Below are 72,089 nucleotides of genomic sequence, written 5' to 3' on the forward strand. Positions count from 1 at the left end.
TATGTTATTGCTCTGATATCAGTCGTGCCTGGGACACTTGGTACACTGTCTGCACACTGAGAGCTATAGCCTCTAAGAATAACCTAACACAAGGTTGCTGGGAGGCCTGATCCTCGCACCACATTAGACATAACACAAATAATGTTGCTGCCAACATTGGGCTCTACGCGGGTTTAAGATAGAGTTACTGAAAATGCAAAAACACACTTGATGGTGCTTCGCATGAAGAGAGTTGGTAGCTGATGATGTGATCTTCTTCTGCTGACATTTAGAGGTATGGGCCCGCCCTGCTAAAACCCAAATGAGACCTTCTTAGATATAATATAGTATGCTAAATAGGGTGCGCGAAAAATATGTGATACAGATTTCTATAGATTTTTGCATTATAATATGCTATCACCGTTAGCTTACTATGGACTAGTGACTATGCTGATAACTCTGATTTTTATAATATGTATGTTGGTATTATATAAGATACTGCGTTTGAGAACCTTGCATTGAAAAATAAATATTTCAAACTTGCACGTGTGTTCTTTTACTCCCCGTTGTGGTTTGAAATGATTATAGAGCGAAAGAGTGTTCATGTGTTCCACGATACCTGAGGTACCCTAAGTTCATGTTCTGGATTGTCTAAGTCATTGGGAGTTTGTTATGACCAATGAGACACTGTAGCTAGCTCGGTAAGGGGATTTCTGATACTAAGGTGAGTTTTGGGTCACCCTAATTCACCCAGGTTCTAGATCTCTGTGCACAGTTCTGTGGGAGAACGGAAACCCTGCTACACCCCTACATATATTATTTGAGCTCCCAGGCACAATATGCGTATTTTTGTTTAACAGGCATGACTTCACACCTCACGTGGTGGTTGAAGATGGCGATGCATCTCCGGTCCCTCTTCGTTGTATTATCACTCAAACGCAACGGAATACACCTAAAATGGAAATAAACACGATTGACACTACAACAGCGGCATGGCAAGCAATAGGACGGCTTGTGGACAGATTGCCTATTTATGCCCCAGCGATGTCGATAGAACACCATATGGCGCTATCGGTGATGCAGGAAACTGGCCCCATGCATTTGTTTAGTAAGGCCGGACTGAGCACAATGCAGGATCTCTATCCAGGCGGCACACTCCTCACTCCGGAGGACTTGCAATATATTGCCAACTCCACACTACTTTTTAGATTCGCTATCCATAGATTAAGGCACACTATCAAATCACACTATCACACATATCCGGCTGAACCTCCGGCTCCACAATCTTTACAACTCATACTTACAACACCCACATGTAAGAAACTCATCACAAGGCTATACAGGGCAATTAGGGCCGAAACTACAACCACACCTGACAAGAGCTTTTGCCGATGGAATGCTGCGCTGACCCCCCATGACACTTGCGGAATGGGAGCATGTGTGCAGCTTGACCAGAAAACTCACTCCTAATGGAAACCTCTGCATAATTCATTTTAAATATTTGCACCCGGCATACCACACGCCCCTGTGTTTACATAGATATGGCTTGAGAGTTACAAGTAAATGTAAACGATGTGGCCAGACAGAAGCTGACTTTATGCATCTCACATGGGAATGTGGGAGGGTGGCCCACTATTGGGAACAAGTGACGCAGAATATGCCAGAAATGTCAGGGCTGGAAATCCAATATACACCCCTAGTCTGTCTTTTAAGTTGTGTTCCACAGGCGAGAGGGGTTCTAGGAAAATTTATACATATTGCTTACTTTTAGCTAAAGGTAGAGTTGCTTTAACATGGGAAGCTACACTGGCACTGCAACTGGAACACTGGAACAGAGACATGGTGTACTGTAAGGAAAACCTTGAGGTATATGCGGAACAACTGCCGATTTCATCCAAGCCCAGGGACATTTGGGGGCCACTGCGGCAGTTCCTGCAGAAGCAGGTCTCGTCTGTCTCGCAGGATTAAGAGAGAAGGAACACTACAATGACAGTATCTCTGGCATACTTGTGGTGCACTGGACTTAACACTAATGTATGCTATGTATTAGGTCCTATGGTGTTTATTGATCACAATGTATCACTAGCTAGAATGACGCAATATTTTGTCTGTATAATGGTATTTATGTTTATTATTTTGGAAATGCAATAAAAAGATTTTTGTAAAAATTCCAATATAAAACATGGAATACTGTCATCTCTGTATAAACAGCAGTCACTAATTTCTTAATAATTGGCTAGTGACTCACTCAGTTGCTGGTTATAAGGAAAAGAGTCAGAACTCGACTATTATAAATGATTACAGGTGAGTTCTGACATCACAATGCCTGCTGCCAAAGCCAGCAGCCCAGGTAACAGGCAGGTCAGGTCATGGAACAAAATTTAAGGAGCTGTTTGAAGCAACAGAGAGAACCTTACTTTTCTGTCTTCTGCTCTATTTAAATAGTGTACAATGGCAAGCAGAGAGAATATGTTTGTTTTTTGTACTCGTTAGATGGAGAAAATCTAGAATTGTTCTGCTTGTTTCTACCCCTTCCTCGGTACTGCAGCTTTTTTTTGTATTGAACTGTTTCTAATATCTGCTTTCAACAAATATTTTACAGGTTTTTGATGTTTTTGAATAAGCACTTGATGTTTTATTTTTATTCTTCATGTTTGCAAACATGCTCGCTCTTTCATATGAAAGAGCTACACATCAAAGTTTTAAGAGAAGTGGTTTATGGGAAAGGTGATGGTGTAACCAAGTGTTATGGGGAACAAAGTACCCCATAGCCTACATGATAAGGATATTGCAAGTCACCTCAGAGCTCCATAACCTGATAAAGGAACTCAGCCTTTGTTCCCTATATGGTTAGGAAACTCCTCGTGACTTTCAATATCCTTAAAATGTATGGCAGGGGATACTTTATTCCTTAGATTTTAACTTTGTCCTAATATAGCTAAAAACATGTGCTATAGTAGCCAGTAATATACACTAAAAGCATAAAACAAACTGTTGCTGAGAATGCTGTAACACAGCTAGAACATTATGTGTGAAAACCTCACACACAAATTAACTCAATGTTTACCAAAACCATGAATTACAGCAAGAGCCCAAATACATTTGAACACATTTTATTTGAATTTGAATATTGTTTTGGTTCAAAAAACGTTTTCCCAAATATTATCAAGCCTTCGTTCTAAACTATATACTATGAAAATACAAGTAAATCAAACTTTACAAAAACAGCTACACATTTTCAAAAATTATCAAGTAATTTATTCACCACAGGAAGATCAGCAATACATATTCATTATCATCTTTCTGATATTGAAATTTCAAATTAATTCACTAAGTTACACCTGATCTTTATGTTTTTTTATATAAAAAATGATTACTAAATTTCTCCAATTCCACCATCGGAAGCAAAAATTCCACTCACCCATAGGTATAATTACTTAGGGTGCCGCTCGTAGCAGTGGGGACTTTGCCGTTTTCTTGCCTGGATATTGCAGCTTACTTGCCTGGACTGCGAGGACCAGCAGCCTGAAAATCTGCCACAGCTGGTCCTCTTCCCGCCCTCCTCGTGCCTCTTGAAAACTGCTTGCGGCCCCCGCTTCACGGGCGCCGCTCGTAGCAGTGGGGACTTTGCCGTTTTCTTGCCTGGATATTGCAGCTTACTTGCCGGGACTGCGAGGACCAGCAGCCCGAAAATCTGCCACAGATGGTCCTCTTCCCGCCCTCCCCGTGCCTCTTGAAAACTGCTTGCGGCCCCCGCTTCGTGGGCGCCGCTCGTAGCAGTGGGGACTTTGCCGTTTTCTTGCCTGGATATTGCAGCTTACTTGCCGGGACTGCGAGGACCAGCAGCCCGAAAATCTGCCACAGCTGGTCCTCTTCCCGCCCTCCTCGTGCCTCTTGAAAACTGCTTGCGGCCCCCGCTTCGCAGGCGCCGCTCGTAGCAGTGGGGACTTTGACGTTTTCTTGCCTGGATATTGCAGCTTACTTGCCGGGACTGCGAGGACCAGCAGCCTGAAAATCTGCCACAGCTGGTCCTCTTCCCGCCCTCCTCCTACACAGGGTATTTAGATCACGAGGACCTTCCGCTCCGAGGGACGTGTGCGGGCGCGCGCCGGACAAAGCCCAGGCCAGTGGCGGGCCCGTTTGCGCCCGTTGTCGCCCGGTGGAGACCGGACCGGGCCACCCCTCTAACGTCTGGATTACACACTGAAGGCTGCACTCGGACTGTAAGTATCTGTCCCATTTACTTACATCTGTACTAGGGTAATGGTGGGGCGCGAAGGCAGAAGCAAAAGCAAAAAAATTACAACAGGAGGTCATGCTGCAGGGACCCTGGATGGTTTCATTTTGAGGGCAAACGCACTACTGGATCATGAGATAACCCTGTTTGAGCGCCGGATCTCACAAGATATCGCCCTAGCAAAGAGATCCTCGCTGGGCCACCTTGCAAACACTCGTACCCCAGAACGCCGCTCTCCGCCTTCTGACAGGGATGAGCTGGATACCAGTTTCATTAGTGATACTACCCAGGGTGCGGGAAGATCCATTCTAATATGGAAATGCAGCCATTGCCAGCATTAGAAAATAATATATCAATGACACTTGAATCTAACAAGGGAGTAGGCGGATCGAATGATTCCACCATCCGCCAGCTAAGAGGAAGAATGGAAGGGGCTATACCTATGAGGAAGCGAGGGGGCGCAGCCATCTGCGGTAGAAAGCCCAACATTTTTAAATGCATGGAGAGGGTTGCTCCGGGGCTATCAGGACAGGTCCCGGAGGCTACAGGCAGTGGGACAGTTGCACCTTTACAGACTCCGTCAATAGTACCCATGCCGGGGGGTCAAATGCAGTAGCTACACTACAGCCAACGGAGGACTTGTTTCTGGCAAAACTCGGCCTTCTTTTTGACACTGCATTCAAGTCGTTTGAACTAAGACTCTCACGGATAGAGCAACAACTGACAACCATTGAAAAAGCTACAACCAAGACTCTCAACTGTTTTAAATTACATAATGTGAGCTCTGTCCAAGCTTCAGTTGAGAAGGGGGGCCCATGTTACAAAACCCTGTAATACCTTCTGATTTACCCTCCGAACAGGCGACATGTCCAGTGAAAGTAGTTCCCGTTGTTGCTTTGGCAAGCTTGCCTTCTGTAGCTAATCGTGGGAACGTGAGCAATGCTTCAAGTATGCTAATTAGAATTGACTTACCCCCAGAATCCAGTCCGTACGTGGTGGTCTAGCAGGGGTACCTGAATACACTAGTACCAGAGAAGAATCCCATCAGTCCCTAAAAAACAAGGCTATAGATTGGCTGAGTAGAAAAAGACCACGTCCTGCCTCTATCAGTAGTGAAGTCTTGTTAGTTCGAAGGGTAGCCTGGGGCGGGCATAGAGTTAAAAACATCAAGGGAGACTGTGTGCTGGTAAATTTTAGAGATGCACGCACGGTATCTCACATTTGCAGGTGGGTGCAACCTGATTCTGAGACAGTAATACAACCCCTGCCACTGTCGTATTTTTATCCTCCTGGCCCCGCCCGTCCAAGGCAATTCACTGATCAGAATTGGAAGATGGTGGGGTCTTGTGCAAGGGTGGGATATAATAGGGAGAGGCATGGAGCTTTACCAGAACCCTTAGATATTTGTACGCAAAATAGATATAGTTGTCTGGACATGATTGATTGACTGGAGTACGGGGATGTAGACCCTAGTGGGGTATCCATAGGGGGCAAGAGGATTGAAGGATGGAAGAGGATTAGGGAGATCCGCCCTAATATGTCTAACAACACAAGTACAGGACAAAGCATGCTGGAGGCAGCTTCCCTTGCCCCCCATACTATCCAGCAGATACCTATTGTAAGCGATCCCGAACCTGAACCAAAGGAATCAACCAGGCCATTGGCCACTATCCCGGCGGAAGGCTGCCCACCAGGCACTGTGTTTTAGGACACGACAACTGTACAAGATGACCCCAACAAGTTGAGCCTAAGTATTGATCAGGACAGGAAGGCAGGAACAGTTAAGATACTGTTGTGGAATGTGGCTGGCCTGCCAAATAAAATGGCCTGCCCTAACTGGGGATCTTTTGTAGATGAGAACGATGATTGTCTCTTCCAAGAGACATGGGCCCGTGAAGAACAGTATCAGTGGGGGTTTGCCTCATTCCATGTGCCAGCACTCTGGGGTGGGAGAGGCAGACCATCGGGAGGCCTTACTATGTGGGTTGGCTCCCATCTGGGATGCACCGCCACAACATTAGTAACCCATTCCAACAATGTTCAATGTGTGGTTCTAACATGGCCCAATCACCTGAAGCTTGCCCTCATAAATGTGTACTCCCGTCCTGTGAGCATAGCCAGCGAGTCTAGTACTATTGAAGAACTGTCAAATTTCTTGCTAACCCTCCCGAGTGATATCTATTTGGTGGTTGGGGGGGATCTGAACTACCACTTCGAGCCGTTGGAGGGCTTGAAGGATGATGTCTTGGTAGCAGAGGACGATAACTGGTCCATACCACTGACTCAGGCTCCATCCCCGAGAGCATGGTCACCGTTGGCTATACAGATCACGGCGCCAACATTAAATCACTCTCTACGAGCAAGTAATGGGCGCACTCCATCTGATAGACCAGCAAAGTGTACTTTTATCAAACCCAGCCAGATGTCACGTTTGGACTGCATTCTGGCAGAAACACGGCTGTGGCCACTAGTTACAGATTTTAATGTCGTTTTGGGAGTTGAGAGTGACCACAACCCGGGGATTCTAGAGCTTGGCCCGCTCGGCACCAGAGGGAGCAGTAGCTCGGCTCCTGGGGATGCTGTTGATAGGCTCATTCTTACAAATGACAGACGAAGAGTTAGATGGGAAAAAATCGCTGATAATCTGGAAGAACTCTGCAAACTGTATAGCATCATTGTCCCTATATGTGCTGAGGTTGATGTGTTAATCACGCAACCAGTTTTTCCAGACTATTATACTAAAATGCAGGCGTCTCACTCGGATTTAGTAACCAAGTTGGCTGAGGTATTTAATCCTCAGAGAACAAAGAAGAGTAAAAGGGCCAGGCAGCAGCCATGGTATAATGCACTTTGTAGGAAGACCAAGTCTGAATTAATACAGGCAGTAAAAGAGAATACTGACAACATTGAAATTAAAGCCAGGAGAATATACTACAAAGAAACTATTAAATGTGCTAAGGAGGAGTGGGATTATGAAAAGTGGGCTAATCTATCTGCGGCACTAAGACACAAGGATCCCCGGGAATTCTGGGCAATAGTAAACAATTGTTCGGGGGAACTCAAACCGGCCAGTGAATCGAATATAGCACCCGAAGTTTGGGAAAACCACTTTCGGGCTCTGTATCAAAGTGAGGACCAGCTAGATGCTCCTGAGTTGATGAGGGTACAGCCACTTTTTAATTATTTACATGCAGAGGCAGTGGCTAATTTTACACTTACTGAAGTCTGTAATGCTATCTACAAATTGGCCTCGGGTAAAGCCCCCGGTTTAGATAAACTTCCAGGCGATCTTTTTAGGCAGGAACCGAGGATATGGGGGCCATACTTCCTGATCCTCTTTAATGCAGTCCTGGGAGGTATGACGGTGCCCTGCACTTGGCTGGGGGCGGAGATAGTACCCATTTTCAAAAAGGGTTCTCCTCTGCTCCCAGCCAACTACAGGCCCATTAGCCTCATAGATGTCCCACAAAAGATCTTTGCCGGGTTAATCCTTGATCGATTGCAGGATTGGATGGAGGAGCACTCAATTCTGAGTCCTTACTAGGCGGGGTTCAGAAAGAACACCTCTACTATGGACCAAATTTTTCGTTTATCACTATTATTTTGGAAAACAGTAAATATAGAGGGTGGCAGCCTCTATATGGTGTTCGTCGACCTCCGCTCGGCCTTTGATTTAGTCCCACGGGCGAAACTATGGATCGTCCTCCTTGAACTGGGCATACCAGTCCCACTGCTGACAATATTGATGAGGCGAATTTCGCCCAAGTCAGATGTGGGAAAAATGGTGCATTGGCGGCGAGGTTCCCCGTTGACAGGGGGGTAAGGTAGGGCTGTGTGCTTGCACCGACCCTGTTCTGCCTCTATGTCAACGGGGTAATCTCGCACCTGAATCGACTGCAGAACAATGATGCCCCAAAGTTGGCGGGTAGTAGAGTCCCCGCCATCATGTTTGATGACGATACCTTGTTGCGGTCTAAGTCCCCAATGGGGATACAGGGCATATTGGACGGTTTTGACGATTTTTGTAGACTGAGGGGTTTGGAGATCAATGCACTTAAAACGAAATTGATGATCTTCAACCCCCCAGTAACTACTCGCCTAAATCCAAGATTAGGTACATCAAGCCTTGAAAGGGTATCAACTTTTGACTATCTGGGGGTTACCCTAAACGAGGATCTGACGTGGGGCCCCTAGATAGTCAAATCTCCACTAAGGCTGTCCCAACTCGCTGGTGGTATTCTGAAACCATCTAATACTTCCTCCAACAAACTGGTTGCCCCACCCCTGGAGGTATATAAGACGCAAGCGAGGGGTGCGATCGTCTATGGTGGGGAATTATGGGGTTACTCACGGGGGAATGAATTGATTAGGACTGAAAATAAATTCATAAGACAGCTGCTGGCCCTACCTTCTAGCACTCCTCTTCTGCCCTTAAGGCTTGACTTGGGACTTAGGCCTATTGATGAGTGTTATCGCTTAAACCCCTAAGGTTCTGGTGCAGTCTTTGGGTGACTCCTGAGCTTGCAAATTACAGACAGGAATTAGCTGAATTATTGACCCTCCCGGGGACTGGGAGAATTCCCTGGGTTAGATTCATTTTTTTAAATTTGTTTTTATTGCAGAGTTAGAAACCACAGAATACAAGGAGTCAACCAGTCCACTCGTGACATCCCCCCCGATCAGCAGTAAAGCGTATATCATACACAGCCATTCAGCCCGCATCCCGGAGGCCGGGCGGCATAATACTCTACTTAGTAGGAAAACATCACGGTGAGAGTCCCATAGGGACCATGGTCGAAAGATCGTTTTACGTATCTGCATTTTACCCCCCCACCCTCAACAATACCTTCGTCAGCCATTCCGCTTGCGTGATCAATGCTACTGTCCGTTCCAGGGCCCACCCCGAGCGCTGTAGAGCCTATCATGCCTGGCCGCTCCCCCCCACCATTTCTAGCTCCGCGCGGTGCCTAACTGGCCTGCTTAACTCGGAGTCGCCCTTGCAGACAATCAGCTTCTCGGCTGCCGACCCACCCCAAACTCCCACTGAACAACCCCCCTATGTCCCCACCCCGGCAACTGCTAATGGTATGTGCTTCGTGCTGATGTGTTGGATGGATCCACTACAGTGTCAATGACAACTCTGTGTTCGTTTGCCCCGCAGTGTCCACTGGTCCTATTCCCTCAGTCCTCATCCTCCACCAAAGAATCACGCAAAGCCTGCACCACCAACTCCCACGCACGCGCTGCATCCAAAGCCTTCTCATTACCAAGCTTGACAGCCTGCTTCATCCGGAGCACACTCTCGCATTCAGACCACCGCAGCAATTCATTCTTCCATCTCCGCAGTGACGGCCCGCCCTTGGACTTCCAATGCCATGTTATTTCTCTTTGCGCCAGTATCAGACCCAGATCAATAAATTTGCTCGTCACCTTGGTGTGTTTGGTGTGCGGGAACCAGAGCAGCAAGCACGCCGCCATATCAAATTCCACCTCCCTGTCGGTCACATCGTTTAAGAGGTCCCCCACCTCTGCCCAGTAGGCCTCCAAATGCGAGCACCCCCAGAGCAAATGATCCATGTCCGCTCCTAGAGACGAACACCGCGGGCACCGAGCGTCCTGTATCTGGAAATACCGCCGTATTTTTTCGGGGGTCAGGTAGGCCCTATGGAGCACATAGAAATGCACTTGCTGGAAGCGCGCATTTCTCGTGCCTTTCCACGTGCGCCGCAAGATGTGACTCCACGCCGTGTCTGGAATGGGCCTGCCCACACTCTCCTCCCATTTAGCCTTGAGCCCCTGGAGCGGTTCCAGTCCCTCGTTCAGCATCCTATTATGGAGGCATGTCACAGCCTTGAACGTGCCCGCTGCCATCACCACATACTGGCACGCCATAGTCGTGGTCGGTTCCATGAGCCCCCCTTTCCAGTGCTTCTGTATAGCCGCCACCACCGCCGCGTGTAGGAGAAACCCCCCATCAGGCAGCCCGAACTGTTCCCGAAGCACCTCAAAGGGTACCAGTGCCCCATCGATGTACAGGTCTCCTACCACCTGCAGGCCCGCCTCCTCCCAATCCAGCAATGGGGACCAGTCACCCCCATGCGGCAAGGCCGTCAGCATACCGATCGGGATCTCCGGCGCATAAGGCTGCGTCGCCTTTGCTCTCCTAAGGCTCCTCTGCCAGCACAGCCTGAGTGTCCGTTCCTCGATAGTGAGGTCTCGCAACTCAAGTCTCTGCTGCATGACGATGTAGGACAGCACATGGCGTTGTATCCCCTGCTCTCGGTCCGCCTCCGGCCCCCTAAACACCCTGGCCACTTTCTGCGTGAGGACCTGCAATTGCGCCGCTAAATAATATAGCTCAAAGTCGGGTACAGCCATGCCCCCCTCGACCTTGGGGCGAAACAGCGTGCTCAGCGCCACTCTACGGTGGCCATTCCCCCATAGGAAACCAATAATCATCGTCCTCAGATCTCTAAAGATCCCCTGAGGAATCCAGATAGGCAACGTCCGGAAGTAATACAGGAAGCGGGGGAGCGCCACCATTTTTAAAAGAGCTATCCTACCCAGAACCGTCAGCGGGAGGGTCGACCAAAAGGCCATGCTGCCCCTCAGCGCCCGAACGCACCGACCGATGTTGCCCTCCAATAGGTCCGCGGTCGCGTGGTAGATGCGGACTCCCAGATAAGTGAAGCAAGATGGCTCCCAGAGCACCCCCAAGTCATGAGCAGGGCTGGGCGACTCCGCTCTCAGCGGGAACACACAGGTCTTCGCCCAGTTGACCTTAAGTCCCGACAGCCGGCCAAACTCCAACAACAGGTCTATCGCTCCTTCTAGGGCCCGCGCCGTGTCATCGAGATACAGAAGCAGGTCGTCCGCATACAGCGATATGTGATGTTGCTGCCCGCCGCTAGCTATCCCTGCATACTTGTCACCCGACCTCGCATGGACCGCCAAGGGTTCCATTGCCAGAGCAAACAATAAGGGGGAAAGGGAGCACCCCTGTCTCGTGCCCCTACCCACCGGGTATGCCGCAGACACCAGTCCACCCAAACGCACCCGCGCCGTCGCCGAGGTATATAAGACCTTCGTCCACCGGCGGAACCCCTCACCCATGCCAAACCTCTCCAGCACTCCATCCAGGAAGGTCCATTCCAAGCTGTCAAAGGCCTTCTCGATGTCCACGGACAGGACTGCTGGGGCCCCGTCCCCATCCAAGATGGCGGCCATTATCCCCACCAGGCGGCGAATATTCAGCGCCGTGCTCCTCGTGGGGATAAACCCAGCCTGATCCCTGTGCACCAGGCCCGTCATGTGTGGGGCCAGTCTGGTGGCTAATATCCGGCTCAGGATCTTGTAATCCACCTTCAACATGGACAGCGGGCGATAGGACCTCACGTCCGTTGCATCTCTGCCAGGCTTCAGGAGCAGTACAATCAAGGCCTCACGCATAGACCCAGGCAAGCTTCCTGTCTCAAAAGCTTCCGTGTACACCACCAGGAGCCTGGGGGCCAAACTGTCGACATACTGCTGATAAAATTCTATTGGTAACCCGTCCACCCCGGGCGTTTTATTACGAGCCATATGTTTAATAGCCACCCGTATTTCCGTGAGCGTGATCGGGCCGTCCAACTCCTTCGCGTCCTCTTCATCTAGGACCGGAAGCTGCCTCGCCCCTAGGTACTCCGCTATGTCCTGGACCTCCATTCCCAACTGACTCTGATACAATTCCTGATAGTACACCCGAAAGCACTCCAACACCGCTGCCTGGGAATACACCATCTCCCCCTGTGCGTTGCTAATGCTAAGGATCGGGCAACCCCTAAGTTCCGGGTTAGCAAGTCTGGCCAAGAGCGTGCCCACCTTGTCCCGTTCTGCATGGGCTCTAATGGTGTACTGCCTGTAGTCGTAACACCTCAACCGTTCCGTCTCGGTGGCGACCACTTCCTTCGCTTCCAGCAACTGGGTCTGTAAGTCCGGGCTGGCCGGCCTGCGGCGCTCCAAATCTCTCAAAGTCTCTTCCGCTTTCATAAGTGCATTCAACACAGTCGTGCGAGCATTCGAAAACCTACCCAGACACACCCCTCTCACCACCACTTTCATTGCATCCCATTCAGTGGACCGACTCGTGGCCGTGCCATCATTCTCATCAAAGTAACGGCCGATACCCTGCTGGACAGCGTCATTGAATACTGAGTCCTCCAGCGTCTCCGGCCGAAGCCGCCATGTTGGTATCGCCGAGCGCTCCCGCTGCCACTGGATGTGTACCAATAGGGGGTTATGATCTGAAATGGTTCTGGCCAAGTACTCCGTATGAGAGATCAATGGGGCTAGGGACCCACTACAGAGCACCGAATCTATCCTCACATGCAGAGCGTGGAGAGCAGAGTAAAAGGAATAATCCCTGGTGTCTCTGTGCTGCTCCCGCCATACATCCAGCAACCCCCATCTGTCCTGCCAGTCCTTCCTGTGCAAGGCCAACTTGCGCACCGGGGAGTCTACCAGGGGGGGATGGGACCTATCCAGAGCCACATCCGTAATCGAGTTGAAGTCCCCCCCTAACACTATCGGGCCCGCCAGGAAAGAAGCCAAGGACCCAGAGAGGCCATCAAAGTATCGAGCCTGATCAGTATTTGGCGCATACACACAGCAGAGAACCACATCCCTTCCATACAACCTCCCCTCCACTGCTACGAACCTACCATCAGGGTCCACCACTTGATTCAGCACCTGGAACGGTATCCCCGCCCTCACCCAAATCAGCACCCCCCTGGCATATGCTGAGTAAGTGGTGCCGAACACCTGGCCCGCCATCTTTTTTGCAACGCAGCGCACTCTTTTTTAGTCATATGGGTTTCTTGCAGCATAGCAATCTGTACCCCTCTTCGCACCAGGTATGCGTGTACTTTGTGGCGTTTAACCATAGTTCGCAGCCCCCGGACATTCCACGTCAGGCATTTCAGGTTAGGTAATGTCCCCATACCAACATCGAGCAGTTCGATCCAAATAACAAAAGTTCACATCCCTCCCAAAGCAGTTGCCCCCCCCCAGAACACACCCTGAACAAAAAAACACCCCAAACCCCACTCCCCAGGACAGAGCCTACAAACCCAATGTCAGCCCCAATCCAAACCTCGAACCAACTACCCATATTCCTACCCTGTGGTCTCCACCACAGCGGGCCTTAAGGGCCCAAGGGGGGTGAGTTATCGCCGATCCCAGCTAGCGGAGCCCGCACCCCGCGCCCTCATCCCCTACTGCGCGCTCAGCCCCCCCCCCCGGCAACCCACTCATCTCCAACAGGATACCGCCCTACCATTAGGTCTCGAGCAAGTCCCAACACAGTCTCAACCGCAAAAGATTCCATCAGAGGTCTGGGGGGTCACCACCGGCCCCTTCGAGCTTTCCGCCTCTGAGAGGTCTTCTCCCGTTCTACTGCCTTCTCCGCCCAAGTCCGTTTCCACCCGGTCACTGTTCTGTTGCGACCCCGTGATGGCCGCCGTCGCTGCGAGCGCATCTCTCTTTTCCGCAGCAATTTGAGCCTCCCGTTTCTCCCGCTGGCGCCTGTTGCGGGACCTGATGCGCTGCGATTGTCTGATCCGGGGTTGCTTAGGCTGATCTCGCCTACTTTTATGCGACCTGTCCGTCCCCGCTCTATACGACTCCAGCCATTGCCAAACTTCATCTGGAGTCTGGAAAAAGTGCGTAGTTTCTAAGCATGGGCGAATTTTGCGAATCTCGCGTTCGCGAATTTTGCGGATTTGCGAACTCGCAATCCGCAAAATCCGCGAATTCTCGCGAATTTGCGGATTTTTTTTTGTGTGTTTGCGCGGGTTTCTGCCAGTTCGCGAGGGTTTTGTACAATTTCGCAAATTGCGAACTTACCTGTCGGGTCGCAAGTTTCGCGAACTTGTTGTTTCTACGTGTCCAGCCTGTTTGGGACACTCTTCTTCATCACTGCCACTCTCTGTCACCACTGCCACTCTCTGACTACTTATGCCACCCTCTGTTTCATCACAGCACCCTCTGGTTGTCCAGTCAGTGTACATTATTGTGGCAACGCAAGCACACCTTCCCTGCCTCAAGTGACCTGAATTAATTTGGGGCTGATTAATGTGTCACAGAATATTTTTTTAGCTGGCACCTGCTTCCTTAGTGCTTCCTGATTAGTGATCTTTTGCACTTGCTAAGTGCTTTCATTGTTGCAAAATTAGTTACAACACCTGCCCTGCCCCAACTGACAATAATGAATTAGGGGCTGATTAATGGATTTGAACTTCCAGCCTGGCTCCTGCTTGTCTCCCTTAGCTGTAATTCAGGACCTTTGTGGCATATGTGTAACTTTTCTGAGGTTCAGAGCAGGGTCACATAATAGTTGCAACTGGCAACTGAACTCTGGAGGGGCCCCTCAGGAAGCACTACAGGAAATGGCTACTAATGATGAGCCTGAACTTTTGAACCTGGTAAGTAGTTTCAGTTTTGCTAAGATCGTATTTCTGCAATTTTGCACTTATTCGCGGGGCGCGAAGTTGTACTGGGAAGCCGCGAACTCACGCGAACAGTGCGAGCAGTGCGAGCAAAATCCGCTGCTCGCGGATTTGCGGATTTTGCGGGAGATTCGCGAATCTCGCGGATTGCGAATTTCCCAAAAATCCGCAAAATCCGCGAGCGAAACGGATTTTCCGCCCATGCTTAGTAGTTTCGTCCAGTATGATCCGCAGCTTGGCCGGGTAGAGCAAGGAATATTGGATGCCTTCCTCCCGGAGCTCCTTCTTCACCGCTAGGAATGATGCCCTGTTCTTCTGGACCGCCTGAGTGTAGTCCGGGAAGATCGTGACCTTGCTGTTTTCCACCGCATACGGGCCCGACATCCTAGCCCGCTGGATGAGGAGATCCCGGTCCTTATAATGGAGGAGCCGCACCACCATCGGTCGGGGGGGGGCGGCCAAGCCCTGGTGGGTGAGCAGGCACCCTGTGGGCTCGCTCCAGAGTAAAAAAAGGAGTAAGCCCCTCCGGTGCCACCACTGTGCGAAACCAGTTCTCCATGTAGGCCACCGCATCCTCCCCCTCAATTCCTTCCGGCAGGCCTACGACCCGCACGTTGTTTCGTCTGTTGCGGCCTTCTGCATCCTCCGCCCGTCGTTCCAGCGAGTCAAACCGGGCTAATATATCCGTGATCCTGCGTTCTGCGGTCACCACCGACGGCTTCAGGTCCAATAGCAGCTGATCATGGTCCTTGACCCTATCTGCCAGCTTCGCGTGGTCAGCTCGCAATAGCCCCAGTCCCGTGGCCACTTGTGCGATGTCCTGGTGCAGCGCCTCCTTGGTCGAGGTGATCGCATCGAGTATGGCGTCTAGACGTCGGTGCAGCCGCTGCTCCGGATCCAACTCCGGCGGGGGAGTCTCGCCCATCCGAGACGATGCCGCCAGGTCCCCCTCAGCGCGCTCCTCGGCCACCAGCCCTCCGGCCGCCGCCATTTCAGGGTACTGCGTCACAGGCCAGCAAGCCGACCAGCTTCTGCGCTCGTAGTCCGGCGCGAACTACCTGATACTGAGCAGGGTCAAGCGCCGCCACCGATGCCCTCAGGACCAATGGCCAGCGTGGCGGGCACTGTTCCGCCGGTCCCCTCGGAAGCCTGAGGGGGGAAGGAAGGAGATAGACATGGCGGCCAGCGAGGGACCACAAGGTCCGGGCGGGGCTATTCACTGTTCCCCGACCTCAGGAACTGGCACCTCTGTCCCCAATGTCTCGATCTATCTGCTGCAGGGCCTCCCGCCAGTCGGCGACAACTCGGCTCAAAGTTGATGTCCGGGGCTGCCCGTCCTCATCGGCGCCATTTTCTTCTCACTCTCGGCAACACCTCGGCCGTCGCCCAACTCTGTCTCCTCGGGGCCAGCAGTCCCCCAGCAACTTTCCGTCTGTGCCCGGCTGTCCCGTCACCCTTCAGAGGGTAGGAGCGTCGACCTCGGGTCGCCCAGGGTGCCAAAGACAGGAGAATTAGCGGGATTCCGCGCGGAGCTGCGAGCTCACGCCGCCATCCCGATCGGCGTCCAAGCCACGCCCCCCCCTGGGTTAGATTCATAAAGAATAAATGTTTAAGGCTAGGATTGCATGCTCTGTGGACTGACCCGGGGAACGCGGCCAGTAGGATCAGTCGAAAAAACCTTACTAAGATTTATTACGAAAATAATCACACAGCTACCTTGTCCAATTCTGCAACCGGTACCCTAACTGCTTTGTTTTTAAATGTTAAAGACTTTTATAAATTTGAAGAATTCATGGATTACATTTATCCTATCCTGGCTAGAAAACTGTACATACAGTGGAGATACAGGGTTTTACCCCTCCGAGCTTTTGTCAATAAGTGGTCCCCAGCAGCAACTGAAAAATGCACAGAGTGCAACTATGACAGGGAAAACGATCTTCATGTTTTATTCTTCTGTCCAGCTTATGATAAGCCCAGGAAGTACTGGCTTGTGCCCCTGTGTAAGAATCTGGGATTCAAACATTGCATGCATGCTTTCAGAGTTTTAAAAACAAACATAACTAGACCAATTGTTTTTGCCGTGTCACAATTTCTAGTAACAATGTGGCGCAAGCAAATGTTTTTAATTAAAGCTATATAAAAGCGATACATAGCGACTATATCACGAAAATGCTTATCTTTTTGTATTTGTAATTTTTCTCGCTTGCTATACTATTTTGTATCTGTAACTGCTGAGATTGTATCTTTTCTCCTTTTGATACATTGAATCAAATTTTTCACCCATGATCTTGTTGTTTTTATACATTGCGTATTTTATGAATTCACTGTTTTTATATATTGGTATCTTTTATGGCATTTGGCCGAAATAAGATTTTATGATGATGATGATGATGATGGTAATTACATGCGATAACTATAACTGGTGAATTTAAATGGCTTTGTAAGTTTAAAATGTCTTTTTTTAACTGACCCTTAACATAACTATAAGGTCACTTTAACCCTGGTTTTTTCAGTGAATTATTATTATTATTGATAATATTAGTTTATTCATTTGTTTATAAAGTGCAGACTATCACTTGAGGGTGCATCTTCGCATAAATAACAGGAAGAAGTAGCTTCTCAGGAGCTAGCTATTAAACATTAGCAAAATAAATTACATTTTATGGCCTTTTTGAAGATCAAGTGTCCTTGTGTACATCGTGGATTGCGACGTAGTCCATTACAAATTTTAGGTTACAAATACCTGACACCTGCAGAAGAGGACATTAAGAAGTAGAGCGGAAACAGATCATACAGACCTCTCAGAAGAGTGAGTTGTATTGATTGGAGAAGTTTTTGTGCACAAGGCAAGCAGTCTTAAATATGACCTGATGCTTCAATGAAAATATGTGGAGATTCTGTCTGGCCTGACTGACATAATCAACTTTTCTGATTCCTAGAACTTTTCTGAATAAAAACATGTGAATTCTTTGCTATTTTAAATAAATAGTCAACTAGTCCAATGTACAGACTGTTACAATATCCAGTTTTGTTGTACATGCTTCGAGATGACCCTGGCAAGAGTGGCTTTGGGGATATAAGGCAGGATTTTTCCTAGATGCAAGAGGAAGTAAGCTTGTTTACTCGTATTTGAAAACAAAGCTTCCAGCCAATGTAGACGTCTAAAGATGTAAAATGTATTGAATGGACAGGACATGGGCCCATTGAAGGTGGCCAGATGGAGTCTTGCTAATGGAATTTGTTTATTCCAACAGGAAGTAGCTCTGTTTTATATCGGTAAATATATAGAAAGTTATTTCTCATTCAACCTTGAGCAGAACTTAGGTAAGTGCGAATGTAAGGGAGACAGTATGTAAATTCTGGTTCTGATGAAGCAGCAATTGGGTGTCGTCAGCATAGGAGATGGAGGAGAATTATCGTCTACAGTCTGAAAGGTAAGCGCTGTAGTCCTGAAGGATACTTGCTAATTTTAAAGCTGCTTAAACGTGTGATCGGCGCAATTGGGTCGCGCTTGTTAATTTATTATTTACCCATTTTAAATGCTCGTGGCTCTCAGCCGTTTTATTTTTCCATAATTCCGCCGCGCTATCTGGGAGGGTAACGGGGTTTCTTAGGACATTGCTTGCACCTAAAATTTGGAAATACTCACCGCTGTTACAGCGGGCCTTTAGCTGCTTCTACCTGCGAGGGGGACATCTTGGGTGAGGTAGTGCCGGCTGCGGCAGACATCTTGGTTAGCAGGCTAGCTGCTGGCTGACGTGATAGGCCCACAGGAGGCCATTTAAACCTGCCATATGCTAACGCGCAGCGTACACGCGCAGCGGGCGCGCCGTGGGCACGCCGGAGGCTCGCCAGAGGCGAGCCCATCTATGCCCATCCAGGACCAGACGGGACCCGGGGCCAGAACCCCTGGTTCGCGCATTATATATGACAGAGATGAGCTTCTGGAAATCAACTTGCTGCGCACTCCCCTTGAGGAGGGGAGCGAGGCGGCGCTTCGACAGGTAGGACTTTGGAAGGCTCAGGAGAAAGGTCTTGGCTGGCCTCATGCTTATAAAGCGGGGGTTGTGCATTATGGGCTGTTAAACACCCGCTCTCTCCAAAAACATAGTGTAGAGGTGTTCTCATTGCTGGAGGACGGGGAATTTGATGTGTTGGGGATCACGGAGACGTGGCTGGAGGATTCCTCGCTACCGGATCTTGTGGCTGCCTTACCGGCAAGTTTCTCGGTCCTACATTGTAATAGAGCGGGAGAGAAAAGAGGCGGAGGGGTGGCACTCTTCTTTGCTGATCGTTTGCGTGGAGAAATAATCTTGGCCGAAGATATAGGCGGGGCGGAGGTTCTGGGTGTTAAACTTAGACTGGGGACAGATTGCTTAACTGTCCTGGTAGTTTACCGTCCTCCTTGGGCCATGCCGGAGTTCCCGGACCTATTCTTGAAACTTGTGCAGGATATGCGCTCGAGGTTTGATAATTTGGTCATCCTGGGAGACTTCAATTACCATTGGGAAATTACCCCAAGAGAAGGGCAGGCTGGCCACATTGATGAGCTATTATCCTCGTTAGGTCTAACCCAACAAGTAAGGGGGCCGACACATGTGAAAGGTCACACGCTTGATTTGGTTTGGACGTCAATTCCGGTACAGGGAGCGACGATCTCACGACCGTGTGTCTGGTCGGATCACCACCTATTGAAGGGAGATCTCCTGATGAACTTACATAAAACGAAACCGGCAGAAGGCCAGAGGCTGGTGAGGAAGTGGAAGAACATCAATGGAGACAAAATGGTGGCACATCTCTTGGCGAATCCATCTCTGAACCGTCAAGATGAGAATCCTGATGCTCTCTGCAGTAATCTAGATGAGAGACTTCGAAGGGCGGTCGACTATGTGGCGCCAGCACGCAGGGTCAACCTAGTAAATAGAGGCTGGAGGTCCCCATGGTACAACGACTCTTTAAGGGAGAAAAAGAGAGCTTTACGCAAGACGGAGAGAGCTTGGCGCAGAGCCTACGACACGAAGGCGAGAAGTCTCTACATGCTAGAATTAGCGAACTATAAACGGGCAATAATAGCTAGGAAGGCGGATTTCTATGAGGAAAGGATCATCACAGCTATAGATCCTCAAAAAGAAATCTTTCGAGTCCTAAATGAACTCAAGAAAGTAAAAGAACAAAGGCCGGAGTTCACTTTAGAGGACTGTCAGAGATTTCAGAACTTCTTCACTAGCAAAATTAAAGATCTTATTTCAGAAATTGCCTGTACTCCCATGCATGCTTGCCCCCCACTGACTACGTCGGCTAAGAAGCTGGTGGACAGACCTCTGGACTTTCTTCCTCCTATTACGAAAGAGGAACTGTCCCTGCTTACTGGGAGAGTTAAGTCTGGCTCCCAGGCTGATCCTTGTCCCCCTGATGTATTCAAACTGGCTATGCCAGGAATAGAAGAGGAGGTTCTGAACCTTTTGAACTCATCCTTAGCATTAGGCAAGGTTCCTACTGCCTTTAAGGAGGCAAGGTTGATCCCTCTGCTAAAAAAGACTGGGGCAGATGTGAAATGCCTAAAAAACTTTAGGCCCATTTCCCAGATCCCTTTCCTGGCCAAAGTGTTGGAACAGCATGTTCTGGCCGAGCTTTCTGACCATCTAGAAAGGAACGGGCTGTTGGAACCAAATCAATCAGGGTTCCGTGCAAATCACAGCACGGAACTGGTCATGCTGTCTATCATGGATGAGCTCCGGAACAGGGCAGATAAGAAGATACCTGGTACCCTGGTGCTGTTAGACCTCTCCGCGGCGTTTGACACCGTTTGTCACAAACAACTTCTGTCGCGGATGAGGGATTTCGACATCCTAGGCACAGCCCACGCCTGGTTTGCTTCTTTCCTACAAGGGAGAACACAAAGAGTTCAGCTGGGAGAACTGCTCTCTACTGCAACACCAATTTCCTGTGGAGTGCCACAGGGGTCGGCTTTGTCGCCCCTGTTATTCAATATATATCTCCAACCATTGATCGCACTCCTGAATCAAATGGATTGTCAGGTATACAACTATGCTGACGACACCCAAATCATTATCCAAATGGATAATGCTCCTGGGGCGTCAGCAAATCTGCAAACCATTCTTAAGCACACAGCTAATTGGATGTCGCTGAACTCCTTAAAAATTAACCCGGACAAGACGGAGGTCTTACCTATCACCATCGCTGGCAATCCATGGCATGACGGGTTCTGGCCTAGGGAACTTGGACCGCCCCCGGAGCCGGCAGTGGCAGTAAAAAGCCTAGGCATCCATGTGGATGATAAACTTTCCATGCGGAAACAAGTCACCACGGTGGTAGGAACTTGTGTTGGCCTGCTCCGTCAACTTAGAAAAATTGCGCCATTACTGTCCTATTCCACCTTGAGACGGGCGGTTTCCGCAATGATTCTAGCAAGATTGGACTACGGCAACTCACTTTACCTAGGATTACCCCAAAAACTCCTGGACAGACTTCAGATGGTGATGAATGATGCCGCCAGGCTCATTCATAAGAAACCCAGGAGCACGCATGTGTCCCCACTTATGCGCGAGCTACATTGGCTCCCAGTAAGGCAGAGGGTGCTTTTCAAAGGGCTATGTATTGCACACAAATCTCTCTATGGTAAGGCGCCAAGATACATTAAGACCCGCCTGATTCCATACAAACCGGGTAGGGTGCTAAGATCTGCTGAGGCAACCCTTCTCACACAACCACGTTTCAGATTGGCGACAGTGGGTGGTCGTGCCATCTCGAATACCCTCCCAGCAGTCTGGAATAGTCTATCGGCGGATCTGCGTAAGGAACCTAATTTGCTGTCCTTTCGGAAGAGGTTGAAGACTGTTCTTTTCCAGAAGGCCTGGGGTGGGCTATAATCTTCTGGGAAAGGTATTTTCAGGATTTCTGCGGTGTTTACCGGACAAGCGCTTAGAGACCCCTGGGTTATAACGCGCTATATAAATCGAAATAAATAAATAAATAAATAAATACAGTGTTCAATGTAACAGAGACCCAGTTTGACCAACTGAGCTGTCTTGTCTTCATTAATATGTCTCATCCAATGCTACTGCTAGGACTGTCTCCATGCCTCTCACAGGACACAATCTCATTAACCTAAAAAACTGGATTGGTGTTGCACTACTATAAATCAGCCGCGGCAGCTGCAGGTAAGAACGGTGGGGCGGTGGTGCCAGTTGAGGTGGGGTTTCGAGACACGACCAAGAGGGAAAATTAATTATTTATTTAATTTTCCCTCGTGGTCGTCTCTCGAAATCCCCCCTCACCTGGCCCCATCGCCCCACCGCTCTTACCTGCAGCGGCTGCAGCTGCTATAAATTCTGATAATTTGGCAAGAAATGGAGGGCGAGTGATAGTTAGCTACCACTAAGGCGTCAAGTGATTTCTTTTTTGATCTCGGCTACAGGCCTCTTTAGCTGTCTGTTGAACACACATATCATATACAAAGAGTTGATTTTCAGTTAGCCCCTTGCTTATGATTGGATGGCGTGATTACCTATCCCCGATGTCTGCTTTTGATTCAATGACTTTCCTCCCTATTCTTGTGTTTGTCACTCCGAAAAGCATTTTTATTTCACAGTGTTGTGATTAGAAGAGTTCTAATGTTTCAGTGCCTACATGAGGGCACACTTGTTTACTTTGACATTCAGCCCCCTAATAGAGAGCACGTTTCCTTCATCGCTCCATATTTGTTTCTCTGCACCCAAAAGCTCTATTTGCTCCCCGTATGATCAGAGAGGTTTTAAGGCATGGTCAAAGTGGACAATTTCCCAGGGCTCTCAATTTTCTAAGGGGCCCCTTATACAGTGATCATCCTCAGTTTCCTATACTCTGTCTCCCTTTTCTGTATTTCTGTGCCCTGGGCAAGATGTATTTCAGCAGTTTTGTGTGAAAGTTTAGTTATCATATTGTTCGGCATCATGCGGGCTTGATCTACAGAATCTAGCCTAAGTTATTCTGAATAGAGGCCCCCTAAATATGTCTTCCCTGCCCCCAAAAATCCTTAAGATAACACTGTCCCTGATCGCTGATACTCCCCATCCTTCTCCCATGTTTCCCACCTTTTTTATTGATGAGTGCCTGGCCTTTACAAAGTGCTATGGGTCACTCCCTACCTTTTTTTGTACTAATTTGCACTTTTTTTGTGTGACTTTTTTATTTTTTATTTACCATCTCAAAATGGACATCCTCGATGTTAGAATGGCAAACTTAAAATTCCATGATTACCACCAGTGCATCACAAGGCTCGAATGTGTCAGGGCACGCAGAGGAATGCATTGCGATGCATGTGTGGGCAATTTTGTAAATTTTACAATAGATTTTCTTCAATTGAAAACTAAAAACACCGTGTTTGTTTTTTGTTGCTAATATAATTTGTGATGTTTTTTTATAACTGCGTAAAGTACTTCCAGAGCCTTAGCAATATTGCACATTAACACATATGCACTGACGGCGTGTATTCCCCTTGCTGTGCATTGCACATTCAGCCTGCCTGTACAAGTAAGCATAGCCTAGTTCTGAAGTTGGCATAACAAAGCAGAATTACAGATCCATTGGAGTCAGCCTTTTCGTCTAATCTTTGTTCAAGGCTTCTCACTTTCTTCCCACAAGAGGGTCAGGTCATTTGTTCATTAGTGTCTAGGCGAAGACTACGGAGCTAAAAACATGTTAGTAGCTGACAATCGATCATTTTGCATGTGGAGCAGATTGCTCATTATGCAAGTTTTGCTGGCACTGCAAAGTTGGATAGCTCCAAAGGCCCTCGGTATAATACACATTACAAGCACTTCTACAACAGAGTGGGATGTACAGTATGTATGCCTTGCATTCAAAGATGTCAAAATCCTCAATAGGTGCAGGTTTAGAAATAGAAGTTGTGAACCTCAGTCAAAACAAGTTTTTGTTCCATTGGAGTGATTGAGCTCTAGTTACATTTTGGCGGAATGGAAAAATAGATATTTTTCATGTTTTTGTTGCTTACCAGTAAGTCTGTGGTCTGTGGAAATGTCATGTTTTAGAACTTTTATTTAAAAGATAATGTAGGGACCATCACAAAAACTGATGAAGAATTCACAGAAAATTTGTAGAAACTAGAAGTGAATACTCTTGTGAGAATTGCCGATAAATATATATATTCTTTTTGCTTTCTCTCATTATTTACATTTATTGTTCAACCAGTTATTATTTATTTTTTCTATCTTATGGATTGTTTGTATATAGTGTAAATAGCAATGTTCTAAGTAATCCTGGTCATTAATTTCATCAATTTGGTTATTACATTACCATCCACTTCAGCATATGCCAGCTCTTGCTCGTTGTAAATAGTCATGTTTCCTGCGATTTTCATTGGCACTTTGTCATTATTTGTTCGTATGATCGGCAGATTTCTACTTATATTAATAGGTATGCTTTCTGCGTTTCTTTATGGCACTATGTCATTATTTTGTTCACATGAATTGCAGAAATCCACTCACATTACAACTGGTGGTTTTTACATGCTGTGTTTATTATTTTTTCTATTTAGAACACATCTCTGTTAATATATAACCATTCGATGATTGAATCGTGATTTTTTGAACTGCTTTACACGTTTATATGATTCAGTTGTTATGTTTTCTTTAGAACACTGGTTATTTTATGAGTCCTTTCACTATGTTTGCTATTAAGAGAAGGCGTGCACTATTGGTCACTTTTGATTGTCCTTTGTTTACTACTACTATTTATATGATTTGTTTGTTCCTGACGCGTTGTGTGAACAAGCTCTCTTGTTGAGCGAAACGCGTCATCTTTACTGAATAAATCGTCTTCCCTGTTATCCATCCATGGATTCCTGATTATTTCGAGGCTATTGCTTTCTGCTGGGCGTAAGGCTTATGAGGTCCTGACCTTTTTTGTTCCGCCATCATTGAACGGGACTAGGACTGCTCTAATATATATATATATATATATATATATATATATATATATATATATATATATATATATATATATATATATATATATATATATATATATATATATTATTTTTTTTATTGACTGCAAAATGGGCACAGAGTACAACATCCATGGCACCTCTCAGATTGCAAAGCCCAGCACCTGAATAAAATGTGAAGGCTATTACAAAGCACAGGTGTATTTCGAGAAGAGTTGCTATGAGAACATCCACTCCCTGGACCTCAGCTAAGATCCTAAAGTCTGTCAGATCTCACAGATCCTATGAAAGTATATTTCGGCAAAACAAAGACTTGGTAACATAAGTCTCACCTTTCAATGGTGTCACCATTCTTTTGGCTTTGCCAATGCGTTGGTGTTCCTGAATGTAAACAGTGGAAGGCTACAAGTCTCCCAACCAAAAAGATGGTAAAGAAACTGAGGTCCATGGGTGCGACAAACAAGAAAAGAAAGCCATTAAATAAGAAGCAAGCAAAGGAGATTGACAAACAAGCCAATGCCAACCAGTGGTAAGCAATGGGCTGTTCCAAAACCCACTGCAAATATTGATGTTGAGCATAATAGGTCTTTGACAACAGACAGATAAAGGCTGTATATAGGCAAGAACTGAAAAGATGTTAGCTACAAACTTCACAGTCAGTGGACTGCTGTTTAAGTGGGGTAGCGGGCGGGATAGATCCAGTTCTAAATTTGTTCCAGTGGATGCAGATGGCGGGCATTGGAACTCAATTTTGGTGACTGTTGCTTAACATCAGACTTTGAGTACAGTATTAATAAGAGAGAGATGTCGAAAAGGGGGAGAGAAAGGAAGAGGAGTAGAAAACATTGACAAAGTGAGAAAGTAGGGCTGAAAAAGAACCAAAAAATGAGCACGCATCGGTGGCTGCTGCGAAGTCAGACTTTAGGTTCCTGCACTTATTATTCTTTTCTTTCATGTGAAGGTCATGCACTGGACAGATCAGGACACCCCTTTGAAATCTCTACCTTATGCACACCTTCTCAACATTCAGTACTTCCTCCTCCACCACTGTGCGGTTTCCAGTCTTTGAACTGGAAGTGCGGTGGCTTTAGTACTGCGCTCCTTTTTTTAACAGAAGAATTAATTGTACAGGCATTTGTTCTAACCAAATCAGTTGATCGATTTTTATAAATTCTCATAGAAAGTCTCATAACTTAGCTCTGACGTTTCCCAGAATTATGTGTACTCTTCCATTATCACTCCCAATGTTGAATACACATCTTAGATCATTTCCTCGACCCATTACTTTATTTCCTCTAGTACTGCGCAAGCGGATTTAGAACATAGCCGTGTTGCAAATTGGTTTCTCTGTGAAAGGGAGAAATTGATTAGTTGCTTAAGTGAAAGTACATCTTCAGCACATAATCTGACTTCTGAAATAGACACAAAAATGAGGACTGAACTCAGCGACCTAGGATCGCTCGTGTTTGCAGTTTTTGGTATGACCCAGGACCTCTCTGAGAATCGGAAAGCTGTTCAAATTCAGACTTTTTTTATGAAAAACACTTTGTAGTGGGTTTTATTGACACCTCTGCTTTATCATGACCAAAACCTTGGGTTGTGGAACATTTTCACATGTGGGAAAAAGACCATGCCTCCTGCCCTGATAAGAGCTATAAATAAAGACTTCCAGTCCTGCATGTAGAAGACTGGGTATATAAAAGGGAGGGAGCCAGAGGCAGAGAAGTTGTGGGCTCTCAGAAGCACCTCGTAGATTGCCAAGATGTTCCAAGCCATTCTTGCGGCAGTGCTGGTGGTTGGCGGTGAGCACAAGATTATTCACAATCTTTATAAGCTCTAGTAAGGGGTTAGAGAGAGAGAGTGAGTGAGTGAGTGAGTGAGTGAGTGAGTGAGTGAGTGAGTGAGAGAGAGAGAGAGAGAGAGAGAGAGAGAGAGAGGATTGTGCATAGCCCATTGATTGAAGGTTTCTTGATGAAGTGGCCCTATTAAAAAAGGTACGCTGTAGAGAGGGGTCCCTCTCAATGGTGGCGAGCAAGCCTGTGGGACTTATGCAGAACCCGTAAGGATATCTAAACTCCTGGACTTGAGTCAGGGACCCACTCCACAAGTAGGGGGACCCAAGCCCCAGAATATCTCTGGAACTGCTCCTCAATCCTATATATGGAATAGGGGGCACAAGATCTTGAGAATCATTGACCCCACCTTCCTTTGTTGTTTGGAAGAAAACTAAGGAACCTGTGTCACGGAAAGCTGATATAGAGGCGCGAAAGATTCAGAAAATTTGCTAGATTGTACACAAATTTGGAAGATTTAGAACATCTGTCAGAGCCACAGATGTCCTTGTAATGGGGCCTAATTCTAGACATGCCCCCCTTGAATCGAGGGACAACAATTCCGAAACATCTCAGTCCCTCCTATCCCACAACGCCCTCATATTATGGAGTCCTTGCTCTGGTGCTGATTTTATTTTTATTATATTTGTTTTGTTTGGGTTCTCATTAGATTGGGACAGGGTGCTACGGGGAACATCCCTTACAACGCATTTATTACAACGCACTACCATTACAACGCAACCATTACAACGCAAACCATTACAACGCATTGCGCTGGGGGGCGCTCTAGGATAGGGAATATATTTAATTTACTATCCAACACCTTCCCTACTATCCACGGGGACTGGAGTTGGAATAGTAAATTAAATAAATCACTATCCAGCGCTTAAAAGCACTATGCGTTGTAGTGGTATGCGATGTAAAAACCGCGTTGTAACAGCAGGCGTTGTAATAGCCTGCGTTGTAGTGACACCAATCCGGTGCTACACAAACAGAATCATATAACAGGATTAATATAACATTCTTCATAAACACTAGAGGGTACAAACCCCATGTGTCTATGGGGTTCACAGTGGGTGGTTCACACATGGTGTGGCTGGGATATATGAGGGATGTATTGCCTGTATGAGACAGTGCCAGTCGTGATGGGAGGAAAAAGAATTTCACCAAATATGGACAGGCTGCTGGAGCTTCCAATGAAAACGTGAGCCTGGTCTTAACTATCTGGATTTGGAAATGTCCTTTAATTAATCTGAGGATAAGCTCCCCTGTGGTATGGATAATTCATGTTCAACGTAGCCAGCTCAAGTTTCTGCAACTACTTGGGTAGCAATTGAATACCAGGGCAGTGGCAATATCGGTCTTAAGCACACAAGAGGGATAATGAAAGAGTAAATGTTCAAGAAACAGGTAGCGTATAAGCGAATGGCAGATTTTCACATTTGTTGGCGTATGGTAAATAGGGAATGTAAGAATAACACAAGGAGAGGAAGGGTATTACGGAACGACTCCTAGTACCCTAAGGAATAACAATATAAACAAAGAAGGAATAGTTCAAATTCAAAATTACCGCGTTTTCACTTTCTCACACTGTCCAAACAAACAAACCCGCTCCGCTGCAATTCAGGTGTCAAAGCACATGGGAGGCACACGGCGACCCAAGTGGGAACCCAATGATGAAGCATGACACCAACTAGGTTGGTGGATGAGGGTTCCTACAAAAAAGAATATCTTTTCCCTTTAATGCAGTAAGTTTGCATTCGGAACTGTTCCTTCTTTGTTTATATTGAATAGGGAATATAGCCACCGGATGGTCGACTGTGGTAACAACAGTGGGGTAAACAAGAGCTAAAGAAAAAATCTAATATAACTTCAGAAACACTGGGTTAAATATCAGCCAAGTTTGAGAGGTGAAACTTTGGAGCCAGAACCCTGACTGGAAGTGCCCAGTCGTGAGGTCACAGCCCTCTGACATCAGGTGACATGTCTTCTTCCACAATAGGGAAGCAGACGATGGGGAAATCACTTAATCTCCCCAAGCCTGAATGTGTAATGTAAATACGGTGTTCATGTAAAGCGCTCCACTACCTTCGGGTCGAGTTCGCGCTATATAAAATATGCAACAACAAAAAAGTCTGAGTACCATGGTTGAGAAATTGCATGAGAAACAGTGAGAAAGGATGTATTTTTGTTGCACCCCAGTGATACCAAAGACCTGTATTTATTGCACATTTCCGGTAACAGTATATGTTGCTTTCTTCTCCTGTGCTTGCCAAGAAAGGAGGATCAGACACACACCACGTGTGTTGTAGGTTCTGTGGTCTGGCATTTCTGAAGTGTAATTCTCCCTTTGTTTGCTCTGCAGCGCTGGGCTGTGGGAAGCCGGCCTACGCACCGTCCGTCTCTCGAGTGGTCAATGGTGATGAAGCAAGGCAACACAGCTGGCCATGGCAGGTCAGTACCTTGGTTGGACTATGGTTTTATTGTCAAAATCGAAAAACGACTTTAAAGAAAGACTGTATTCAATGAATTAACATAAAGAGTAACTCAAAACTGCCACATAACACAAACCCTGACTGGGCGAAGTGGCCTGAGCCTTAAGGTGCAAATTCTAAGACCCTTTTAATTTTCCTTGAAACTTCAAGACTTCTATAAATCTGGCAAGCCTTTGAAACCCAAAGACAATCTGTCATCCTAAGACTTTTTTGAAACCCCAAGGCCTCCTGAATCACAAAGACCCCTGAAGACTCCTAGGCACCACCCGAAATCTAAGGGTTCCCATGAAACACAAAGACCCCTGAAGACTTCTAGGCACCACCCGAAATCCAAGGGTGGAGAAGGGTGGAGAAGCGTGGCTCAATGGTTAGAGTGGCAGACCCTGATGCAGAGGTCTGGCCCGCGACCAGGGTTCAATTCCCGCCTCGGCGGCTCTTGGACTCAATTTCCCCGGACCTGATAATTCTCGCCTCGGTGCCTAGTCTAATCATGGGTCCCACTCTGTGACTCTGGGCAATAGCTTGCTTAATCTCCACAACGGCCCCAGCAGCGTTGTGGAGGCCTGGCTTCACCTTGGGGGTGCCCAGGAGTGGACATTTCATAGGAAAGACAGGCTGGGTTCCACAGCGGTATGAATACAGCGCTATGAGGCCTCCGGGTAGAAGTGCGCTATATAAATACTCTACATTAACATTTACATGAAATAAAGACCCCTGAAGACTCCTAGACACCACCCGAAATCTAAGGGTTCCCAATAAACACAAAGACACCTGAAGACTCCTAGACATCACCCGAAATCCAAGGGTTCTTATGAATTACAAACACACCTGAAGACTCCTAGGCACCACCCGAAATCTAAGGGTTCCCATGAAACACAAAGACCCCTGAAGACTCCAAGGCACCACCCGAAATCCAGGGGTTCCCAATAAACACAAAGACCCCTGAAGACTCCAAAGCACCACCCGAAATCCAGGGGTTCCCAATAAACACAAAGACCCCTGAAGACTCCTAGGCACCACCCGAAATCTAAAGTTTTCCATGGAACACAAATACACATGAAGACTCCCAGTCATCACCCGAAATCCAAGGGTTCCTACTAATTACAAACACACCTGAAGACTCCTAGGCACCACCCGAAATCCAGTGGTTCCCATTAAACACACAGACACCTGATGACTCCTAGGCACCACCCAAATTCTAAGGGTTTTCGTGAAACACAAAGTCACCTGAAGACTCCTAGGCACCACCTGAAATCCTATAAATTACAAACACACCTGAAGACTCATAGGCATCACCCGAAATCCAAGGGTTCTTATGAATTACAAACACACCTGAAGACTCATAGGCACCACCCGAAATCTAAGAGTTCCCATGAAACACAAAGACATCTGAAGACTTGTAGGCACCACACGAAAACCAAGAGTTCCCAATAAACACACAGACACCTGATGACTCCTAGGCACCACCCGAATTCTAAGGGGTTTCATGAAACACAAAGACACCTGAAGACTCCTAGGCACCACCCGAATTCTAAGGGTTTTCATGTAGCACAAACACACCTGAAGACTCTTAGGCACCACCCGAAATCCAAGGGTTCCTTTGAATTACAAACACACCTGAAGACTCCTAGGCCTCACCTGAAATCCAAGGGTTCCTTTGAATTACAAACACACCTGAAGACTCTTAGGCACCACCCGAAATCCAAGGGTTCCTTTGAATTACAAACACACCTGAAGACTCCTAGGCAGCACCCAAAATCTAAGGGCTCCTATGAAACAGAAAGAAACATGAGGCTCCTAGACACCACCCGAAATCCAAGGGTTCCCATGGAACATAAAACACCTCCTACATTGGAGATCCCCCACAGAGAAACAATAACTCCAGTACATTCTTTCCAGTAAAACTGCAACACCCCCTGACAGTCAAAAAACACAAGTAACACAAATGTTTCTGAAACCCCAAGACCCAATAAAACCGGAATAGCTCCATCGAGTCCATAGAGACACTCAAGAACCCTGACAATTCGGACATGAATAACTCAAGCAGGTCAGTTCCTATCACTTTCTTGAGAGAGCTAGACCACCTCGCCTGTGTATCCAACTACATTATCACTCTTTGGTGACTTTAATTAAGCCTAAACAGTTAATTCGGAATCTTGTTGAACTATATTTTATTTACCGAAACAAGCTATTCTTACATCAAGAAGAAGAAAATATTTTGTATCAAAATCCAGTTTTCCATCCTTTTGATCTGGGGAACGTAATATACACTGCAGATATATTTTTGTGTGGAGCAGACTGACAGGCAGTATCTTTCACATACTATTACAAATCAATCAAAAAGAAACTGAAAAGCTGCTGGTTGTAAGTCAGAATATGAGCACAAAAATATTGTTAAGGTAAGCATATGCTTGTGATTATAGTTTCATTGATCTTCACTATCCTATGTCACTACATATATATATATATATATATATTTATATGTGTGTGTGTGTGTATAATATATATATATTTGAAATATATGTGTAAAATGTATATATATTTATATTATATTGTTAAGGTACAAATAGGTGGGATATGTGAAGTTAAGAAGAATAAATACAGTCAATATGAATAACTAAAATCACACACACAAATGTTTGATGTGCACAATAGTTTGAATGCTCAACAATATATCATGTTATTAGAACTAATAAACAGCTAACATGTGTGCATATCAAACATGAATCAATTTTTCTTAATATATTATAAAGTACAACATTATATTGTCTGACGCTCTCACAGATTGGCCTGCGTCTTGTTAGCTATTCATGTGAATATTGTACAACTGTCCACTTCCATTGCAGAGAGCAGAAACAAGTTTAGTGCGTTACACACAAATGCATAGCTTGCATTTGAGATTTTCTTAAAATGCGTCTAAAAGATTTGCCTATGTAACACAGAATAAATATTATAAGAACTTAAAACAGTATCTGTGGGCTAACATCCATGGCTTCACAAGTTTGCTTGTGGACAAATGGGGTCTGATCAAAGTCATCTTATTAAGAAAAAATATTTAGGGCCAGATGCATCAAGGCTTTTGCGACTCGCAAACGGCCTTTTAGCATGATTTGCTATGTATCAAATAATCGCAATTTAAGGAATCGCAAAAAAATGCGATTCCTTATTTTGCCATAGCATTTAAGGAATCGCAATTTTTACGATTCCTTAAATGATATGTATGTAACTATTTGGAATTGCGAATTTGTGTTAAGAAATTGCAAATTAGCACCAATTTGTACTTGGTGGCAATTTGCGATTTCTTTTAAAAATGCCCTATTTGGCATTTGTGAGGGTGGCATGTGACACACATACATGCCCATAGGGCATGTATGTGTGCCACATGCACACACATGTAAATTTCAGGGGTGCAGCAGGGTGTCTTTGAGACACCCCTGCACCCTTGAAATAATTCTCAAATTGCGATTAGCTAATTGCGAAATCGCAATTTGAGAATTATTGCACTATAATTCCTATGGGCCTCCTGGCCCATAGGAATGCATTGCAATCTATTCTTTATTTGCGAATTCGCAAAATGCGAATTCGCAAATAAAGAATAATAGGGAATCGCTAAAATCGCTATTTAGGAATCGCAAAATGGATGCTTGATGCATCTGGCCCTTGATCCCCATCTGATTTAAGTGGAACAAACTGGGGTGAAGTCTAAGCGTATTAATTGACCTGAGCTTGCGTACTCCCAATGAAGCAATGGCACAGCTCTGCTCCCTCTGGGGTCAGGAGTCCATCACAATCACGGCACACTTTCAACTCCTGCCTGACCTGTCCATTCACTAGTCAGCATTACTGGCACCAGTTTAACTCTGATACCACAGCCCTCCTGTGAGTACATCCTGGATTCTGCAAGCCAAGGGTCCAACACTTGTCCAAACCCTTCAAAGTTGAGAGAGGCGGGCTCTACATCATCGAGCCGTGGAGATAGGAGCCTTGGCCCTCCCCGGGGGTAACATAAGGGGTGCCCAGGAAACTTCTTTTAGGATATGGATCCTGCACAGGACACCTATCGGGGGCAATAGTCCTACGCCTCCTAGTCTGTCCACAGTCATCTCCAAAATGTCACTTTCTCACTCAAAATACAGTCGAGGCTGAACATTTCAATGTGGGCTTTGGAGGCATCGTCCTTAAGCTTGCGGTAGAGACATATCTTTGAAAGCTCTAACACAGAAAGCATGAATGTTGCCACCTAGAAAGTGACACGACATAAACCATATATCTAGGACATGTTCAGTGAAGACCTCGCCAGCAGATAGTCCCCCCCCCCCCCCCCCACTTTCTCAGAAATGCCTTCATGTTGTAGAATCTTGCATCCTCAGAATGAAGCTACTGGTACTGAAGCTGAGGGGGGATCAGGACCTCTCTCTGTAATAGTAACACAACAGGGTTCCCTGGTGGAGACAGACCGTGATTCTTCAGCAGAAGCACCTCGCTGGCAGCCACAGAAGACCCACTAGTAACAGCCATTGCCTCTTAGGTGGTGACACGTGAAAACCTTCAGATACCTACAGAAAGTACCTTTCTAAAGGTATCATGCAGCACCTCTCTCTTGCTAACATCCCGTGACTGAGGCTCGCTACTGATAACAACTCTTGCCTTCTGGTGGTGTGAACACATGGCTCTCTGGTTCGAACACAGGAAGACTCTGTGATATTAGCGAAACTAGGTTCTCTGCGGGTAACATAACAAGGCAATGGGGGTAACATGGTGCAATCTGATGGTAGCAACGGGGCCCTGCTGGTAACAGTGCCAGGTTAGCAGAATCTTAAACACACATTGCGTTTTCTTTTTGTGCAGGTTTCCCTTCAGTATCTTTCTGGTAGTTCCTGGTATCACACCTGTGGTGGAACTCTGATCGCGTCCAACTGGGTGCTAACAGCCGCTCACTGCATCAGGTAAACTGTCTCCCGTGTGTGGCACTATGTGGCATGAGAGCTCAGCCTCCTGTGTGGTACTATGTAAAGTTTGGGCTCAGCCTCCTGTATGGTGTATATAATGCTCAGCTTCCTGCGCAGTGCTGTGCATAGTTAGTGCTCAGCCTGCTGTATGGCGCTATAGGACATGATTATTCAGCCTCCTGCGTAGTGCCATAGTGACTTAGAGCTTAGCTAGATGTATGGTGCTAAGTAAAGTTAGTTCACAAACTGCTACCTGGTGCAATGTAAAGTTAGTGCACAGTCTGCTGAGTGGTGCAATGTTACATTAGTGCTCAGTGCTGCTCAGCTCATGAGTGGTGGCAGTGCTCAGCCTGCTGCGTGGTGCAATGTAATTAAAGTTGGTGCTCAGTATGCTGAACGGTGGCAGTGCTCAGCCTGCTGTGTGGTGGAATTTAAAGTTAGTGCACAGTCTGCTGAGTGGTGCAATGTTAAATTAGTGCTCAATTCTCAGCTCATGAGCGGTGGCAGTGCTCAGCCTGCTGCGTGGTGCAATGTAAAGTTAGTGCTCAGCCTGCTGCGTGGTGGAAGGTAAAGTTAGTGCTCAGTATGCTGAGCGGTGGCAGTGCTCAGACTGCTGCGTGGTTCAATGCAAATTTAGTGCTCAGTATGCTGAGGGGTGGCAGTGCTCAGCCTGCTGTGTGGTGGAATTTAAAGTTAGTGCTCAGTAGGCTGAACGGTGACAGTGCTCAGCCTGCTGCGTGGTGGAAGGTAAAGTTAGTGCTCAGTATGCTGAGCGGAGGCAGTGCTCAGCCTGCTGCATGGTGGAAGGTAAAGTTAGTGCTCAGTATGCTGAGCAGTGGCAATGCTTAGCCTGCTGCGTGGTGCAAAGTAAAGTTAATGCTCAGTATGCTGAGCGGTGGATATGCTCAGCCTGCTGCATGGTGCAAGGTAAAGTTGGCGCTCAGTATGCTGAGCGGTGGCTGTGCTTAGCCTAATGCGTGGTGCAATGTAAATTTAGTGCTCAGTTTGCTGAGCTGTGGCAGTGCTCAGCCTGCTGCGTGGTGGAATGTCAAGTTAGTGCTTAGTATGCTGAGCGGTGGCAGTGCTCAGCCTGCTGCGTGGTGCAATGTAAATGTAGTGCTCAGTATGCTGAGCGGTGTTAGTGCTCAGCCTGCTGCGTGGTGCAATGTAAATTTAGTGAGCGGTGGTAGTGCTCAGCCTGCTGCGTGGTGCAATGTAAATGTAGTGCTCAGTATGCTGAGCGGTGGCAGTGCTCAGCCTGCTGTGTGCTGCAATGTAAATTTAGTGCTCAGTATGCTAAGCGGTGGCAGTGCTCAGCCTGCTGCGTTGTGGAATGTAAAGTTAGTGCTCAGTATGCTGAGCGGTGGCAGTGCTCAGCCTGCTGCGTGGTGGAATGTAAAGTTAGTGCTCAGTATGCTGAGCGGTGGCAGTGCTCAGCCTGCTGCGTGGTGGAATGTAAAGTTAGTGCTCAGTATGCTGAGCGGTGGCAGTGCTCAGCCTGCTGCGTGGTGGAATGTAAAGTTAGTGCTCAGTATGCTGAGCGGTGGCAGTGCTCAGCCTGCTGCGTGGTGGAATGTAAAGTTAGTGCTCAGTATGCTGAGCGGTGGCAGTGCTCAGCCTGCTGTGTGGTGCTAAAAAACGTTCCACTCATCTTCCTCTGTGGTGCATTGCGAAGTTAATGCTCAGCCCAGTGTGTGTAATGTAAAGAGTGGGGCCTATTTAGAACTTTTGGGGAGCAGGGCGGCGCAGCAAGTCACTTTACTGCGCTGCTTTGGGTCACAAGGAAAGTGCAGGAATGCACCATATTTAGCCAATATTGCGCATTCCTGTCTTTTCCCCCCTGCGCTGGCACCATTTTGGCAGCCTAGCACCAACGCAGGCACACTTGCACCATAATGCAAGGGCGCCTTTGTTGTTGGCAGGGTTGTTTTTATGCAGGAAGTGGTACCTTCCTGCCCAAAAACAATCCTGAGAGGCTTTTATCCTCTTCCAATGTGTGCTGCAGAATCCACCACACGAAGAAAGAGCAAAAACGAGGAGAAATAAAGACTTTTCTCCTCTTTACGCCTCTCCTGGGAGGCTTATCTTTTTGGCGCATCCCAGGTTTACCTGTAGCTGTCTGGTTACGTGTCCAGTCTCCTAAATGATGCTAAGTCGGGTAAGCAGGCAGCAGTTGAGTTGTGCAGGTTCCAGCTTGACTCCTCAGTGATCCACCGTAGAAAGCCTCCGTCTTCTCTCGAATGACCGGAAACAGCAGGGCCTTCCGACTCTCTCTCCCTCAATCGACCCTGTTTTCTTCTCATTACAGTTCCTCCAGGTCTTATCGAGTGCTGCTTGGAAAACACAACCTCCGCGTCTCCGAATCCGGCTCGCGAGCTGTCCAGGTGCAGAGACTCCTCAACCACAAGCAGTGGAACTCCAGCCAGCTCTCCAACGGGTAAGTCGGGGCTTAAAGTGGGGCGGGTCTTACCAGGGGTCAGCACCGGCAATAATTAAAAACAGCCATTGAAAAGACTGGTTACGAAGCCCTACTTTCCTGTTCTTACCTTTACTAGAAAAAAATGAGATTTTTTTCCCTAACATTATGTACGGGAGTCCTCAGGGTAATGAAAGACAGCGATGCAGTCCATGTTGCATTTCATACGCTTTAATTAATGATGCGTAGAATATGTGTTCCTATTTCCCAGGAGTGAGTCGTTTTCTCAGACGTGTTTCTGCTGTTTTTTTCATATAACATGAGTCTTGAATAGTTCAAACTGAAAGCTGTGTCGCCTCGAGGTGTCCGAGCGAGATCAGTGTTAAGTCAGGTGTTCGTGACGCGGCACAACTGGGAGCTCTGGAGTGGAGACTTCCTGGAAGCACCTGTCATAAAGGTGTTCTAATTAAATGCTCATCCAATCCTTGGCCTCCATGCACAGAGGGCAGACAAAGTTATGGACACCTATGTGGCAACTGGAATTGGAAAGTGTGTGAAGGAAGTACGCACCTGTCCAAATATCGGCAATTTTAATGAAAAAGAAAATGCAATGAATATGCGTGAGAGGTAAAGTTGAAGTGTAGGGGGTGAAAGGAGGCTCAATCAGAAGTAGAGATGAAAAGAGCGATGGAGTGAAAGTGCAGGACATGCAGGTGGAAGGACTTCAGAAAGATGTGTGGATAAAAATGTCGTAAGTGAGTAACGCAGAGAGAAAGTCTGCAGGGAAAGTAAATGGGAGATCTTACTCTTTGATATGATATTGAAAACAATTCAGTGCTATCAAGCATTGTTAAAGGCAATAGGTCTGACTGGCCTAGGTGTTTGTCATTATGTGATGTGTTTTGAAACACCAAGAGAAAATAAATATAGAAACATCGAAACAGTGGCTATGTGGTTCGCTGGCAAGGACCAACATTCTAGTTCATGTTTTAGGCCACGCCTATAATTATGTAGGCTGCACCTGTGAAGAATTTCTTGTTATACTTCTTTTGCCATGTCCCATTTAGAGGCCCCTTTTTCATCCTACATAACGCACTGGGGGTAACCACAGGGGAATGAACTGTGCAGAGCAGTACTGGCTGTATCTGAGGCACAGGGCACTGGGCCTCTCACTTTCAGGACTTTATTACCGAGGGCACTGGCCTGAGAGACAGACAGACTGTCCTTATTGCAGGCACAGATTGAGAATGTCACCTCATCATCAGGCCATGAGATTAACCAAGACAGGGTAGCATTTTACCCTTTAAACTCAATGTGAATGTACAGCTGTGTGTGCACTCCATCCCTGCACAGTGTGTAGGTCTCACCCTTTGCACTAAAAATTAGGATCTATGTGGCGCACAATGTATCTACCCGAGAAGTGTGAAACTATGAGGAAACATGCAGTGAGTGAATGTAAGCCTTGCAACTTACATGCAGCTGTTTTAAAGGTCGTGCCAGGGGCAACAAAGGGGAGCCCTGGGGTAGCAGCTGCTATCTCCAACTGACATCCATGCCAAGAAAGCCAGCGGGTGGATGATCAGGGACTTGTTTTTGAACTGAGACAGAAGGAAACGCTCCCACATACCTGTGGGGATGACACTGGGTGGCAGAGACTTACTTCTCTGTTCAAGTGTTGTCCAGATGTGTTTAAGTTCAGAAAAAAAGTTTAAGGGGAATATAAATCTCAATACAGAATACAAAATAAAAATACATAATCGCATGAATCATTTGTTGAACAAAAAGACAAAATAGTTGTATATATAATTAAAGTTGGCCTATCTAGAAGAAAAAGTAATAATGACATATATAAATAAATCAGTAAAAAGCGTAAATACTACAATTCACATAATACAAAAACATATTAATGCAAAATTCAAAATGATCTTATATATAAAAAACACAATGAAAATAAAGTCATGGAGGTTTGGAAGCTTCTTGTTGTACGGGAGTTAAACTAGAGGAACGTTTAGCACTAGCAATATGATACACAAGAGCTTTATCTAATCTGTGGTTATAAGTAACAAATAGCGTACCACCAAGCTTGATAAGATAATAAGTCTTTCCAGTTCTTAGTGATCTGCTGAAAGGCCACTGCCAGCAATAGGTCCACTATTTTTGTGTTAGAATTGCATTCTGACCACACCGGAGATAAACTTCCCAGAAATACTTTAGAAACAGAGAAAAGATAGTCAGAATGAAAAATTAAATTCATCTGGGCCCACACCTTTTGCCAAAAACCATGGACAAGTGGGCATGTAAAAAGTAAATGGCGTAGATCCAGATGTTTGATGTGGAGAAGAACAACGGAGAGGGGGGTCGCTGTCTGTGTGCCAGTATTTGCCATTGCCTAAATAGACAGGTATGGTCAGGTACTGAGTGCCTACATTTCTTTAGTGTGAAAGGTTGAGCGCCAACACTACTTACCGCTGCTGAAATACTTTTAGTGGGAGTGTAGCAGCACTTCTCATTACAAAGTAGGTACTCTGGGTTGGTGAGTACATGCAGTTCTAAAGTTCAATTTCAACCACTGTATAGTCGGTACAGTTGTACATCTGTTACAAAGGTAATGTAACCTATGTACAAATATACAGAATATATATGTGCGTGTACTGTTCTTTGAAGAAATTAATGTCCCAACCCATGTCTTCCATTGTAAATGAACCCCGTCCTCTTTCTATTTTTATTGAAGGTATGACATCTCTCTGCTGAAGCTGGCAGAACACGTGCCCTTCAGTAGCACCATCCAGCCCGCCTGTCTCCCAGTTTCCGGATACGTCCTACCTAATAAATTCGCCTGCTACGTAACAGGATGGGGCAGGCTGCAGAGTAAGTAAATACTCGTGTCTTTTTGAATGAAACTAGCGGATGCCGGCCTAGTTTTAAAACAGTTCCAAAACCTGATTGCAACCTTTTCACCCTGTCTCCTGCTGAAGCTTGTTCGATACTTAATTGGCAAAATAATGATACATGCAGGAGCCCTCCGGATAACGTGGTTGCCAAGCATCAAGGCTTGCAATCCTTGCATCCCCCTCTAGCCGTTTTCCTATCTCGCTCCCCTCTTCCAGCGTTTCTGCCTTTCTCTTTCTTTATGTTGTATTATATTGTATTGTAATTGCATTTATATAGCGCTTACTACCCCTTAAGAGGCATCAAAGCACTTTTTTGTCAAGTAGCACGCTACTCTGGAACCGAAAAAGGATTAGTGATTATTTAGTATAGTGAAATATGAATGTAATTTGAGCGGTGGATATGTCAGTCTGTTATTTGGATTGAAAAGGATAGCAATGGGATAGAAGAGGAGGGGTTTACATTTGTATAGTGATTGCTCACCCTGATGAGGTGTTGAAGCACTTTTTCGGTGAGAAATGTATATAGAGGCAGCTAAGGAAGGCTGTAGTACTAGATGTTAGAGCTTCCTGTTAAAAGGAAACAGCCCCCCTCTAACCCCCCCCCTCCGTTAAGTTATGTACTAAGGCCCAAGAAAAGCTTTTGAAACATCTAAGTATAGGTATCACTGTCTGCTTTGTGTTCTCTTTCAGCCAACGGAGCTTCTCCTGATAGGCTGCAGCAGGGACGTCTGCTCGTCGTGGATCACGCCACCTGCAGCCGCTCGGACTGGTGGGGAGGCACCGTGAAAACATCCATGGTCTGCGCCGGTGGTGACGGCATCATCTCCAGCTGCAACGTATGTCCACAGAATATGCTACAAAGTTGGACCAACTGCTTTCTATCTATCAATATCGAAAAATGATTGCTAACCATGCTCTCTGCAGAAGAGTGTGTTGTCAACTTTGCTGCTTTAGGCTTTTTTTGGCAATAAACACACATGTCCTTACCTGTAAGGGATTTCAGAAAGAAATCTCTCCCATCTTAGTGTAGTTGCCTTGCACCCTTTCAAGAGATTTCTTTTTTCTGGTTGTGTGGGTGGTGTTTCCGGTCAAGGAGTTACTAGAGGCATAACAATCCTGAAGCAGATGCAGGTCAGAAGAGGGATCTCTCCGGGCTCTGAGAGTTCAACCTGAAGCATATCTGCTTGACCTAGAGTCTAGTATTTTCAATGGACGCTCTTTTTTGCTTTGTTAGATAGGACAACCCGAGCAAAAGCCATCTAACCTGTAGAGTAGCATAAACCGGGCATGATCGGTCCAGTCTATACAAACACCGATCTGTAGAGTATGCATAGAGGTGCAGATGAGCATGGTCTGTCCAGTCTATACAAATACTGACTCAGAGCATTATCAGTCCAATCTACAGACAGGTTCACCCAGAGCGTGATCTTTCCAGACTACAGAAACAAAGAACCACAGCATGATATGTCCAGTCTTCCGAAACACGAGAGTACGACTGACCCACTTTGTAAAAACACGTAATCACAGCATGATCTTCTGAAACACATAACCACAGCATCATCTGCCCACTATTCATCGAGATCCAGCCAAAGCATGACCTGTCCAGTCTACAGATAGATCTGACAGAGCATGGTCTGTCCTGTATAGCACGTACCATACATAGTTATGAACCAAGCATGTCCGATCACGAGAATATCACAATTTACGCACAGCTTCTCTGATCTAGAGAGCAGTGCTCCGCATGTACGGTCTGATCAATCTTTAGAGCAGCACCAATCAAAGGTAAGGTCCACCCAGTGAGGACCAAAACCTGAGAATTATTTTATGTGGTGAGGAACACAACTGGAACACAAAATAGCTGCTCTAGAGTAGCACAACCAAAGCACATCTCACAATATAGAGAAGAGACTATTCCTCCCTAAGCTCGAGCTACTGAGTGACATAACCAGAGCATGTGCCTGACCTAGTGAGTAACACTACTTAAGCCTGATCTAGTAACGTGAGCCCATCTAGCAGAACAACACGAGCACACGATGCATCATGTGAGTACCATAACCCAAGACCAACATAGAGAGTAATATTCCTCTAGACCAATGAAATGAGTAACATTACTCAAATCCAGTCTAGCAAGTAGCAAAGTCAAAACAAGAGCCCAATCAAGAGAACAACACCACTTAAGCAGCTCATCGGTGAGTATCCCAATCTGAGCACAAGTCTAATTTCATTATTAACAAAACACGAGTGAGATCTTAACAAGTAGCACGTTTTCCAGTGATAGTAGCATCTCTTGCTGAAGTTGCTGGTTTACTCTGGATTTTACCAGTTGCTAGGTTCCTTTTTCTGATGTGGCGGTTCACCTACACTGTCTTACAGGACATTTAGTGGATGTTGGTTGGATCCTAATGGTTTGAAGTTTCTACAGTAATCAATGCTTTCTATCTGTTTGCAGGGTGACTCTGGTGGCCCACTGAACTGCAGGGCTACTGATGGAAGCTGGCAGGTCCACGGTGTGGTCAGCTTTGGTTCCACTCTTGGTTGCAACTATTCCAAGAAGCCGTCTGTGTTCACTCGGGTGTCTGCATTCAACAGCTGGATCAGTCAGGTAATAATTCACAACTGGGCCAGCGAGCTCCAGTCACTGTAAGGTTAGTAAGGGAAGGCAAAGAGCACGATTGGCATCACAGAGTAAAGCTGCAGCTGAACTAATGAATTACAATTACCAGAGTACGGCACTGTTATATCTGAACTAGGAAGATAAGAGCGCAGATGAATTATAAAGGTACAGTCACAGCTCGATAAATGATGTAGAGTCACAAATCAATCAATCGATCAGGGGTTTATATAGCGCGACTACTCATCCTTGAGGGTCTCAGGGTGCTGGTGGGGGGCTGCTGGTTCCTCTGGGTGTGGAGGATCATTCGAAGAGCCAGGTCTTGAGGTCCTTCTTGAATTGGGTCAGCGACTTATTGAAAAGGGAGAGTCACGTCGTGGATGGATTAATAGGTATAGTCACCACTGGAAAACAAGGGTACAGTCACAGTTCTGTGTTTGAGAGTCCGTCGGGGTTGTGAGTTAGAATTAGGGCTTGGTTGGTAAGCACAGTCACAGCAGTGTAAGTAAGGTACAGTTCTATCTGGATAATGAGGAAGCCATAGAAAATGGACTTGAGAGCTAAGGTGGCACCTGAATGTCTGAGGGTGCTGCCAGGGCTGGATGAATGGATGCAATCTCAGCTTGACTAGTCAGATAGAAACAGCTAGAGTGATAAAGTGGTCTGACTGGATTACTTCGGCAGTGCTTCCAGTCTGTCCTGATCATATCACCTAAGGTGTTCAGGCTGGCAGATTCCTGCTGGAGCAGGCAGCATGCGAGTGGCTCCTGCATGCCCGTGAACTGCACTTCCTTGCTCAGAGTGTGCCGAGATCTTGCAGTCTGATTCCTAGAGGTCAAAGGATTCCTGTGGTGGCCCCAAGATGATGGGTATCTAATTTGTGGTAACCAACTTCTGCTGCAGGTCAGGTTAGGATTGAAAACATTCGATAACCATGCAAGACTCCTGTTTTCCCAAACAGCTCTGCCTTTATTGTGATTTGTATTTCCCCAAATCCGAAATAGGATCTCGGGCGCTTCTACAAATACTTGAATGCATAAATAATCTGAAAGTAAATGTTTCATTGATATGGGCTACTGCATTGTTTTGATGCTCTCTATAGGGAGTTTAACTATACTACTGTGTACAAATAAGTTGACATATATTGCGCCACAAACGACGATGGTGGAATAATTGGTTAATTAAACTATATTTCCTGATATTTTTCAGACAATGGCAGCCAATTAAACCGAAGAAACGATGAATGATGACCTGGCGGAGTTCAGGGGACGAGCTGAAATGTACCACAAAAAAAGGATATCTGAGCTGTAAAGACATTAAAGGAATAAAAATCTGTAAAATGTATTTGTGTTTGTTTTAAAACTCTACTTAAAATAAAGGGTACACGGGTGTGCACATCGGCAGGAGGCATGGAGAGTGCACGTGCACATCTGCAAAAAGCATGCCTGAAATGCCTGTCAGCAGGAGGATATGACGGGACTGCACGTTGATTGTTAATTATCTAATGCTTATTTGATTTTAGTGCATCTGGGATAATCATGGCCCCAAAGAAGAGAAGGAAACAATCAGTGTCCGGGCTCCACTAGAGCAGATATCTGAACCAGTTTTTAAGCTCTGCTGAGGAAGGAGATACCTGATTTAGGAGTTGGGGGACCCTGGTGACATCTGAAGATGTGTTTAATTTGCGCTTAGGAAGGGGAAATTGATGGGTGTTGGGGTCCCTCAAAGGAAGGTTATAGATCTGATTCCGGGTTAGGACTAGGGCTCCTGTGATCAAGGAGAAATCTGGACTAATGTGAGGTTCTTCCTTGAGGAAGGAGAGATCTGACCCAGTGTGTGGGTTCCAGGTGATGTGGTTCCCCAAGAAGGGTCTTATCAGGAACAATGAGAGCTTTGACCGAATACAGAACAGCAAAGTATCACCAAGTTATTTCTATGTGTGGTTGTCGATCATGCATTCTCTAGTTTGTGAATACATTTTTATTGATTTATTTTAAGGTTTTATAGAGCGCGAACATGACCCGTGAGGGTATCAGAGTGCTTTTCAGGTACAATAGAGTAATACAGGCGCTTTACAGGTACAATAGAGTAATACAGGGTCACGGCAGATCATCACACAACCAAAAAACAGGTAAAAACAATAAAAGTTAGTATATAGGAGAGCTTACAGAAGATAAGGGGGATGAAGGTGGGAACATGGTAGCAAACAGGTACTGTGCCTGGGGGATAGGATAGGCTATACAGCAGGACAAATATAATACAATGAACAAGAGCGCAGGATAAGGCAATAGTCTCTCAGGTGGCTGAGGGAAACGAGATTAGCCAAGGAATTTACCCATGAGAAAGGCCTTGGCCTCTTTTTTGATGCGAGCAAAGGAAGGGATTTTTCTAATGTCGGGAGGGAGGGAGTTCCATATTCTTGGTGCAGTTCCGGTGAAAGCCCGATTGTAGGTTTTTGTTTTCCTAAAGCGTGCAGGCCAGAGTAGGAGGGCCTTGGTCGATCTTGAGTTTCTGTTTCCTCCAGATAACATAAGCTTCTGTGCAAGATACGCAGGGGAGTTTGAGTGAAGGGCCTTGTGCGTGATGCATGCCAGCTTGAGATGAATCCTCACCTCGAAGAGGAGCCAGTTTAACGCTTTCAAGTGAGGAGTGATGTGATCGAACTTTTTTGAGCCTGTAAGTAGTCTGGCGGCTGCGTTGAGGCAGGCTTTTAAGGGTGCCAGCGAGATCTTAGGTAAGCCAGAGAGGGTGGAGCAACCGTATTCCAGTCGAGAGATGACTAATGACTGGACAGCGATTCTATAGGTAGCTCAGGTGGAATCTGGCCAATTTCGCCATTGTGTTGATGTGATCTCACATATTTAGGTTATGATCAAAGGAAATTCCCAGAGATTTGGCTGAATTCACAATGGTCGGGGAACAGTTTAAGGCTGTGATGGCTTTAATCCATGTCTGGATGTCGGGGTTGTTCTTGGGTGGGGAGATTAGAAGGAACTCAATTTTTTTGGCATTTAGTTTTAGTTGATTGGAGGAGAGCCATCTGACAGTCTGCTTCAGGGCTTCATTTAGGGCGAGAATCTCTGCAAGAGATGAGATTTTTATGTAGATCTGAGTGTCACCAGCGTACATATGGAAGGAGATATTTGCATTGCGCAGGACTTCGGCAAGGGGTTCCAGATAAAAATTGAAGAGGGTGGGGGACAATGTTGATCCCTGAGGGACTCCCACCGTGACTACGGATGGAGCGGACAGTTCATCATTGACTAGAAATCTCTGGGATCAGTTTTGGAGGTAGGATCTGAACCAGTCAAGGACTGTGCCTTCTAATCTCATCCTGAGTTTAAGGCGTTCGAGTAGCATCACATGGTTGACCGTGTCGAAGGCCGATGATAGATCAAGGAGGATCAGGAGACAGGTTTTGTCTTGGTTAAGGGCTTGAAGAGCGTCATCAACGATGTGGAGCATGGTGGTTTCATTGCTGTGCCCCGGTCGGAAGCCTGATTGACAGTCATCCAGTAGATGGTAGTTGTTGATGTGGTGGCTTAGCTGTAATTGTACACACTTTTCCAGCACTTTAGCCAGGAGCGGAATGTTGGAAATTGGTCTAAAGTTGTCTGGGGAGGCTGGGTCCACCGAAGTTTTTTTTAGAATGGGTAGGACTTGGCCTGTTTTCAGCGAGGTCAGTATTGATCCCTGTCGTAGGGAGGCATTGATGATTGCAGTCCAGCTAGGAATGATGGATTTGGTAACGGTCGCGAGACAGTTTGAAGGGAGCTGGTTGTTGGGGTTCAGGGAGGCAAGGATTTTCGCAACAGTGACTTCGTCGTAGAATGCAAATTCGGACCAGTGAGCTAAATTCTTTGGTAAGGATCGTGGCGGCAAGGAAGGAGGAGGCAGAGGGTCAAAGTTCGGAGGGGGGAAGGATGCGGCCTTAAGTTCAGTATCTAAGGTTATGATTTTGTTTGTGAAAAATGAGGAGAAAACCTCAGAGGAGATGAGAGACTTGGGGTTTTCTTTCACCGTTTTGGACAGTTTGTTCGATTGTAGTTTACCCATCGCAAAGAGTTTGCGAGGTCTGTTCCGGGCGTTTCCTAGTACCGCTCTGAAGAATTCTTTTTTTGAGTTGACGATGTTCTTGTTGTAGATATTTCTGGCCTGGATAAGGAGTTTTAGGTGGTCTGTTGAGGGGTGCTGCCTCCAGGTTCTTTCATGATGTCGGAGGGATCTTCTCTCGTCGTTGAGAGAACCAGTGAACCATGGGTTTTTATCTATGACTTGAGATCTTTTTAGTTTAAGAGGGGCTAGGTCATCTAAGATGCTTGACATATTAGCCGAGTAATGATCGTTGAGGTCACTGACCGAGGTGATGGGGGGTGGGGGGAGGGGGGTGGTAGGTCAGTTTTACAGCAGATCTCAAGCTTGTTGATGTCTAGGTTTTTTGTGTCTCTGACCCAGCGTTTTGGGAGTACCTGTTGTGGTGTCCTTGTCTTGTGTGTGGTAGGTAACAGGAAGGCGATGGTATGGTGGTCAGACCAGTCGAAGGGCTCTATCGAGGTGAGCTTGACGGTGGTTTCCTTGGAGATGATCCAGTCAAGAGTGGCTCCTTTCGAGTGGGTTGGGAGAGGGCAAGCTTGGGTCAGGGCTAGATCGGCCAAGAGGACCTTAATGGCGTTGACATGGGGATCCTTAGGATCATTCCAGTGCAGGTTGAAATCGCTGAGGAAAATGTCCTTGGAGTTAGGGGAGTTCTTAGCCATAATAACTTCCATGAGGTAGTCAGTGAAAGGTTTGTTTGTGCCTGGGGGGTGATAAAAGATGTACAGGCTACATATGTGGATGGTGTTATTGAAGACTGAGAGGGCTAGATATTCGCAGGAGTCAGTAGTATCCGTAAAAAGCTCAGTGACAAGGAGGTTAGAGCATTGGATGCAGGCAATTCCGCCTCCTTTTTTGTTATGTGGTCTGTCGAGCCTGACAATGTTGAAGTTAGGGTGGATTAAGAGGTCGAGGCATGGGGATGAGGATTCATTTAGCCATGATTCTGTTAGAATGGCTATGTCGGTGTTGTTGTTCAGAATGAGTGCTGCGACATCGGCCGCATGCTTCACTGCAGAACGACAGTTGAATAAGAGACCCATCAGGGCAGGAAGAGGAGTGGTGGCGAGGGTCGGGACGGACAAGGCCACTGGCGTAAGGTTGCTTCTGGGCATTCGTCTATTGCTGGGGGGGACTGATCTGTGTGGGTTGATGGCTACCGTGCGTCACTCACATCAGGTAGATAGGGGCTGTGTTAAGGTCTAGAAGGAGGTCCTGGACTTCCTTTTCGGTGAGATCTAGTGGATTAGTTGTGGTGAGGGAGAGGTTGCAGGAGAGGGCGAGGTCAAAGGTTTCCTCCTCAGACAGGCAGCTAGTGTGCTTGTGAGGGCGCAGATGTCTTGAGGTAGTCGGTAGTGGTCGTTTGGGGAGCTCTGGGATTGGAAGGGAGACATTCTGGGACATGAGCCTTGCGAAGGAGAGTTCAGCGAGGTGGAGGAGTTTTGTAAGATCGAGGATGGAGGAATGGAGGTTCTGAATTATTATGGAAGCTCTGGAGTGCAAGGAAATGATGTCTGCAGAGTGTGGTGCACGGGTGGACTGAACTGGGAGTCGTAGGAGAGGTGGCTTGAGTGTTAGAGGTGTTGGCCTGATCTGGTGCAGTGGGAGTCGTTGAGGGGGGTGGGGCTTGGTGGCTAGGATGGATTGTGTGTGGGGTCAAAGAGGGAGTGGCTTGAGTGTTAGCGGAGCGGGTTTGACCTGCTATAGCCCCGGTCACTGGTTTTGTAGATGTAGTGGTCCTGGAGATTGAGGAGGGAGCACGGAGGGAGTGGGTCAAGGGTTCAGTGTTAGGTTCGCTCCGTGCAGTTGAGGGCGGCCTGATAGGGTTTAGGTGTAGTTTGATGGGAGCCGTAGATTCCGAGTGGGACGCGTGGGGGGGTGGACTCATGTGGGGGGGGAGGACTCAGGTCCATAGCGTTAGGGAAGATTGTTGGCATAGTGATGGGATTCGGGAGTTCTGTATTGGGCAAGGGGGTAGGTGTACGGTTTGGCCGGGTGTTGGTTGGCGACCCTGTGTCTTGCACATAGTTTCGGAGGGTAATGAAAAGCTCTGAGAATTTGTCAATGTTTTTAGGTGAGGCTTGGGTCAGTACAATGCCGCTTTTGTAGAGGGTGATGGTGAGGTCAGCTTGAAAAGTTGTTGAAGGCGCTATTGTGAGCTTAGTGCCATAGGGAATGATCCTGGATGAGTGAACATTAAGGAATAGTGAGAAAGTGTTACGCCAAGCAGGAATTCCTCTGGAGTAGAAAACCAGGTCATTGGTGACGGTGCCTAGGTCCACACAGAAACGTAGGTCCGCAATCAGTGTCTCGGGATGGTTTTTCAGGGTGAGGTGTTTTAAGGCTTTTGAGGCATTTTTTGGAAGGTTTGGTGGGTAGACCAGTGTGAAAGCGTTTGAGCCGTAGGCGGTTAGAGCAGGGCTAACCATGATGGCTAGGGATGGGTATGCACGACGCGAACTGGGCCAGTGAGCATCCAACATTGGGGTCACCAACAGATAGTTGTTATGTGTTAAAAGTAGTCTCAAGGTTAAATAAGAGTGGGTAGACCACTTTCAGATTGAGGAGAGGAATAGAGCGGTCATTTTCCTGTTGCCGTGGTTAGTGAGAGGTGAAGATGCCTGTCGTTATTTGAATCTGCAGTTTGGGTTAGTGCCACTACAAGATGGCCGCCACAGAGATGGAGGAGAGAGTAGTCCTCTTTCAATTGCAGTGAGAAGTGGAAAAAGCAGTCCTCTTTCTGTTTCTGTAGCTGTTGCTGCAGTTAGGGTTTGTGGAGGCTTCTTTCTGTGGAGGCAGTTTGCCTAACAGCGCAGTCCTCTTTCTGTGTGCACTGATTAGGGGCAGCCATTTTGTCTCATGTTGGGCTTACAACAACAACAACATGGTGGGTTCGGGCAGAAAAATGTTATTCCCCACTTTCACTTGGCTGAAGGTTTGAAAAAACAAACTTTGGCAGTGTAATCATGGTGAAACCACAAATATAGTTGCGCTGCACATCTTCTGTAAAGCATAAAATCAGCATTTAGGCTTAATAAAAGTTCTAAGGTTTGTCTGATATGCTGTCACAAAACACTCATATATTGTTTTGAACTTAGTTGATCATATGGATGAGTAGATGTGTCACAGTGGGGTTCATAAACATTCACTCAATTGCATGACTTAGCAGTCAGCTTTGTTCATCAGTTCAACATGTTTCATGTCGTGCAGGGGCAGCTTTCTCAAAGCGTTATCTGGAATTAGAGCTGTGCGCATAAAGCAGGGGTGTCAACATGACACACTACACCTCCTCCACCACCTGGGACGCTGTGACCTACAAACATCCATGGAAAGTGTTTTTGCACTATTATGTTTGGTTTCAACAGGGGGGGCGCTAGAGGGCGCCGGACGAGATGGCCGCACTCGCGTGAGGCTCCGTCTAGACCTTATAATATTCGCCCATTCATCCTGATACCCCGGCGCTTTTGCCCTGCACCCCGGTGGAGCACGATCCGCTGCCCTCTGTGACTGACTGGGGCGAGCTGTGAGGTGATTGCAGCTATCCTGCGGGCGCCCGGAGCTGAGAGGTCCCAGGCCGGGACGTGGAGGACGGCGACTCCGACGGGCGCGGACCGAGGCTCCGCTGCGAACTGGACCTTTGCTGCTGTTCCAGCCTGCGGGAGCGGAGCCCTGGTGACGGCGCGTTGTGGCTGAGGAGGCGGAGAGGCGGAGCGGACAACGGGAACCCCTGGACGGGCTGCGGCTCTCTGGACGGCCTGGACTTGGCCCTGCTGGTCCCGGTGAGTGGGGCGTGGGCGCTACGCTAGCCCGGAGGTGGTGCTAGGCCGCGGAAGCCCGCGCCGCGCGAGCTCGGGCCGGGGGGGGCCGGGGAGGGGGTCGGCTGGGGAGCGGAGCAGCTGGGGGGGCGAAAACTTCGACGGAGCTGCACTCTGGGACAATCTACATTACCGCACACGTGGTACTGGGAGACCTGCTGCGCTGGGTGAGGCGGGCCTGTGGGGCGTCCGCCATCTTGGGGCCTCCTACCACCGGGCACCTGAGGGCAGCACACCGGTGATCAGCTCGTCAACAGCGCTGCCTCGCCTGATATTGACATTGTCCGAGAGGGGTCACGGACCCTGGAGCCTTTCTGTGCCGTCTCTCTGTCGCCCTGGGCACTGCGCTCTGCTGCCCATATCTGCACTGTAGGCCTACTCGAGGACTGCCTGGCACACCTTGCTTGCTGGGGCGACGACACAGCTTGGCCTGGACTGGGGGTGCTCATCGGCCTGGGCCTGGACTTAGTCCGCGGCGTGCGGTGGCTGCACTCTGCATTGCTCATATTTTGAAAGGCTGACCTAAGATAACTGCCCTGCACGGCTGAGTTTCGGACCGCGCTGAACCACGTCGCAGTCATGGGAAGGCCTGATAGAAACCAGCCGAAAATTACCTTTGACGCAAAAAAAACTGCGCATTCATCCTCCCAGGCGCCAGCGGACACCGACCAGGGTGGGGCTGTTGGGGGTACACCTAACCTGGAATCCACGCTGGTTGCTATGCAGAAGACTCTGCAGTCTATTGAGGGCACCATGGAGTCTGTAAATCATCGTCTTGATCAGATGGCAACACAATTTGACCGCCAGAACGAGCGGATGGGAGAGGTAGAACAGCGAGTTTCCGCCACGGAGGATGGTCTGGCCACGGTCTCGTCCAAAGTCTTCAGTATGGAAAGAGTGCTGGCGGTCATACAAGCGAAGAATGAGGAGTTAGAAGGGAGGTCCAGGCGGAACAACGTTCGCGTTACAGGCCTGCCGGAATCCACGAATGTTGGGCGCATGGAAGACTTCATGGAGCGCATGATCGTCGACATATTCGGGGCGGACCAGCTGTCCCGTGTCTTCATTGTGGAGCGTGCGCATCGGTCCCTAGCTAAGAAGCCTCCGCCGGGAGCGCCGCCGAGGCCTATTGTGGCAAGGATCCTGAACTATAGGGACCGAGACACTATTCTACGGCTCGCCAGGGAAAAGGGCTCCATAGACTATCAAGGTAACAGACTGGAGTTTTATCCCGACTTCACCATGGCAGTGCAGACGGCACGTAAGGAATTCACGACGGTGAAACAATTGCTGAGGGCGGAGAACATTGCTTATGCCATGCTGTACCCTGCGCGTCTTCGGGTTGGGCCTCCATCGGATAACAAGATCTTCTCCTCGCCCAAGGCAGCTCTGGACTATGCCAAAAAACTGAAAAAACGTGCTAAAGAACCGCCTGGACGTCATGAAGGGGATGATGAGCGGCTGGATGAACAGGACTGACCTGCATTGATCTGCTGACTATGTAGATGGGGGTAATGCGGAGTATTGCATTGGGTTCCCTCTATAGCGGAGTTTGCAGTAATTGCTGAAGTGCCGCTCGGGCATTTTAGCCCCTGGTACTCTGTGCGTTGTTGCTATATATGTTGCGCGAGGGGGAGCGTTATGGTGAATCCTGCCTTTGCTGTGGCTGCCGCCCCGCAGTAGCGGGGACTCCCTTTCAGTGGAACTCACCTAAATATGGTCTGTTATGCAATATGTGCTGCTGCGCTGGATGAGGTGACTTCACTGGGGCTTAGGCGATATTCTTGGAATGTGAACGCTTACAGGAGCGCCCAGTGTAATGTGCAGCTATGTGAATACCATCGGGTCTGATGCTCTGACCGCGGGGGCGGGTGGAGGGGTTGGGGTTGTTGTCAACGGCAATGGTCTGCACTCTCGTCAGATCTGGCGAGGGTGGTGTGCCACTACGCCTCCAGATTAGGGAGATCCCCAAATGTTGCTGTTTGCGTTGTTGGGGGTTGCAAAGGGGGGGGGGCACGGGGAGGCTTTGGCAAGTTGGGAGTGCTGAAGTGGGCGGCGGGATGGGGGATGGGTTGTGGCAACTAGTTGGGTTGTTGATGTTTTTCCTGGTCAAGGGGATTGAGACTGAGTCATCTTTGAGCTATGAGTGGGGCTGCACTTGGTGGCTCCGGGCCTTCCCAGGCACCAATGGGGCTATATCTAGGAGGGTAGGCGGTAGGGGAGCGATTGGAGAGCGGGGGCAACCGAGGATGAACGCACTGCTGGGATACTTACACCTTAGGCGATATGGATAGGGGGGGTACTATCACGTGTGTTACATGGAATGTGCGAGGGCTGAACAAGCCGCAGAAAACTAGACAAATGCTTGCCTTTTTGAATAGACATGGGGCGCAAGTGGCATTTTTACAGGAGACGCACCTCAAGGGGGCAGCGGCCGCAATGGTGGGCAAACAGTGGGCGGGAGCGAGGTGGGCCACGTCATACTCTTCCTATGCTCGTGGGGTAATGATTCTGATCAAAAAAAATGTTCCATTTGAGGTGCTACATGAGGAGGTGGATCAGGATGGTAGATTTATTGTTGTGCAGGGTAAACTGTGTGGCACGTTGATCACGCTTCTTAATGTCTACGGTCCTAATATAGATGACCCTGATTTTTTCATTGCACTTTGGAACAAACTGTATAGCCTGCCATCGTCTGCAATCCTCTGTGGGGGGGACTGGAATGTCACATTGGATTCCGAGTTAGATAGGAGACACGATCGGCCTTGTGACCGAAAGAGAGGGACGGATGCGGTGCGCGAGGGTATGACTGGGCTGCAATTGTTGGATGTCTGGCGCTTACAGAATCCTGGCAGGCGGGAGGGTACTTGCTACACATCAGCGCACAATACGTGGTCGAGATTGGATTATTGGTTAGTGACACGAGATGTGAGTGGATGGGTGCTGAATGCGGAACACCTGCCCGAACGCTTTCGGACCATGCCCCTGTCGCACTGAAGCTGCGGATACCGACACATGCTCCTGCCCCATTCACCTGGCGACTCTCCCCTGGAGTGTTAACGGATCAAGTGCTAAGCGAGCGTCTGCGGCAGATAATTGAGGAATTTTTCGAGAACAATGTGGGCTCCGTCGATAGTATGATTACGGTGTGGGAGGCCTTTAAGGTCTCAGTGCGGGGTGCATGTATCGGGTTGCGGTCCGGGGTCCTCACGTCCATCAGAGACTCTATGACCAGGCTAGAAAGGGAATTGTTGGCTTTAGAACGCCGGCTGGAGGAAGGGGCCGACAGCGCATTGCTGGCGGATGTTCGGACAAAGGTCACGGAATATAACGACTTGGCAGACCAGGAGGTGAAATTTCTATCCAAACGCGCCACAGCCAGATATTATGGAGAGGGGGGTAGGCCGGGCAAGGGACTAGCTGATAGAATTCGAGACCCTTGGGCTAGACACTGCACTGTATTGGAAATTGAGGATCAGGGGACTGTGGTGACTACGTCGGATGGCATACTTGCCTGCTTCTCGAGGCACTATGCGCAACTCTATGAACATAGAGAAACGGCGGAAGAGGCAGACATATCGCGGTATTTGGAGGGCGTGGCGCTGGTATGGCTCTCCAGGGGTCAACAGGAATTCCTCATGCATCATGTTACCGAGGCGGAATTCAGGGACGCGATAGCAGCCCTGCCGAATGGGAAGGCGGCTGGTACAGATGGCCTGCCTGCTGAATTTTATAAAACATATGCAGATTTGCTTATTCCGCGGCTGGCCATGGTCCTAGAGGAAGCTTTTGAAAGCGGACGTCTTCCGGGAACTATGAGGGAGGCGCTATTGGTGGCGCTCCCTAAACCCGGAAAGCCTCTAAATAGGTGCGAGTCATACCGTCCCCTCTCACTGATAAACACTGATGTTAAAATAATAGCCAAAGTGCTGGCCACAAGACTGCGTCTCCTCCTCCCGGTTATGGTATTGCCCGACCAATCGGGGTTTATCCCCCTCCGGTCCACCACTCATAACCTGAGGACCTTGTTCGCCGTGCTACATCTCCTTAAGCCGGACCTGGCCGCGGTGGCAGTCATGCTTGACGCCGCCAAGGCTTTTGATTCAGTGGCCTGGAAATATATGCTGGCCGTTCTGCATCGGATGGGAGTGCCTTTCTTCTTCACGTCACTAATCGCCCTGTTATATAATGCACCCACGGCGAGAGTTAGGATTAATGGTCACGTCTCTGCCCCCTTTCCAATACAACGGGGGACAAGGCAGGGCTGCCCTCTGTCGCCCCTGCTTTTTGCCATCATGATGGAACCGTTGGCCTGTGTGTTGCGTCAGAGATATGCGGAGGCGGCGCTGAAGTTCCCTCTCAGATCGTTGGCCGTATCAATGTACGCTGACGACATGGTCCTATATGTCAGAGACCCGGCGATTCACCTGGAGCGCATACTTCGAGAGTTCATAAAATTCGTCCGGTACTCAGGACTGACCATAAATTGGGACAAGTCAGTGGTACTGCCACTCACGGGCGTCACTCACCAGGTGCCATTGGAATTCCCGCTGGAGTGGGCAACGGAGTCAATTAGATACCTGGGCGTTTGGGTGCACAGGGATAGCCAAGAAGTCATACGGGCCAACTACGGCGTTGCCGTTTCCACTCTGGAAGATCAGGTGGCGAGATGGACACGTCTCCCACTGACTCTAGCAGATCGCGTATCTTTGATTAAAATGGTAGTGTTGCCGAAATTTCTTTACCTATTTGTCAACATTCCGGTCCCGCTAAAATCACACTTCTTTGCGAGACTGCGATCCCTGCTGATAACTCTCACCTGGGCCGGCAAGAGGCCGCGAGTGACTTGGGAGGTACTGACCAAGCCGTACGCTCTTGGTGGGTTTGCCCTGCCGGATATGAGACTTTATTATCTTTGCGCACAGGCACATTTTGCAAGTTACTGGATACACTCTCCGCCGTACACTCCGCACGTAGCGTTGGAGGCGAGTGCAGTTCTGCCGTATCCACTAAGGGCTATGATAGTAAATAAGCACTCAGTGTTTGAGAAGGGGGAGATTGATACCGTGCGCCTCACGGCGACTGCATGGACTACCCTGGGTAAACGGGCTGGCAGACTGCCGCTATACGCCCCGGCCATGCCGCTACTTTACCACTCGGATATTTCTGTCTCGGGCGAGCCGGGAGGGCTGCAGACTCTGCGGGAGGCTGGACTACAGACTATGGGGGACCTATTTCCGGGAGCGTCGTTCCTCTCCTCTCAGGAGATGACCACCCGCTCGACGAATGCTACTATGTCCACCTTTGTGTATGTCAGACTGCGTGCTGCTGTGCGTGCCTTATACCCAACATATCCGGAGGAACCTTTGGCCCTAGGAGCATTGCAGTTGCTCTATACGATCAAGGACAGAACTAAATTACTTTCTAAATTATATAAGGCTGCACAGGAAGATGAGGGTGGAGGGGCGACCCTGGCTAGAGCAAGATGGGATAGGAGTCTCCCGGAACCGCTGAGTGATGACGACTGGAATGAATGCTGTGCTATGACCGGAGGGTATGTGATCAATGGCAACTTTCGCCTTCTGCATTATAAATTTATACAACAGTGGTATTATACGCCGACTCAACTGGTACGATATGGGCTCAGGGCTACTGCTCAATGTGTCCGCTGCGGAGCTGAGGACGCTGACTTTATACACCTGGCCTGGGGTTGCCCACGCGTCTATGACTATTGGAAGGAGGTGACTGAAAGGCTTACTGTCATGGCCTCGACTGAGGTAAAGCTAGATGTACGCCTGTGTCTGTTGGGCATTGCCTCTGGGGTGGCTGCGCCATCGCGGCGACTTGTGGTGTTGGCGCTTCAATTAGCCAGAAGGAGGGTTGCTATGGTCTGGGGAGCTAGGAGAGCGCCCGAGGTGCAACTGTGGCTGAAAGATATGGCCTATTCCAGGGACCAATTGAACTGTTACTATGACGAATTGCCGGAGGCATCTCGCCCGAGAGACGTCTGGGCTCCGTTTACACTCTATATGCTTTCTTTAACAGACACTAATAGCGACGAGAGTGTGACTGCTGCTTTATCAGACTGCGAAGAGGGAACGGCTTGAGAGGTTTTTTTGGGACGGGACGACTGTTTAGCCCTGTATATATGGTGAATGCCTGGGCGGTGATCATGGCAGTGAGAACGTGGTGGGATGCAAGGCCTGGCGTGATGTCCACAGTTGCTGATCCTCGCTATGGCGTCTGGTTGACTCTGGGAGGAGGGTGAATGTTCCCTATCTGGGAAGTACTGTTAGCCTTACGTTGTCCTAATCGCCCTGCCACATCATGCTTCCTAAACTTGGACTACTCTCTGAAACCAGGATGGAACGGGGGGTGGGGGTGGGATTTGTTGATGTTACCTTTCTTTATAAAAACTGAAAATTAGACCGAGATCACATGGGGGCGTGCGACCGCAATCTATAGGTGCGCTTTAAATAATACATCTGGATTAACTGTGAGTGCCTACGTGAGCTGAGACTTTTAGACTCCTGCAATTGTGCCTCTGGCGTTTGCTGTCAAGCTTGTATGATAACTGTGGTACACCGATTGCGGCCGGCCCCAACAGTGGGTTGTAGGCACTCCGCTGTGTATATGAATAAGGTGCAATAAAGGTCTGCAAAAAAAAAAAAAAAAAAAAAATGTTTGGTTTCAACAACTGCAAATGTTCTATAGGTAAATTTAAGCAACTATCTATAAAATAGGAAATGCAATTTATAGCGTAACATCTCCAGTCATTGTGTGCATAACTGTATTATTCCATGATGTCTCATTGAGTCTTGTGGTGACAGACCCGGTTTCTACCCCGAAACACTACTATCATGGTACTTGTAGGAGGGAATGATTATGGGGATTGCAAAGGATTCCCTTTGGTTTGTCAAGCTACTTTAGGTGTCACCTGTCTACAGCAAAAAAGAGCAAGGAAGAACATATACTATCAACCACTTCCCTAAAAAATAAGCACCATGTGCTAAAAATGCATTTGGTAAAAGTGGTCGCAATTTGCGTACAGACTTTTACTGAATGCGTTGGTATTTTGCGAACCAACCTATGTACTATTAGGTCGATTCACAAAATACCGAATTGTAGTGGGTCGAAATTCGACCTACCTCATGAACATTAATGAGGTAGATTGCAAATTATTACTCACTACAATTTGCTACCATCACAGGGACATGGCCTACTGGGGTCAGCACACTTCGTCTGTGATTGCTATAAAATAAACCAATATTTTTTTTAATACCGCCCGTTTTCCTTGAAGGAAAGTAAGATTTGTTTAAAAAACATGTTTTACAAACATTTTTTGGGAGTAGGCAGATTTTTGTTACCAGTCACAAAGGGGAAGGGATGATTTGGGGACTGCTTCAATTTGCCAATGGGTTAATACCTCCTTTAAAATAGGAATGCTGGGGGATGTGGCCAAGATGGCAGCAGGCTAGGACGTGCCTAAGCATTGCTCCGTCCTCGCCACCAGTAAAGCTTTGATTGTAGCCCCCACCCGCTGAGATCCTTGGCCCCAGACAGCTGCGGGGGCCATTTGCAACCAGAGGCATCTCAGAGGCAACCCCGGTATCCCTGTGTCAGCCTTATAGATGACGCAACCGAGTGTGTGCAGGCCGTGGGTGAAGGTCTATGGGGAGAGTAGAGGTCGGAGACCTGTGGTGCTTCCAGGACCAGCTGACTCCTGGCTGGGAGCTTCATGGAGCTGGAGGGGAAGGGTGGCGGACCCGACGTAGGGCTCCTTGATGCCCCAACAGTTCATGCCGCTTACATCCAGAGGATCTACGGGAGTTGGGGGAGATGAGCGATCCCTCCCCCCTGATCTGGAGCTGCTAGATTGCCACTGACTCCTGTGGTGGTACCACCTCGAGCAAGGACAAGTGGAAGTGAGGTGGGGACCCCCTTCGGAGCCATACCTTGAGACCTCCCCCCTTTAGCCTGGGCCCTATAAGCAAGGGGCAGGGGGTTGACGGCCCGAGGCTAGTGCCTGCAGCAAAAGTGGAGGTGCGAGTGGGCAGTGGAGCACAGGAGGGGCCAGAAGGACTACAGTGGGATCCCCAACACTGAGGGTGGATCTGGAGTAAGACGTACTCTGATCGGCGTGTGGCGGTCTTTTTGAGGCTGCCATTGGCTGTCCTTGTACCCCACGAGAATCTGAGCGGAGGGGCAGCAGAGTGGAAGCCTCCCTGGGGCCTGGCCCTGAGATCCCCTCCCGACCCTTGAGGACAATTCAACAGGAGTGGCAGAGCCGGTGTGAGTGGTGGGATCCCCACTCCTCTCTTTAACTGCAGCACCTGGATTGACAAGATCACAGCAAAACAGCAATACAGCCTCCTGACTGGCAGTACGACCCGTATAAAGTGGGTATCCTGGTTCTAGTAGTGACTGCCCCCGCTTACAGGGTTGAGTAACCTGGAAGGGCAGTGGTGAGTCGATACCCCAGGTAGGAAATCAGCCCTCTTTCCTAGTGCAGAGCAAAGACTTGGGCATTGGCGAGGCCATGCTGGCTTTGGCCCGCAGGCTGCGGTACTCAATCTTGCTCTCTTTTTGCATTGGTGTTCAGCGGTCCTCGAGGGAGACACGTGGAGCTTCATGACCCGGTGACAGGGGCACTGATTGTCTGACTGGCACTCTGTGAAGGGGGGGCCTGCCAAACCACCTTAGCCTGGGATGCCAACACTAGCCCTTTCTGATATTGTGATGGTCCACTCAACTGTGCATCATTGATGGACTTGCTCTGGGCCGGCGCTCTTTTCCTGGGTTTCCTCCTTAATAGACTCTTGAGCAACACGTCTACCATGACCTCTACTAGAGACAAGAAAAGCCGCTCAGTGCGTGATATGCTTACCAGGCACCCCGGTGAGGCCCTGAGTGAGGGGTCTACCACATCAGATGCAGGACCAGCAGGTGATGTTGAAGATTGCAATGGCCCTGCTACACGGTCGTTCCTTATGGCACTCTTCACCTCGTTAATATGTGCAGGTGGGGAAGAAAGATCCCTCCGCTGAACTGCGAGAAGTTCACAGAGATTCGGATGAGGTAGCAGAAAGAGTCGCCACCTTGGAGAATGGATCTACGAAGAAGGACGAACAGATTGAAAGCTTGCAGCAGGTTGTGATTCACCTCCAGGAACAGCAGATTGATTTGAAGCCGGACGTTGAAGACCACGAAAACAGGTCCAGAAGGAACAACATTCGTATTCGAAATGTACCGACTGCTGCGGAGGGGTCCGACCTAGAGGAGTACGTGCAAGCGTTGTTTAGTCTTGTCTTGGAGACTGCAGCAGAGGAGGCGATAAAACTGAAAAGATGCCACAGAGTCTGGCCATCGAAGGCTACAAAGCAACCCCCAGAGGGCATTTTAGTGTGTATCCATGATTTTCAAACTAAGGAGATCCTCTTGCACAAGGCCTGTGATGCTCATTCACTTCATTTTAGTGGCCACACTCCCCAGTTATTTCAAGATTTAGCAATGATTACACAGCGAAAACGGCAAGACTTCCAGCCGGTCACAGCCCACTTGAGAAAGTCTGCGATTTCTTACTCCTGGGGCCATCCATTCCTTCTCATCTTTTACTTTGGGGGTAAGACCCATTAATTCAGGGCTCTCTCTGAAGCCTGCAAGATCCTAGGTATTGAAAATCCACCTCTAGAGGCTCAGCCAGCATTAGCGCGTGATCGTGAGGGGATTAATAAACATCACAGGAGTCAACATAAACCCATGCTAGAGATTCTCCCTCTTGACTCGAACACCATAGCGTGTGAGAGGAAAGCTGACCTTCACTCTTTCACAAGATGAAGGAGCTGATGCTGAAGTACCCTGGCTCATGAGCAGTTGTGTGAAGAATTCTGCCTCAGCAGGTGGGACTTGGGTGTAGAAGTTGGGTGGTGAGGCTCCTTTATGACTCGTTAATGGAAGTTTCTGCTGATGCAACTCCTGTGTGGATGTTTCCATGTTTGGTGGGCTGTTCACGATTTCTAGTACACTGTTCATCATTTTTGGGGGTTTTGGTCTTCATGGGGTTTGTCCCTTTCCTGCTCAACGCACAATCTTTACTGGGCTATCTTACTCCTTGGGCCTTGACCTTACCTAGTGACTTTATCGGGGCTTCTCAGTACCACATACACTCCGGGAGGGGTTCTTATTATAGCACTTTCACCCGACTCATACTACCTGGAGCTTAAATTAATCAGCCTCAATGTTCGACGCCTAAACAATCCCACTAAAAGGTCTGCAATCCTCTCAAAGCTCAAACAAACAAGGGGTGATATTTGCTACCTTCAAGAGACCCACCTTGTGTTGAGAGATGTCCACAGAATGTAGTCTAGGTGGTTCCCACAACAATACTGGTCCACAGTACTTACTAAGAAAAGAGGAGTGGCTATTCTTTTTTCCAAGCGCTTTACAGGGGAGGTATTAAGCACAATTGAGAAGATTAAGGGTCACCTTTTGGCGCTCTGCATGCGGATAGGTTATTTTCACTTCACCCTCGCAAATGTTTATGCCCTTAACAAACAACAAGAGATTGTTCCAGATGAGCGCGCTGGCCCAGGTACACCAGTCCCCAGATGTGTTTATCCTGATTGGGGGTGACCTGGATCTTGTCATGTTCTCTGATTTGGATCATTCTGGTGAGCAATCTGCCCCAGCGGGAGCCTTCTCACCTGGAGGCCTTAGCTGGCCAGTAGATTGCAGTCTGCAAAATTTGTGGCGACAGTTTTATCCAACTGACAGGAACTATATGTTCTTCTCTGCTGCATATAAGACGTATCTGCAAATTGATAATTTCTTGGATTCCTATTCCCTTTTTAGATCGCATCATTGCTACTACCATCGAGCCCTGCTCTCTCTCGGACCATTCATCTATAACTGGCATGATGTGGCTGCCTGCCTCCACATCCCAGGGCTCACGCTAGTGCTTTCTCATTGCTATGCTGCAGTCCTTGTGCATGATGGAGGCAATCCAGGCAGTGATTTCAGAGTATTTGGCCCTAATGACACTGGGGAGTTTCCTCTGGCCTCAGTTTTGTAAGCCTAGAAGTGGGTTGTTTGCAGGAAATTTGTAGCCCTCTCTGCGGCTGAAAACTGCAGACGACACGACAAATGGGAAGACCTTAAGAGGAGGATCTCTGAACTAGAGGCTATCTATAAAAGATCTGTTGTCTGGAGGGAATGTGCTGATTTTTCTGTGTTTTTCGATTTTTTTGGGCTGTTGTCTGGAGGAAATTGGAGAAGACTTGGTTGCAGCTTAAACGACAAGGCTTAGACCGCGCAGAGTATGCTATGTTGCGCCTTAAGCATGAATTTTATCTGGGCAACAATCATAGTGGGCATATGTTGGCACACTGACTCATAGTAATCCATATGCGGGCTCATTGAAATCTATTAATACCGGTCCCAACACTGAGACAAGAGATGCTAAGGGCTTTGCTAAGGCATTCCAGGCCTTTTGTGCGCCTTTATAATCCTCTTCGGATGGTCCGACCAATGACCCTGGGACCTACCTTCGTGGGCCACGCTCACTCCCTTGCCTCCTGCAGAGTCTGCAGTTCTGCAGTAGCGTATTTGCGTTGCAGAGGTGATCTCAGCCATTGCTCACCTGAAGCCCTTAAAATACCCTGGCCCAGATGGCTTCAATGCCTCATTTTATAAGACTATTTGAAAGGATCTCTACTTACACTACTTTTCAACTCTTTTTCCGATTGGGCAGACTGACGGATTCCATGCTGGAAAAGTCTATAATAGTAATTCCCAAACTGGGTAAAGATCCGCCCCTTTGTGTGTCATCTAGGCCAATGTTGCTGCTTAACATTGATGCAAAGCTCTATGCGAGTGTGGTGGCTCACCTCCTCAGTCCCGAAATCCCGGGTCTTGTAGACCCTGAACAGTCAGATTTTATTCCTTCTTGACAATTTGAGGATAACACTAAGCGTATATGTCATCTTATAGATAAAGTGCATCAGTCTTGCAGGGAAGCTTTATTGCTCTCCATAGATGCGGAGAAGGCATTTGACCGGGTACATTGGCCCTATCTTTTCAAAACACTAAAGATGTTTGTCGTTGGTGAGAGAAATTAGAAGTGGCTCTGGTGTGTATATATAGTACATCCTGAGAAGCGGTAAAGGACAATGGAGTTCAGTCCCAACACTTTCCAATCTGTCGAGGCACTTATCAAAGGTTCTGGCTGTCTCCGCTCTTTTTCGCTTTATACATGGAGCCATTGGCACAGAGGCTTCGGGATAACACTGCTGTAACAGGGATTCCCATTGGTAAAGACCATCATCTGATTAGCCTTTATGGAGACTACGTAATCTTCCCGGTTGCGGAGCCCTTTACCTTGCTCCTAACCGTTGTGGCAAAGCTCCAGGCATTCGGTTTTGTCTCTGGGTTCCGAGTAAATATGCAGAAATCACAGCTATTGAATCTCTCGGTTACGCTGACAAACGAGTGGGCCTTGAGATCACAATTCTCCTGAGTGGGTGTAACGACCGGATTTTCAGACCAGATATCACCAGCTCACCAAGGCACCACCAATCCAGCCGAAACGTAACCATCTCCCTCCCCAGAGCCTACTTACCACAGTACCTAGGTACCTTCCTGGGGATGGGGAATTAGCAATATACAAGCTCATATCATCAAAAACATCACTAAATCTATAGGATTACTAGGAATACTCACTGATTACTAAGGAATTCCATGTCACATCCTATGATCTCACCTTATAGTCTCACGGCAATCTGGCCCAGACTATGCTACTCTCTTCCTCATGGTGGAGAGTAGTTCTAATGCATCTGCCATTACACACTGATCTCAATCAGTGCTCACGCAAGCCACAATCCGGTGGGTTTAAACATTGTCGCCTCCCGATGCTCTCACTTCCGTCACAATCTGGTGCGGATACACATTACCCACAATCAATGCACTCACTAATGCCACTCTCTCTAGCGGCAATCTCTCGCAAGCCGCAATCCAGCGGGTATACACATTGACCACAATCAATGCTCTCACTAATGCCACTCTCTCTAGCGGTAATCTCTGTCCTATGAATGCCTTCAGTGCTCTCTCTCTCTCTCTCTCTTGGGAAGTTTCTCTATATGTCTAATATCTACTGAGGGTGTCTCATACACAATATTATCCCTTATGTGGCGAATAGGACATCCAATCCTCTCACACAAGATTAGCCAAATTGTCATATGCAAAAGTTATTCCCAGATTTAGGCGCTCCTTGCTTCCTTGATCAGTTACCACTTACCTGGACGGGAAACGCATCCGTTCACATAACAGCATCTGGCTAGAAGAAAGGTTAGTCTTATCATGAAGAAATAACACCTGCACAGCTGTTCACTAAGAACTAGGGTCCCTTTATTACACAATAGCAAATTATAACATCACAATAACTAGCAATCTAGGCATAGCCTGAAAGGTAAAGGGAAACAGACACATCTAAGGAATACACAGATCGGCGGGGTCTCTTTATTAGAATGGCAAACAAGAAAGCTTTATTATCAGATTACTAACACATCCACATATAGCTGAAAGAATATTGGAACAACTGCAGATAGCTGAAAAGGAAAAGAATGGATTATAACAAGACTGCACTCTGCTAAAAGAAAAGGGATTAATCAGTGCAACAATACAGTGGGGAATATAGCCTAGGAAATAAAGGAAAGTGAATGATTAAGTGTAAAGCAAACTAGTTTAGAATACCTCACCCTATAAGAAAGGAATGTTTCTCTCTCTCTGGTGGAATCAGGGCTCTCTCCCTCTGTCACCGCTGCTTCACTCCACTGCCTCCAACTGAACTTCTAACTGCTCCAAGCTCTTCCATCTGCCTGGTAACCACTCCATAGATCAGCTCTCCAATTCACAGTCCCAGCTGGCTAACTGACTTTGTTCATGTCAGCTTGCTTCTGTCTCCAAAGCATCTCACTCCAACTGCAAAGCAGCTTATTCTGACTGCATCTTCTCCAGACTGCATCGCATCCTGACCAGCCCCCTCTGATCACAACTCCTTCTGACAAGTAACTGCTTCTGACTGCAACTGCTTCTGACAGCTCCACCTCTCTGCACTTCGCTAATATGGAATGCTCTCCCCTAGTGGAAAGTTCCAGCCAGTAGCCTCCTCCCACCAAATCCATGTACCAGGCTCCCTGCTCCAGACGCTCTCACAGTGACCAGCTGCTTGTTTCGTCTAGAGACTTGAGCCCCAGGGACATTTCTTGATAAGATTCAGCTCCGGCCCGTTCTCTCTAGTTTGAAAAGAGCGAACAACACCTAATAACTAAAAGATAACACTTGACCTACAAGCATCTCAGTCTGCAGAGGCAGAAAGCAAAATGGAGCCTCTCTGGTTCTGGGCCTTGTAGGCCCGAAAAGGATGAAATAGACAAATAGCTCTATCAAAGTACATACACAAACCCTACTAATAGGTAATATAAAGTCAGAACTACAGGATCCACCCTCTACGATAGGTCTTCAGGCCTGAAAATGATGAAAGGACACATAATTATGGCAAAGCCAATAGGCAATAGATGGATTAGAGTCAGAAATAAGGGATCTATCATCATATAAAGCGGCTATCCTCTAGTTTATGCTTCTAGGTCTGAAAAGAGGCCTGAAAAGGACCAAAACAAGCTAAGAATAGGGATCTAGGATGGTAGCAAGCTAAAGTCACCATCACTCAGAAATAGAACCAAAAACCCGGTCACGACATTCCACCCTTGACTTTAATTGCTAACATCCATAAACAACAACAAACAAATAAACAAACATCAACATAACCTGTCAACAAAATCAAAAACAAAAAGAATACCTAAAATGAATGACAACTAAGAAAATACCACCTAATACTTGATGTAGGGAATGTAAATCTGACAACCAATTGAAAACTAATCAAAGCACCCTTGATCTAAATGTTGAAATATAACTTAGATTGATCTGATAACAACAGAAACTAACCAAAGCACCCTTGAACTAATTGTGCCTCAACTTCTAGTGATAACTCATGAAATCTATTGATGTGGGGAAATGTCTGTGAAATAAAAACAACAAAGGGCCTAAATGAGGCCTAACTACTTGGGTCAACTTAAGAAACTCATTGAAAGGATTTTGTAAAATCTGAACAAAGGGTCCTCAAAGTCTGGGCAACCATTAAGCATGGGCGGAAAATCCGTTCCGCTCGCGGATTTTGCGGATTTTCGGGAAATCCGCAATCTGCGAGATTCGCGAATTTCCCGCAAAATCCGCAAATTCGCACGCAGCAGATTTTTTTTCTTGGTGATACAATTTTGCGGCGTGCGGCGTTCACTTACCGTCATTCAGCGTTTGCCGAGTTGTTTTTCTCGATATTTTGCAAGTGCTGCGCCATTTTAGATCTTGCTGCGGGATCCCGCGGGAGTTTGGCGACCGCGATTACATAATCGCGGCTTGCCACCTTGCACAGCACGCATCGAGAGAGTTTGCAATTGCGAACACGTAGATGCGGCGAGCAGCAACAATCTCGCACTCGCGAAATTACAAAGTTTGAAATTCTGCACAAGAAATCCACCAGCAAGCAGCATAAACCTTCTGAAAATGATGATTTTTATCAGAATAACTCCTCAGGATGACATTTGCCTGCACTTTTCTTTGCAAGGAGTCCATTTGGGGGGGGGGGGGGGGGGAGGAAGGAAGTGCCCCACAGTCTCCAACTTCCTGTTCCTGTCCAGCAGGCTCCTCCAGTGCTTTCTTCATGTGCTGGTCACTTTCATTCGGATTCTTCACGTGGAAGGATTACTTTTTGTGGATGCTGCTGGATATTTGGATTTGAGGCCTATTTGACTTTCTTTGGATCACTTTTGGATTAGAAATTTCACAAGTAGGTTTGTTTGGGGCATTACAGTTGCTGCAACTAAAATTTTGGAATTTTCGATTTTTGGGCTGTTGTTGGGGCCTTTCGCCCAGGGGTACTCAGTGGTGGGTGGACTGAGTCTTTCTGTGGGGTCTCTTTGATAAAAACATCATGGAGGGCCTGGATGGCTTTGGATTGTGCTGATTTTTCTGTGTTTTTCGATTCTTTGGGCTGTTGTTGTGGCCTTTTCACCAGGGGTAGTGAGTGGTGTATGGGCCTAGTCTTTCTGTGGGGTGTCTTGAATTTAAACATCATGGAGGGCCTGGATGGCATGGGATTGTGCTGATTTTTCTGTGTTTTTCGATTTTTTGGGCTGTTGTTGTGGCCTTTTCACCAGGGGTAGTGAGTGATGCATGGGCCTAGTCTTTCTGTGGGGTGTCTTGAATTTAAACATCATGGAGGGCATGGATGGCATGGGATTGTGCTGATGTTTCTGTGTTTTTCAATTTTTTGGGGTGTTCATGGGGACAGGCAATGTGGGTGGGGGCCATTTTGAGTGCTGCTACAGGTAGGCCCTGGCCATGTGCTGGGAGGCAGGGGGCCATTTTGAACAACATAACCTGTCAACAAAATCAAAAACAAAAAGAATACCTAAAATGAATGACAACTAAGAAAATACCACCTAATACTTGATGTAGGGAATGTAAATCTGACCACCAATTGAAAACTAATCAAAGCACCCTTGATCTAAATGTTGAAATATAACTTAGATTGATCTGATAACAACAGAAACTAACCAAAGCACCCTTGAACTAATTGTGCCTCAACTTCTAGTGATAACTCATGAAATCTATTGATGTGGGGAAATGTCTGTGAAATAAAAACAACAAAGGGCCTAAATGAGGTCTAACTACTTGGGTCAACTTAAGAAACTCATTGAAAGGCTTTGTAAAATCTGAACAAAGGGTCCTCAAAGTCTGGGCAACCATTAAGCATGGGCGGAAAATCCGTTCCGCTCGCGGATTTTGCGGATTTTCGGGAAATCCGCAATCTGCGAGATTCGCGAATTTCCCGCAAAATCCGCAAATTCGCACGCAGCAGATTTTTTTTCTTGGTGATACAATTTTGCGGCGTGCGGCGTTCACTTACCGTCATTCAGCGTTTGCCGAGTTGTTTTTCTCGATATTTTGCAAGTGCTGCGCCATTTTAGATCTTGCTGCGGGATCCCGCGGGAGTTTGGCGACCGCGATTACATAATCGCGGCTTGCCACCTTGCACAGCACGCATCGAGAGAGTTTGCAATTGCGAACACGTAGATGCGGCGAGCAGCAGCAATCTCGCACTCGCGAAATTACAAAGTTTGAAATTCTGCACAAGAAATCCACCAGCAAGCAGCATAAACCTTCTGAAAATGATGATTTTTATCAGAATAACTCCTCAGGATGACATTTGCCTGCACTTTTTTTTGCAAGGAGTCCAGTTTTGGGGGGGGGGGGGAGGAAGGAAGTGCCCCACAGTCTCCAACTTCCTGTTCCTGTCCAGCAGGCTCCTCCCAGTGCTTTCTTCATGTGCTGGTCACTTTCATTCGGATTCTTCACGTGGAAGGATTACTTTTTGTGGATGCTGCTGGATATTTGGATTTGAGGCCTATTTGACTTTCTTTGGATCACTTTTGGATTAGAAATTTCACAAGTAGGTTTGTTTGGGGCATTACAGTTGCTGCAACTAAAATTTTGGAATTTTCGATTTTTGGGCTGTTGTTGGGGCCTTTTGCCCAGGGGTACTCAGTGGTGGGTGGACTGAGTCTTTCTGTGGGGTCTCTTTGATAAAAACATCATGGAGGGCCTGGATGGCTTTGGATTGTGCTGATTTTTCTGTGTTTTTCGATTCTTTGGGCTGTTGTTGTGGCCTTTTCACCAGGGGTAGTGAGTGGTGCATGGGCCTAGTCTTTCTGTGGGGTGTCTTGAATTTAAACATCATGGAGGGCCTGGATGGCATGGGATTGTGCTGACTTTTCTGTGTTTTTCGATTTTTTGGGCTGTTGTTGTGGCCTTTTCACCAGGGGTAGTGAGTGATGCATGGGCCTAGTCTTTCTGTGGGGTGTCTTGAATTTAAACATCATGGAGGGCATGGATGGCATGGGATTGTGCTGATGTTTCTGTGTTTTTCAATTTTTTGGGGTGTTCATGGGGACAGGCAATGTGGGTGGGGGCCATTTTGAGTGCTGCTACAGGTAGGCCCTGGCCATGTGCTGGGAGGCAGGGGGCCATTTTGAACAACATAACCTGTCAACAAAATCAAAAACAAAAAGAATACCTAAAATGAATGACAACTAAGAAAATACCACCTAATACTTGATGTAGGGAATGTAAATCTGACAACCAATTGAAAACTAATCAAAGCACCCTTGATCTAAATGTTGAAATATAACTTAGATTGATCTGATAACAACAGAAACTAACCAAAGCACCCTTGAACTAATTGTGCCTCAACTTCTAGTGATAACTCATGAAATCTATTGATGTGGGGAAATGTCTGTGAAATAAAAACAACAAAGGGCCTAAATGAGGCCTAACTACTTGGGTCAACTTAAGAAACTCATTGAAAGGATTTTGTAAAATCTGAACAAAGGGTCCTCAAAGTCTGGGCAACCATTAAGCATGGGCGGAAAATCCGTTCCGCTCGCGGATTTTGCGGATTTTCGGGAAATCCGCAATCTGCGAGATTCGCGAATTTCACGCAAAATCCGCAAATTCGCACGCAGCAGATTTTTTTTCTTGGTGATACAATTTTGTGGCGTGCGGCGTTCACTTACCGTCATTCAGCGTTTGCCGAGTTGTTTTTCTCGATATTTTGCAAGTGCTGCGCCATTTTAGATCTTGCTGCGGGATCCCGCGGGAGTTTGGCGACCGCGATTACATAATCGCGGCTTGCCACCTTGCACAGCACGCATCGAGAGAGTTTGCAATTGCGAACACGTAGATGCGGCGAGCAGCAACAATCTCGCACTCGCGAAATTACAAAGTTTGAAATTCTGCACAAGAAATCCACCAGCAAGCAGCATAAACCTTCTGAAAATGATGATTTTTATCAGAATAACTCCTCAGGATGACATTTGCCTGCACTTTTTTTTGCAAGGAGTCCAGTTTGGGGGGGTGGGGGGGGGGGAGGAAGGAAGTGCCCCACAGTCTCCAACTTCCTGTTCCTGTCCAGCAGGCTCCTCCCAGTGCTTTCTTCATGTGCTGGTCACTTTCATTCGGATTCTTCACGTGGAAGGATTACTTTTTGTGGATGCTGCTGGATATTTGGATTTGAGGCCTATTTGACTTTCTTTGGATCACTTTTGGATTAGAAATTTCACAAGTAGGTTTGTTTGGGGCATTACAGTTGCTGCAACTAAAATTTTGGAATTTTCGATTTTTGGGCTGTTGTTGGGGCCTTTTGCCCAGGGGTACTCAGTGGTGGGTGGACTGAGTCTTTCTGTGGGGTCTCTTTGATAAAAACATCATGGAGGGCCTGGATGGCTTTGGATTGTGCTGATTTTTCTGTGTTTTTCGATTCTTTGGGCTGTTGTTGTGGCCTTTTCACCAGGGGTAGTGAGTGGTGCATGGGCCTAGTCTTTCTGTGGGGTGTCTTGAATTTAAACATCATGGAGGGCCTGGATGGCATGGGATTGTGCTGATTTTTCTGTGTTTTTCGATTTTTTGGGCTGTTGTTGTGGCCTTTTCACCAGGGGTAGTGAGTGATGCATGGGCCTAGTCTTTCTGTGGGGTGTCTTGAATTTAAACATCATGGAGGGCATGGATGGCATGGGATTGTGCTGATGTTTCTGTGTTTTTCGATTTTTTGGGGTGTTCATGGGGACAGGCAATGTGGGTGGGGGCCATTTTGAGTGCTGCTACAGGTAGGCCCTGGCCATGTGCTGGGAGGCAGGGGGCCATTTTGAATGCAGGCAGTGTTCTTAGGTCTGCAACCATTTTGCCTAGCTTTCAACCTTCATGCCCAGGGGTAGTGAGGGGTGCAAGGGCCTAGTCGTTCTGTGGGGTGTCTTGAATTTAAACATCATGGAGGGCTTGGGATTGTGCAGATTTTTCTCTGATTTTTGTTTTTTTGGGCTGTTGTTGTGGCCTTTTAACCAGGGGTAGTGAGTGGTGCATGGGCCTAGTCTTTCTGTGGGGTGTCTTGAATTTAAACATCATGGAGGGCCTGGATGGCATGGGAGTGTACTGATTTTTCTGTGTTTTTCGATTTTTTGGGGTATTCATGGGGACAGGCCATGTGGGTGGGGGCCATTTTGAGTGCTGCTACAGGCAGGCCCTGGCCATGTGCTGGGAGGCAGGGGGCCATTTTGAATGCAGGCAGTGTTCTTAGGTCTGCAACCATTTTGCCTAGCTTTCAACCTTTATGCCCAGGGGTAGTGAGTGGTGCATGGGCCTAGTCTTTCTGTGGGGTGTCTTGAATATAAACATCATGGAGGGCTCGGGATTGTGCTGATTTTTCTGTGATTTTCGTTTTTTTGGGCTGTTGTTGTGGCCTTTTCACCAGGGGTAGTGGGTGGTGCATGGGCCTAGTCTTTCTGTGGGGTGTCTTGAATTTAAACATCATGGAGGGCCTGGATAGCCAGGGATTGTGCTGATTTTTCTGTGTTTTTCGATTCTTTGGGCTGTTGTTGTGGCCTTTTCACCAGGGGTAGTGAGTGGTGCATGGGCCTAGTCTTTCTGTGGGGTGTCTTGAATTAAAACAAACATCATGGAGGGCTTGGATGGCATGGGAGTGTGCTGATTTTTCTGTGTTTTTCGATTTTTTGGGCTGTTGTTGTGGCCTTTTCACCAGGGGTAGTGAGTGGTGCATGGGCCTAGTCTTTCTGTGGGGTGTCTTGAATTTAAACATCATGGAGGGCATGGATGGCATGGGATTGTGCTGATTTTTCTGTGTTTTTCGATTTTTTGGGGTGTTCATGGGGACAGGCCATGTGAGTGGGGGCCATTTTGAGTGTGCTACAGGCAGGCCCTGGCCATGTGCTGGGAGGCAGGGGCCATTTTGAATGCAGGCAGTGTTCTTAGGTCTGCAACCATTTTGCCTAGCTTTCAACCTTTATGCCCAGGGGTAGTGAGTGGTGCATGGGCCTAGTCTTTCTGTGGGGTGTCTTGAATTTAAACATCATGGAGGGCTTGGGATTGTGCTGATTTTTCTGTGATTTTCGTTTTTTTGGGTTGTTGTTGTGGCCTTTTCACCAGGGGTAGTGAGTGGTGCATGGGTCTAGTCTTTCTGTGGGGTGTCTTGAATGTAAACATCATAGAGGGCCTGGATGGCATGGGATTGTGCTGATTTTTCTGTGTTTTCGATTTTTTGGGGTGTTGTTGTGGCCTTTTCACCAGGGGTAGTGAGTGGTGCATGGGCCTAGGCTTTCTGTGGGGTGTCTTGAATTTAAACATCATGGAGGGCATGGATGGCATGGGATTGTGCTGATTTTTCTGTGTTTTTCGATGTTTTGGGGTGTTCATGGGGACAGGCCATGTGGGTGGGGGACATTTTGAGTGCTGCTACAGGCAGGCCCTGGACATGTGCTGGGAGGCAGGGGGCCATTTTGAATGCAGGCAGTGTTCTTAGGTCTGCAACCATTTTGCCTAGCTTTCAACCTTTATGCCCAGGGGTAGTGAGAGGTGCATGGGCCTAGTCTTTCTGTGGGGTGTCTTGAATTTAAACATCATGGAGGGCTTGGGATTGTGCTGATTTTTCTGTGATTTTCGTTTTTTTGGGCTGTTGTTGTGGCCTTTTCACCAGGGGTAGTGAGTGGTGCATGGGCCTAGTCTTTCTGTGGGGTGTCTTGAATTTAAACATCATGGAGGGCCTGGATGGCATGGGATTGTGCTGATTTTTCTGTGTTTTTCGATTATTTGGGCTGTTGTTGTGGCCTTTTCACGAGGGGTAGTGAGTGGTGCATGGGCCTAGTCTTTCTGTGGGGTGTCTTGAATTTAAACATCATGGAGGGCATGGATGGCATGGGATTGTGCTGATTTTTCTGTGTTTTTCGATTTTTTTGGGGTGTTCATGGGGACAGGCCATGTGAGTGGGGGCCATTTTGAGTGCTGCTACAGGCAGGCCCTGACCATTTGCTGGGAGGCAGGGGGCAATTTTGAATGCAGGCAGTGTTCTTAGGTCTGCAACCATTTTGCCTAGCTTTCAACCTTTATGCCCAGGGGTAGTGAGTGGTGCATGGGCCTAGTCTTTCTGTGGGGTGTCTTGAATTTAAACATCATGGAGGGCTTGGGATTGTGCTGATTTTTCTGTGATTTTCGTTTTTTTGTGTTGTTGTTGTGGCCTTTTCACCAGGGGTAGTGAGTGGTGCATGGGCCTAGTCTTTCTGTGGGGTGTTTGGAATTTAAACATCATGGAGGGCCTGGATGGCATGGGATTGTGCTGATTTTTCTGTGTTTTTCGATTTTTTGGGCT

At 47.5% G+C, this 72,089-nt stretch overlaps 1 protein-coding gene across 1 annotated transcript; it reads left to right on the top strand.

The window, feature by feature from the left end:
- Positions 1 to 26,346: 26,346 nt before the first annotated feature.
- On the top strand, positions 26,347 to 43,202 carry LOC147711477 (chymotrypsin-like elastase family member 2A). The gene is made up of 8 exons (XM_086922174.1): positions 26,347 to 26,466; positions 28,862 to 28,950; positions 33,840 to 33,937; positions 36,249 to 36,377; positions 39,088 to 39,224; positions 39,938 to 40,083; positions 41,697 to 41,849; positions 43,068 to 43,202. Exons 1-8 carry the CDS (start codon positions 26,427 to 26,429, stop codon positions 43,083 to 43,085), a joined length of 810 nt encoding a protein of 269 aa, XP_086778300.1. The 5' UTR covers positions 26,347 to 26,426; the 3' UTR covers positions 43,086 to 43,202.
- The last annotated feature ends 28,887 nt before the right edge of the window (positions 43,203 to 72,089 follow it).

The sequence above is a fragment of the Lissotriton vulgaris genome, chromosome 5 (assembly GCF_964263255.1).
Source record: "Lissotriton vulgaris chromosome 5, aLisVul1.2, whole genome shotgun sequence".
NCBI classification, from domain to species: Eukaryota; Metazoa; Chordata; class Amphibia; order Caudata; family Salamandridae; genus Lissotriton; species Lissotriton vulgaris.

Excerpts from the sequence above, each read along its gene's own strand:
- LOC147711477 (XM_086922174.1), top strand. The coding sequence starts at position 26,427 with ATGTTCCAAGCCATTCTTGCGGCAGTGCTGGTGGTTGGCG. Across the intron at positions 28,951-33,839 it reads AACACAGCTGGCCATGGCAG|GTTTCCCTTCAGTATCTTTC; the intron begins GTCAGTACCTTG and ends CTTTTTGTGCAG. Across the intron at positions 33,938-36,248 it reads ACAGCCGCTCACTGCATCAG|TTCCTCCAGGTCTTATCGAG; the intron begins GTAAACTGTCTC and ends TTCTCATTACAG.